The sequence below is a fragment of the Lynx rufus genome, unplaced genomic scaffold (genome assembly GCF_022079265.1).
Source record: "Lynx rufus isolate CCGP_SWC_20201006 ecotype Redwood Valley unplaced genomic scaffold, mLynRuf1.p SCAF_1, whole genome shotgun sequence".
Taxonomy (NCBI): domain Eukaryota; kingdom Metazoa; phylum Chordata; class Mammalia; order Carnivora; family Felidae; genus Lynx; species Lynx rufus.
In genome coordinates this window covers 225,624,160-225,696,248 of record NW_025814823.1, presented here as the reverse complement: position 1 = coordinate 225,696,248, position 72,089 = coordinate 225,624,160, and the positions used below count along the sequence as shown (strand labels likewise).

The 72,089-nt window shown below is 43.8% G+C and overlaps 2 long non-coding RNA genes across 3 annotated transcripts in view; both read left to right on the top strand.

Moving 5' to 3' along the window:
- The first annotated feature begins 35,143 nt into the window (after window positions 1-35,143).
- Window positions 35,144-68,705, top strand: LOC124522424 (uncharacterized). Of its 2 annotated transcripts, XR_006964768.1 has the most exons (4): window positions 35,144-35,231; window positions 42,021-42,164; window positions 42,292-42,399; window positions 66,156-68,705. It is a non-coding gene; the product is annotated as an uncharacterized LOC124522424 (long non-coding RNA). The 2 variants fall into 2 exon arrangements; XR_006964767.1 differs by lacking the exon at window positions 66,156-68,705 and having other exon boundaries at window positions 42,292-42,606.
- Window positions 68,706-71,424: 2,719 nt separating this feature from the next.
- Window positions 71,425-72,089, top strand: part of LOC124522433 (uncharacterized) — a 15,120-nt gene continuing 14,455 nt past the window's right edge. The window contains exon 1 of the long non-coding RNA XR_006964769.1: window positions 71,425-71,694. This is a non-coding gene — a long non-coding RNA (uncharacterized LOC124522433). The remainder of the gene's footprint in view (window positions 71,695-72,089) is intronic.

Below are 72,089 nucleotides of genomic sequence, written 5' to 3'. Positions count from 1 at the left end.
CAGTTATTTAATGGAATTCTGCTGTGAAAGTATTTTGTGCATGTGGTTGATATCTACAATCAACTGACTTTAAGGGAATTACCCATGATAATATGGATGGGTTTTATCCAATTAGTTGAAGGCCTTAAGAGCAAAAACTGAGTTTTCTTAGATGAAGAAGAAGTTACACCTCGAGACTGTAACATAGAAATCCTGCCTGAGTTTCTAGTCTGTCACCTGCCCTATGGTTTTCAGACTCGCCAGCCTTTACAATCATAGAAGCCAATTGCTTGAAATAAATCTCTTAAAAACTTCATATATACTGAATACATATGCACACATGCGTATATGTGTATATGCGTATGTATATATTTGTATATACATACCCTACTGGTTCGGTTTCTCCGGAGAACCCTGAATAATACCCACACAAATATTGCTTTGGTGTGATTCATTCATTTGCATTATTGAACTTGGAATGGATCTGTTAAAAATTAGTGTCTATATGAGACTGCTTAGCCCAATGGAAATAAGTCATTTAAGCCACGATGCCGTGGAGCAAATAGCTATTTTACTGGGGATGGCTAACGACTTGTAAAACCTTTTACAGGTGAGATTGAATGTAGGGTTTATTAAACTAGACAGTATCATCTTATAAATCTAATTTGTTTGGCTGTGGGATTCAACATGGAAAGTATTAATTAATTAAATATTAATTAAATATTCCTTAGCGTTGGATGTCTAGTAAAAAGAAATGGATTAATATCATGGCAATGCCTAAAATCATGACCCTTTGTAAACTGTATGATGCAAATGAAAGCATCCATGAGCAGGAGGGTTGAGAACATTTATCATGTCAGATGGATGAAGTTCAAAGAATGTGGTAAGGATCCTTGCATGAAATTTCAGTGCCTTAAAAAAGGACGCCGGAACCTGAGCTTGGTTTAAAAAACAAATACCAGCCAAGGGATGTGGCTTAGTTTTCTGAAAAAGGACACTAAGTTAGAGAACAGCAGGGATGCTCAGGGTGTGGACTAATTACCATCAGTACATCTGTTTGAGAAGGCGCTTTGTGTAGATGCATTCTCAGTACTATTCCAGAAATGCAGACACAAATATACAGTCTTAAGAAACCCGGCCTGGAGTCACTTTGTGAGGGAGTGCAGAGAACTGGCAAGGGTTTCTTTTTGTTTTTTTTTTTTAATTTTTTTTTTTTCTTAACGTTTTATTTATTTTTGAGACAGAGAGAGACAGAGCATGGACGGGGGAGGGTCAGAGAGAGAGGGAGACACAGAATCTGAAACAGGCTCCAGGCTCCGAGCCGTCAGCACAGAGCCCGACGCGGGGCTCGAACTCACGGACCGCGAGATCGTGACCTGAGCCGAAGTCGGACGCTCAACCGACTGAGCCACCCAGGCGCCCCTAGAGTTTCTTAAAAGAGAATTTTCTGTGTGGGTGTGAAAACATGTGGTTTTACAAATTATCACGAGTGCCACCAAACCCACAATTTTATTACTCACATAAAATGTTCTTCTGCTTTCTTGAGTTAACCAATGAAATCTGGGAAGCCTGACATATGATTATTTATTACAGGTTGGGCCAGCCTGGTCCAGAAAGTACAGGCTCAGAGGGGATGGTTTGGGGCGATTTGAGTCAAACGTAACATATGGGCCCCTCTCTGCTCCTTTGTCAGGTCTGGTGACTTTTCACCTGCCTTCGGTCTCCAGGGCTCCTCCTGCTCAGGTTACTCCTCCAATAATTTGCTTCCTGACATTATCTTCCTCTGACCAGTTTTCTTCCTCCACTCTGCTGATTCTCCTTTTTCTCCCCCTCTGGCTTGCCGAAATGCTTTCTTCCTTACAGAATGGCATTGAAGACACCCCTAAGTGCCTTAGCACCAAAATTAACTCATTTCAGGTGATAATTTTTTCATCAATGGAAAAAAAAAAAAATCCCAGTCCCGTCTTCTCGTATTTTCCCCTCTCTCCTGCTTGCCACTGGTGAAGAAGAGGGTATGTTGAAATCACAAGAAAACATGGAACTATGTTGAGAATCCTCCAAAATTGGCCAGAGGATGTTTTGGGTTGTGTTATGGCTGCCGCGCTCAGAAGAATCTGGAAGACCTCTGTCTACTCCTGTGGGAGACAGAGGGGAACAGCAACTCAGAGAAGAGCTTCCTCTAGAATAGAACCAAGGACATGGGCCTCCGAGGCCCAGCCTGGTAACACGTGTGGGGACACCCTGGGCCTTGTGGGTAGATCAGGATTAAAAAGAGTGGGAGTGAGTTGGGCACCCCCCTCGCTCATGCGGAGACTGAAGGGTGTCCTTGGGAAAAGAACAGAAATGCTTTCACACGCCCTTCAAGTGTGCATGTTTGCGGACAGCCAGTCTTGTCCCGGGAGAGGACGACGCCTACCTGCCCTTCCTGCCATCGTGACCATGTAGCACCCCACCTGTTCTGGGAGGTGCGCTTGAGAGGTAGCGGTTGTTCCAGTCTCTCTTCTGTCATGTGACCAAAGCATCACCCTTCCTCCTTCTAGCTGCCTTCCAGAGGTATGACTCAGATCTCCGCATGTGTGCAGAATCCGGCCTGCCCACGCCCTCCATGTCCTTCCCTGTTTCCCTCTTGCATCTCGTGCTCCTGATTCTCAAAGACAACGCTCTTCTCCCAATCAAGAAGCTTGGCGCTTTGGACTTCTCCTTGACTCTTCTTCACGTCTGATCATTCACATGTGGTCGGCTTCAAGTTCTGCAGCTTGTTGGCCCGTGGTTCGTGTTGTGTAGCTATTCTCCTTCTTCCAGGGGCTTTGTGAATGCTCTGTCTGAGACTGATGTACCTCGTGGGACAGCCTTCTCATTGGCTCGTTCCTCTTTCCTCTCCCTTCCAAGCTAAATCCGTTAGCTAGACTTGCTGTCTTAAAAAAAGATCCTCTTATCTCTCTGCTGTTATTCAGAAACTCTCAGTTTATATCCCTTTGCTTGGTTTCCAGAGCCCTCTCGTCATTCCTCAAGCATTCTTATTTCTCCATCAGAGGGTCTTCACTGCATTGGAAAGGCCCTGTGGCCAGAGGGACAGAGGCTGCTTATTCTTACCTGGCTGTCTTTCTCTTCCTCTTCATCTATGCCTGTTAGCAAGGACGATTTAAGTTCTTGTGGCCCTCCCTTGGTACTTTGAAGCCCGGCATCACTTCCTTTGCATGGCTGGGCTCCTCTCATTTCTCAGATGCTTAGCACCCCTTTCGTGTTTCCTCTCCAGTGCTCACTATTGACTACAGATCTTGACTACGTCTTGGTGGGCACTGTACCCAGGGTGAGGGAAGAACGTGATCTTCCTCCCCATGAAAGCAAGGGCTCAACAGGCCATCTTGGATGACCACACCAACCTGGAAATGGGGCACCACATTTCCTTGTAGCCACCAAAGAAAGCCCTCCACAAAGCCTTCATGGCAACGTAGGTTTCACCAAAAATCTCCGGGGAGACGGCAGGAGAGGGCGTCCGTTACGCGACCGGTAATCACGATCCCTCTTGCTAAGGGCTGAGAGCGATATCATTTCCTGTCTCTGTGTTAAACAATACTGGGACCAAGCCTCCTTTCCTGTCCTCGTGTTACCTGGAGTCAGGGATAGCTTCCTGGCTGTGTGTGAAACGACGCGGATGACCATTCAACAAAACAAGCAAAACAAAACAAAACAAAGCAAAACACAGTAACAGAAATCTACGCTGCTCGCTCCAGAAGACACTTGCTCCTGGAAGACCGGACTGTGGATCACCGAGGAGCTTGCTCTTCAGGGCCCTCTTCAAAATCTCCACCTCCCTGTCCCCATCAAGCCACAGCTGTCAGGTTCTGAGTTCTGGCCAACCCCACCCGGTTCCCTGCCTTGGAAGACCCTCCTGATGACGACCCAGGTCTCAAAATTCCGTACGTGTGTTTTTACAGTTTCTCCATTTTGAGACACCGCTACGCTCTGTCAGGTCTTGCGTTGTCAAGTACTGTTACCATGGGAAGTTAGTAAGCTGCACTTTGCTTGAGCAACAGATGTGCCTGGTGGCTTTTTGGGAAACTGATGAAAAGATCTTTCTGTCTCCCTCAGAGTCCGCCATCTTCTAGGCTTTTAATCTCTCATCGTGTGGCTCCTAACTGAGCCTCTGCCCCCAATTCCTCTTCCACAGGCAAGGAAATTTAGGTCAGCCTGACTGACAAACCCAGAGGCCTTGGAGGGCCAACCGTCAGGTAGGCTTACCTAACATCTACCCAACAAGGTGGCTCTCTCTCTGCAGAAATTAATATGATGGTCTCCGTAATGTTAAATAGCGTAACTCCACCTGCAGTCTGGATGGCGTAGAAGCCTCTGTGGAGTCTTTATGCATTGCTTTTCATTTCTTTCCTCTCTACCTATCGCAGGAGGCTGAAACAGCTGCCTCGCAGCTGCTCAAGAAATTGAAAGAGTAGAATCAGCAAGAAAACATTCAGAACCCTGACTTGACCATACTTCCTCTCTTCTCAGGACAGGAGAGTTTGTTTTTTGTGTGGGTATAGATTTACACAAGGATCATAGTCCTCTCCAACCAACTTCTCCTGTTTTAACACCATGGCGTGTCAACGTCTCTGATTTCAAAAAAAAAAAACAAAAAGTAAGAAAGGATATGAGGATATCCAGAAATTCTTTGGGATTAACCAGCGTTTCTGTAACCCTTTTGGAAGCATGGTGGAATTTTTTAGAGCACAAGTGCGCTTTTAAAAGTTCCCTATAAATGTAATTTTTAACGACTATATAACATTCCATCTGAATCCCATTCAGTAATTTTCCTTACGGCTTCCTTATCGATGGGCATTTTGGTTGTTTATAATGTTTTAAGATTTTGAACATTCCTAAGAACAAATCCTTGTCTGCATTCCTTACTGTTTCCTTTCAGGGTAAATTTCTGGTAGTGGAATTCCTGCATACAGGGCGATGATTATTTAAACGTCTTTAACTAGGGTTGGGGGCGGGGTGCCTGGCTGGCTCAGTCGGTTGAGTGTCTGACTCCTGTTCAGTCAGCTGAAAGCTCAAGTCTTGCTCTCAGGGTTGTGAGTTCCAGTCCTGTATTGGGCTCCACCGGGGGGGGGGGGGTGGGGGTCAGTGGAGCCTACTTAAAACACAAAATGAAACAAACAAACAAAACATTAAAAAAAAAGAAAGCAGTGAAAGTCTGTAACTAGACATTGTACATGGGTCTCCCTTTGGAGATTTGAGATGTCCCTTGTGAGGTGGTTTAATTTATGGCAGAGAAAAAAATATGCCGAGTTAGTTGTCAGCACGATCTGCTGACCACGTTTGTACGGAAATCGACCTTTTGAATAACAGTGAACACCAAGTTCTAGCTTTGCTTTTATGTATTTAGTTTTTAAAATTATTTCTTTTTGAGAGAGAGAGAGAGAGCACAAGCACGGGAGGGGCAGAGAAAGAGGGAGACAGAATCCCAAGCAGGCTCCAGGCTCCGAGCTGTCAGCACAGAGCCCGACGCGGGGCTCGGACTCACCGACCTGAGATCATGACCTGAGCCGAAGTTGGACACTCAACCGACTGAGCCACCCGGGCGCCCCCACCTTTGCTTTTAAACAATCACAAGCAGACCTACCGGACGGTGGCTGGGGTCTGTCTGTTTAGGGAGAAACCGTAACCATTTCAAACGCAAGGTTCCGGAAAGGTGGTGCTTCTCGGCTTCCCACTGGAGCTGCAGCCTGCCCGCGCTTCCTGGAGAACGCAGAGGCCAGGGTCCTGGGGCTCCTTCCTGGCCCAGGTGGGGCATTCATGCATTTCCATTTGGGACCGTCGTCCTGCCTTGGGATTACTTTCTCTGTGTTCTTTTTTTTTTTTTTTTTTTTTTTTCACTAGAACACGTTGTACTTTTGAAAAGCCAGACCCTCTTTTCTCTCCTCCCTTATGCTGGGTTGAGAGTGGTGCCTTTTCCCCAAATTGTCTAACCAAGCAGAGTAATTAGTGCCCAAGGAGACAGGAGGCCCGACTGCCTTTGCCGAATGAATGGTTTTCATGGGAACAGTGTGAACGCACTGGACTCAGCAAGGAAACTTGCCAGTGACCTTGTTTGGTGCCGGCCCTGCTGTTTGGTTTCCTAGAACTTGTTTATATTGCTGATGCTCTAATAAACAGCCCTTTTCACGGGGGCAAATCCTTGAAATAGTTCTATTCCCAACATGAGTCCCTATCGCCGGTCAGATGCTCCCGCACGTAATTAGCTGAGTGGTTGTTGTTCTCTGGTACATGGGCTCAGAAATCGGTAAGCCCCTGGTCTTTTACCCCTTGTGTGAAGGTTTTCTTCAGCTACTCAGTCTTCAAATGTTCATCAATTGGCCAAGCGGGTCAGATCCTGTTTGGGGCACTGGGGAGGGAGTGATGGATGAGACGGACAAGGCCCCGTTTCTCATGGAGCTTACTATCTCATGGAGCTTACCGTCTCATGGGTGTAGTCGGACAATAAACAGATAAATAAATACGAAAGGTGTCAGATGCTGATAAGGAATGCAGAAAATTAGAATAGCCTGCTGTGACGGTGAATTTCTACCCCTGTTCCAGTGATCTAGGAAGGCATATCTGAGCTAAATTCTGAATAAGGGCTCAGATTGACCTGTTTAGAAGAGGGTTGGAACATGTCAGGACGAGGAAGAAGTAAGTATAAATCCCCAAGGCAAGCAAAGATTGGTGGATTTGATAAACAGAAAACCCGAAGGAAGGCCACATGGAAAGAACTTGAGTAAGGGGGTGTGGTATGTGATAAGGTTTGACAAATAGAGGCCAATCACAAGGGGCCTTGAAAGCCAGAATGAGGTGACAGGGTTTTATTCTAAGTGTGATAGGAAGCCATGAAGATTTTGTTTTTCAGTTTATTTATTTATTTTGCGAGAGACAGAGAACAGCATGAGTGGGGGAGGGGCAGAGAGGGAGAGAGAGAGAGGGAGAGGGAGACAGAGAATCCCAAGCAGGCTCCGCACTGTCAGCACAGAGCCTGATGTGGGGCTTGAACCCACGAACTGTGAGATCATGACCTGAGACAAAGCCAAGAGTCGGATGCTTAACTGACTGAGCCACCCGGGGGGGGGGGGGGGGCGGCGAAAGCCATGAAGAATTTTAGGCGATGAGCGACATATCGTGATCTATGTTTTTAGAAACCCATTCTGCTGGCGGATTATTAACCGCCTGGCAGGAACAGAGGAAGCCACAAGGCCACTGAGGAGGCCACGCAGAGGGGATCCCGGAGGGAGACTGGAACGGACTGAGCTAGAAAGGCATCAGCGGACACGGAGAGGGGTGGCAGAGTCGGACCGCGTGCGCGCACATTTTTTTCTAGCACCAGCCGGTTCCCTGACACCCCCTGGGTGTCCCAACAGTTCGGTTCAAGTCTGCCCAGAGTTCGCACAGACCCTGCAGATTAAGGACTCAGTTCCACAAGACCGCTCTACTCCAGACACCGGCACTGTGTGGGGTCTCCAGGCTACCTGCACTCTTGCCTGGCTGATGACAACTTTGGGGGAGTCCACGATGCGTCTTCTGCTTTGATAATTTGCTGGAAGCACTCATAGAACTCAGGAAAGTGCTCTACTCACTACCAGAGTTATTATAAAGGATACTGTGGACGGCTAGGTGGAGAGGTACACAGTGCGAGGTCTAGAAGAATCTGAAGTACAGGAGCCCCTGCTCCCATGGAGTCAGGATACACCACCATCCTGGCATACGTTCCCCAACCCAGAAGCTTCTTTACCCTCATTGGAGGAGCGCGTTTATGTATCCAAGTTTCATTGCATGGGAACGATTGATTAAATCATTGACTGTTGGTAACTGAAGTCAATCTCCAGCCCCACTCCTTTCCCTGGAGGTAGTGAAAATTCTCACACTCGAATCCGTGCTTGGTTCCTTCAGGAATCAGTCTCCATTTGGAGCTATCTAGGGCCCCTGCCAAGGGCCCCTGTCTCATTGGCATAAACCCAGGTATGGTTGAAAAGGGGCTTGTTATGAATAAAAAAAGACATCCCTATCCCTCAGGAGATCCATGGGTTTTTAGGAGCTCTACCAGGAAAGGAGACAAAGATTAAATATACATTTTTTTATTATACCCAAACTGGAGATAGATTTTAGAGACTTGGATGGCAGAAAAGGGAGTCTGGGTGTTAGGGTTCTCTAGTGAAACAGAACCAATAATATATCTATCTATCTATCATCTATCTATCTATCTATCTATCTATCATCTAACTATTATCATCTATCTAAAAAGATTTATTTTAAGAAATGGCTCATGTAATTGTGGAGACTGGGGAGTCCGAAATCTACAATGTGGATTGGCAGGCTCAGGACCCAGGGGAGCCAACAGTGCAGTGGCAGCCCAAAGATATCCTACCAGAGCATTTTCTTTTGTTTGGAGAGACTACTCTGTCTTATTCATTCAGGCCTTCAACTGATTGGATGAGGCCCACCCACGCTATGGACGTCAATCTACTTTCCCCAAAGTCTATGTAGATGTTAATCTCATCCAAAGACAGTCTGCAAGTTGACCCATAAAATCAACTATCGCAGTGGGTAACTCCCAGTTTTCTTGCTTCTGCATTACCAAGTTATACTGGTGTCTGGGCTTATTCAATACGGGCACAGACATAGGACATAATTTGAATCGTATGATTTCCAAAATTGTTTACATCACTCTACAAGATTTCATTTTCTCCCTAGCATTGTTTTGGGTGGCGATGAGGACTCAGTGGGAAGAAAGGGAGGGTTAGAATTACTAGTTGATGTATTTTAAAATTTCAAATCGATTGGGAATCTCTTGCCCACCGTGTAAGAGAAGGAAGGAAGGAAGGCAGGGTGCAGACCCCTGCAGCCCAGTGAACCGGTCTCAGTTGCAGGGGTCACAGAGCGCCTTCCACAGGGCAGCTTCCTTACCAGTAGGCGATTTCAGGTTCACAGACACAAGGTGAGCAAAGTTTTGCCGCAGGCTGGGGTATCCCTCCTGCTGGGTGTCATCACAGGAGAACTGGCTGCTGTCGAAATGAGGTTTTTGCAGGCTGAGGGTGGGAAGGACAGCAGCCTTGTCCCGGGGCACAGACCATGCTCCCCAAGTGAGGGCTGTAGAATCTACAGAAGGTGGGTCGCTCAGCCCCCCCTAAGACTTCTAGGACTCAAGCAAAGCCCCTTGCCTCCTTTCTTCCTGCTCGTGTGGTCTCCCGTATCCTGACCTTTCGTTGGGGATCCCTGACTCATTATTTCCCTTACGGTTTGCATTTCCCTAGCCTAGAGTTGTTTTCTGGTCCTTGGAAAGAAATCCTTTCTTTTTCAGGCGTGTTCTTGCAGGGATTTCCTTCTTTCAGGTTGCGCTACGCTTAGCATACATTCGGAAGAAACTTTGTTTCGATTTTTGGAATCAGGCTTTGGGAAACCGAAAGTTCTGAGCTGTGTGAACTCCCGCAAACACAACTGTTTGTAAATGGAGGAGGAAGCCGGAAGGTGCCCAGGGTTTTGGAAAGGAAAGGAGACAACACTGGAGGCAAAGAAACATCATTTACTATCTCAAAAGCATTAGCCTGACCTGTAAGGATCAGGATCTCCATCCAATGCTTTTCTCTTAGGTAATCCACCAGAGTCCGCTTTCCCATCAATTTCTAAGAGGATAGCTCTTTTATGCTTTTTGTCAATTTTTAGTAAGTAATACTTTTTCACAGTGAGTTAAAAGGCTATCCAGACATGTGAGAAGGCTGTAAATATGACTGAAATAATTGATAGACACAGGGAAGCTGTTAAAAAGAAGTATAAACAATAACCTCCATTTAAAGTGTTTCTTCTACCGTTGGCCACCCGCTCCTCATTAGAGACTTCTCTTAGAGATTTCGTCCCATTTTTATGTTGATCTCTGTCCTTGCCTAAAAGTGGATGGTCTCCAAAGTGGAATGTATACACAAGATTGGGTGTGGAGGAGTCAGATGATCTGTGGGGGTGTAGGAAGAAAATACTAGGATTTATACTTAAAAAAAAATTATCCTTTACATTTTTCTATTTTTTTCATGCTACAACATTAGTACCACGATGATACACACACGTGATATATATATGTATGTATATAATATAAAAGTAATAACAGTTGCACAATAAAAATGTCTAGAACTCCTGGGGCGCCTGGGTGGCTCAGTCAGTTAAGCGTCTGACTTTGGCTCAGGTCATGATCTCGCCATTGCCAAGTTTGAACCTCACGTTGGACTCTGTGCTGACAGCTCAGAACCTTGGCCTGTTTCAGATTCTCTGTCTCCCTCTCTCTCTGCCTCTCCCCTGCTTGCGCTCCTCTCTCTCTCTCTCTCTCTCTCTCTGAAAAATAAATAGACATTGAAAAAAATGTCTAGAACTCTTGAGCTAGACATCTTGTAGGTCCACATTTTTATTTGCCACCCCTCCCCCCAAGTTATGTTTCAGTTGGTCTTAGGTTGAGCCAATGATCTGAATTTTAAGAAAGTTTCCAAATGGTTCTTGAATGGATGTTTGGAAAAGAAAACAGGGTTTTAATTTCCAATTGCTCATAGCATCTCTTTGTGAAACATGAGACAGCATGAGTTATCTGCAGATTTTGACTGAGGCCACTTGCCCCAGATTGTGACCCTGCATATAGGTCTCCTGAATTGAAGCAATGCCTGTCTGTGTGTTCTTGACCCCTGTCCTAGATTCCAGGGGAGGACAGAGACTGTTTAAGATATTTCAGGGCCATCTTTTCAATTCTTGCCTCTACATGTAACTTCCACTGCTCCCTGTACTGTGAGTGAGCAGTCATGAGTCTTCATTTGTCCCCTGTAATTCTAAACCATGTGACAGTGTCCTCAAATGATGCTTCTATTGTCCTGCTTTTCCTGCCCCAAAGAGTTGTCCTCCCTGTACGGAAGACACCTTTGACATGAGCATCTTAATACTTACATTCAGGTTTGCTTTCAGCAACACTGGCCAGGAGCGTGCCCATGAGTGAACTAAAGATGTGACCTTTTAAATATCACGTCTCTTAAGGTCTCACATTGTGGGTCGAATCCTGGGAAAATGTCATATCAACTGGTAAACAGCCTCCCCAGTACAATTTACTCTATTTCCACCAATAGGGGAAAGCGTTTGTTTGGGCTGTGAATTGTTTCCTCTTTCCACGGAGCCTAGCATGGGAAACACAAGAAAGGACGGTTAGTTGTGCCATTGGTAAGTAATAATCTTACCTAGTGATATTCAAGCTGGGTATGCAGTTTTTAAATGGATCGAGATTCCGGATCCTCAACTTCCATATATTATCTTTCTTGGAAAGCAATCAGCCTCAGACCATGCCCTTGAAGGTGCTGGCTGGTTCTCCTTCCTACCTCTCCTCTCCCAATCTCGTTTCTGCTGCTTATAAAGAACTGTGTGGCCCTCTCATCTGCCAGTCCTTATTATGCAAGCTTGTTCACGATGAAAACACTTTAGGAAGGCCAAACTAACTGGACTCAAAATACCATATTGTGTCAGAGAAGTCTCTTTTTAATCCAGGCTCCAAAACCTGGAGCCTATCCCTCTTACTAAAAACAAAATGTATTTCCAAAAAGCTTTACTTTTTAGGGCTTATTAATTACCAAACTTATATGTGCTGTGTTGTCTTGATCCTTTGTGGACTAATAAATAATATTATTGGTTCCTGAAACCTCTGTCTCCCAAATTTTAACTTCAGTAACTTAAATACTACATAAATTTAAAATTATCTACCTATGTGTTGATCACCTCTGATTGAATGATCAATAAACCATATTCAAATGGGAAAATATATGACCTTAAGGTAAATTATGTGGGGAAGTAAAATAAAAATGGTCTCAAAGAGAAAGGAAATCACGTACAGTTTGTGACTTTCACGAAAGAGCTTATTTATGTAGTTTTAAAATGGCTGATGGCAGGGATCATGTTGCTCTGCTATTTAAATGAACAGTTTTGGGGACGCCTGAGTGGCTTAATCAGTTAAGTGCCTGACTCTGGCTCAAGTCACGATCTCACAGTTCGTGAGTTCGAGCTCCACGTCGGGCTCTGTGTTGACAGCATGGAGCCTACTTCGGACCCTCTGTTCCCCTTTCTCTTTGACCTGCCCCTGCTGGCTCTCTCTCTCTCTCTCTCTCTCTCAAAATAAATAAATAAACTTAAATAAGTGAAAGAATTACACTAAAAATAAATTAACAGTTGCGTTTTAAAATTTCAAAATTTAAATACGATGCTAGAAATTCTATCATTTGCAAGCATTTAAACCAACAGTACAAAAAAAAATTGGGGGATGTCAACTATTTTAAGTATATTTTAATACATTTTCGTATTACATCAGCCAAAGTTTGAGGTCCAACCCACTTGCTCACCACTTTTGTCGTTGCTGTTCATTGGAGGCGTCGTCTGATAGGCCTATTTTTCCTTCCAGTTGCTTCTCTGGTTTTAATTCATTAGTATGCTGACAATTGTTCTCATAACATCTTTAGCTCTACAGGATGGGGGAAGTTGAACACGTCAATGTTGATGGAAAGGAACCAGGAAAGACGAAGTAGAGGAAGGTGTAGACCAGGGCCCTGCCCGTGGACGTGTGGGGGGGATGGGATGCACAGGTACATTCAGCGAGATTTGTGCCCATCGCTTTGCCTCTTGTAGGAGGGAAGTGAGAATAACTATAGAGACAGCTAAGTCTGACGGCAGTGCCGGTGGTGATTGGGGAGTGGAATATTGTCTAGTTAATGAAGGCAAGTTGCCTCAATTTTCTCACTGAAGGAAGAAGCCCCTTTTTTTGGAGGGTGAAGGCAGTAAAAGTTGAGTCGTTGACATGTGACATGTTAAAGTTTGGATGGAACGGCTTCTATCCCAGTAGCGGTCTTACTCTTTCATAAATAATTTTGCATTAAATTTTGCTTGTGAGAAAGACGCCTGCTGATTTGCAGTTCTCCCCAAATTGCTGATCTGTGATCCTTCTCACCGCAGCCGATCCTCTCGGGATTGAGAGAACTTCACTGTTTTTACCTCCTTCTTTCTGTCGCAATGAGAAAAAGAAAACCTCCCAGTGTCATGAGGGTCTGGTGTGTGTCCTTCACTGGGGGTCAACCCAAATCCTCCTCCGGGGCTTTCTGAACACCAGGACCCTCGGGGCTCTGCACCAATCCGTCTGAGTTGTAGAACGTGAGGGTCAGTGGAGGTTACCGAATGGGTATTTGTGTAAGGACGCGCCAGGACAGGGTCGGGGCTGAAGACCCAGAGGCAGGTCCCAGGGCTGGCTGGTGCAGCCCGCTAACTCTGCCCGAGACATTTGCTCCTGCCTGTCTGCCTCTTAAACATGACCCTTGCCACACTCCTGCCCTCTGTCCCTCCCCCCACTCACCTCTTTATTCTGAACCATTTCGTGTGCCAAGGACTCACAGCAGAATGTTAGGATTAGAAACGAAGTAGTTAAGGGTGCCTGGGTGGCTCAGTTGGTTAAGCATCTGACTCTTGGTTTCGGCTCAGGTCACGATCTCACGATTTGTGGGTTCGAGCCCCACGTCGGGCTTTGTGCTGACAGCATAGAGCCTGCGTGGGATTCTCTCTCTGCCTCTCTCTTTTTCTTCCTGAAAATAAATAAATAAAATGAACTTAAAAAAAATGAAGTAATTAACAGCATAGCTTCCTTATCACTCTGGGGCTTCAGAAACAAAAACCTTTTCTGAGGTCTCAGATTAAATATCTTCTCTTGGGTTTTTCTTTTTAATGAAATAAAAATTGCTGCTGGTGTTAGTTTTTGGTTGAGAGCACAAATGTCTAATATGCACTTTAGATGAACTGTGTTACATAATGTAACATACTTATATTATTTGTTTACCTTCTGTTTCTATAGACAGAATAATAACTTAATAACTACATAATACAGGTCATGTTCTCTCTGATCATAATAACCCACTTTTAGAGAAGCCTGATGAATCCTCACGGTGAATCATAGACATTTCAGGTATGCAGTAGGTTGAACCTGATATAAGTTAGAAACGGGGTCCCGATCAACTTGCAGCTGCAAAATGTGGGCCAATCTCCGCTTCCCAGATCCTTAAAGAAAGGGCCTGACCTGGGGGAAGGCTATCAGGTCACAGATCCAGAAAAAAAACAAAAACAAAAACAGAAACAACCAACTTGGATTGGATAATATCTCAAAATGTCTCATTTTATACACACACACACACACACACACACACACACAAAGTGATACCTATACTGCTTAGGTTATTATAAGGATGGAATTGGTGTCTTCAAGGTGGGAGAGTCTCCCTAGTTCCTTTCTGGTAGGTAGATTTCATTTCCTGATGTGCTTGCCAGAAAGAACTTGGCAGAGATTTGAAATATAGCACAGCCATTCATCTTGGGATAGCTCAGTAGAGATTTTTGCTCCCAGTCGTATTCATGCATTCTAGCCCGAGTCACTGTTTACATTCCTTTTGGAAACTCTTGATATAGCTGGTTGCAAAACCACTGCGGAATGCAATAAAATATAAAAATGAAGACTCGAGTGGGAAATGGATTTGAAATTCATGGTATTGTTTTTTTTCCCTAGCAAATATATTAGTAAGGAAACACAGGCATAGATAGATTTATTTTTCCAGAAATAATATTTTTTTCTAAACCGCTTTATTCCAAATAGAACCGTAGCTCCTTCTTTTTTTTTCTTCTTTTTTTTTCTTTTGCTAAATCTGCATTGAGTATTAAAGAACATAAATATTTTGAAAAGACTTACTGATTCCTTCATGTCTCTTCAGTTGAGATAAAAGGACATCAAAGGCATATATTGGGGGAAAAGCAGGGAGAATCCCTAGGGTCGTAAGTCTTAGTGAAAATTCGCCTGGGTGAGAGAGGACGAAGATGTGGCGTTCTCTCTGCGAGGAAGCTTTCTCGTAGATTATAAGCGCCACCAAGATTAAGATGTTAAATCGTATGTTTATTCTTAACACTGAATGATTACTTTTCACTTAGCCGTTTAATGTCTTTGTAGTCATTTAAAAATACAGTAGTAATGGACCCATCAGTCACAAGTTAGATCTGGGAGCCTGCAGACTCAGCTTGTTTTGCAGATTCTGCGGTGTCTGAAGATCTGTTGGTAAGAAAAATTTTGCGCTTTCCCCACAATTCAAGTTTTCATCAGGCCTCTCCTTTCTGGTAACTCCCGGTTCAGATGTTTCTCGTTTTAGGCCGGACGGCTCCCCGAAGAAGCAAACTCAACTGGATAATCCTTTAAATGGGCTGAAAGCATTGGCTGCCATAAATCACGAAAGGCGATCTCTGCTCCACGCCGCCGCTAATGTAGCTGACTTTTGAATTTGAATTCCCTGAGGCTTGACTTAGAGCTTGGCCCCCGGCCAAGCTGCCATTAGGAGATTTGCGGCAGGTGACTTCAAGACACTCTGCGTAATTGCCCCCAGGCCTGCATCTGCTCCCAACAGGGGGACAAGAGGCGGTTTTCTACAATTTTACAGACCACGAAGATGTGCCGTGGACATTTTATTACAATATCCCCTTTACATTAGCTGTTACTGCTTATGTGCATGGAAGCATAGGTAGCGGTATGATTGAAGTGGAGAGGAAAATATATTTCTACCCTCTTGGTATTTGTCCCATTCTGGAGAACCTCAGATAAGGGATCGTTTGGTCACGTGGCCCCGCGAAACATGTCATTTTGTACGTTGCATGCCTGAAGATCGTATCGTTGCCTCCTTCACACGTTTGCTGCCGGATGGAGCAATCTATCAATGCGATGTTCTAGGAGCTTGTAGAAGGAGCTATTAGAGGGTGTGTGTGCTTTGATTGCTGTGGTATGGTGTTGCGGCTCATGAAAGAATGCAGTCTTGGCCCCACATTTAGGTCACCGTAGGTGCGGAGGTGTTAGTATTTGGGGACTGTTGCTTTCCGTTCTCCTGGAATTTGAGGTAAAAAGATTTCTCAACGGAGGGCGCCTGGGTGGCTCGGTCAGTTAAGCATCCGACTGCGGCTCAGGTCGTGATCTCATGGCTCGTGAGTTCAGGCCCCGCACTGGGCTCCATGCTGACAGCTCAGAGCCTGGAGCCCACTTTGGAGTCTGTGTCTCCCTTTCTCTCTGCTCCTCCCCTGCTCAGGCTCTGTCTCTCTCTCCTTCAAAAATAAATAAACATTCCAAAAAAAAAAAAAAAAAAAAGATTTCCCAACGAGAGTTAACTTCTCAGATCAGTTGCGTGGGATTAAAATAATACCATACAAACAATTCTTTAAAAAGACAAGATAGCTCTTAGGACCCTTCGACCTAGTGAGAGCATTCTTTCATCAGAGACGTTGAACCCAGTTGGAAGCTTGGATAAAAGGAGAATCAGGGGCAGACGGGGTGTTTCCCATCTAAGTGCAACCCAAAGAAAGTGAGTTTGGGCCAAGAAACCTCAAGTGCTAAGGACCGCAACTGGTGCCACTGCCTCTATTCCAGACGTGGTAGCCCAAATAACATCAAATCTCCTATTATTATTCTCTGTGTTCTGATTCCAAATTCACTGGGCCACTTACTGCAGGCGACGTGTTCTTTCTCTTCCATGTTTGTTTGCGTGCATTTCTCAGTTGGGGCAGTCAATGGACATTGGCGTATGTCAACAGATATGTGCTTCTCTTACATACTTGGTGACTCGTGGCTATGCACCTGAAAGACAACAGATCTCGTGTCTAGCACACAGCAAATAAGACACTTTTCCTGTTCTTTTGGTCAACAAGTATTCACCGTGTACCCTCTCCTGGCTCACGCCAGGCTGTAAGTCCTCTTGGGACAGAGCAGGGGATGCCTCGTTGGGTCAGTGCCAGTTTCTACTGGGAAATACCTGCCAGCCTTCCCCTCACTCCCTTCCACACTTGAATCTTTCTCAATGTTTGATGTGACCCCATTGGTACCAGATGCTCATTCAAGCTTTGAAAGGCTTTGACGATTTTCATTAGCCTCCTACGTGGCAAGAGGAAGGACAAAATCGAACGTGGCTTTGCAGGTGAAGCTTTGGAAAACCTTGAATCGCAAGTCGTAAGTCGTTCTCTGCGGTCCATTTCAGGGTTGTACCTTCCGTGGTGAGTGGCTCCTGGGTTTGGGGAAAGGCTTCTCGGCCCACAGCAGGTTTTGAGGAACACTAGGTCGTGAAATCTTGGCACCATTTTGGAGCTGGAAGGAGCCCGAGAGATACCGCACTTCTGTTTATGAAAGGAAACAGGTTCGCAGGTTAAGTCAGTTGGCCCAGAATCTGCAAGAAACAGTTTTGTCTCCTGTGACTTGGGGCAAGTTTTCAGCGGTTTCTAGAAGCGTGTTCTCTTCTCGATCGTGGGTGCTTCTAACACTGATTGTGATACTCCTCATATTATTAAGATTCAGACCAGGCAAACTCAACTTTACTCAAATTATGCAAGAAAGTTTATAATACGATTTTATGTATTTATTTATTTATAATTTAATTAAAAAAATTAAATCCAAGTTAATTAACATATAGTGTAATCATGATTTCAGGAATAGAATTTAAAAAAAAATTTTTTTAATGTTTATTTATTTTTGAGACAGAGAGAGACAGAGCATGAACGGGGGAGGGTCAGAGAGAGAGAGGGAGACGCAGAATCTGAAACAGGCTCCAGGCTCTGAGTGGTCAGCACAGAGCCCGACGCGGGGCTCGAACTCACGGACCGTGAGATCGTGACCTGGCTGAAGTCGGCCGCTTAACCGACTGAGCCACCCAGGCGCCCCTCAGGAATAGAATTTAGTGACTCATCACTTACATGTAGCACCCAGTGCTCATCCCAACAAGTGCCCTCCTCAATGCCCATCACCCACTTAGCCCATCCCCCCCATCGGCCTCCCCCCCAGCCACCCTCAGTTTGTTCTCTGTATTTAAGAGAACAATGGTTTGCCTCCCTTTCTGCTTTTATCTTCTTTTTCCTTCCCTTCCCCTCTGTTCATCTGTTTTGTTTCTTAAATTGCACAAATGGGTGAAATCATATAGTTGTCTTTCTCTGACTGACTTATTTCGCTTAGCTACAATATGATGTTAAAGAAGCAGAAAATGGTTTCAGATGCACCAAAGTGGTCTAGTTCTGACGAATACGATAAGCCAAGGGGGCAGCCACCTCCAGCAAGAAGGCCCGCCTCAGTTGTTCCTATGACCCCGTGTCTCAGGTTGTCTGACAGAATCAGGTTATCACCTGACTCACCGTTGTTGCTGTCTGGTCATGACTGAGCACCTCCGAGAGACAGCTGTGGTAGGCAGGTTTCTCCGATGGCCCATAAGGGATCATCGCTCCTGGGTTCATGGCCTCCTGTTTTCTCTCCCCTTGAGCCTGAGCTGAGCCTAGTCATCTGCTTCTAACCAACACACACAGGAAAGGTGAGAGGATGCCTCTTCTCAGGTTGGGTTACAAAGAATTGCGAATTCCATGTTGCCAGAGGCTCTCTTGGTTGCCTTCTTGGCTTGAGCACATTGACGAAGTGAGCAGCCATGATGGAGAGGCCAGCGTGACGAGGAAATGAGGGTGACCTCCAACGAATAGCGTCGAGGAACCGAGATCCTCACGTCAACCGCTTGTGAGGAACCAAATCCCGGAAGCGATCACAGGGGCTTGGAAGCAGACTTGTCGTGTTCTATCTGAGCCATCAGATAGCCACAGCTCAGCGTATACCTTGACTGCAGCCCGCGGGAGACCCGGAAATGAGCGGAAGTGCAGCCATGCTTGCGTTCCCCTGGCTCGCAGAAGCTCTGAGGTTACAACTGTGTGTTGCTTTACGTTGGTACATGTGGGGGATAATCTGTTACACGGCAACAGGTGACCAACACAGTAGCAAAAGGGGTAAGACAAGTTCATAAACGTGGATTGACTGTAAACGCATTGCTAGTCACACTAAGTTTTGTATTCCGCGTGGCCTTAACTGGGCAGTTTCAACACGAGGAGCATTTTGAATGAACGTGCCATCAGACCAAGAACGTGCAAAACTCCTCTGCTCCTTTTAAATCCACGGGGACAATGAAGCCGCGTTTGTGACTTAATGTAAAGGCTGAACTGCGCCAGACTTTCCAGCTTAGGGCAGCTGTGACATGCGGACGGAAGAGGAAATAACACCTGCCATCACAGTATTGACAGTTACACAAATCACAATAGCAACTGTGTTTCGAGGCGGGGACGTGTGCTAGATAATACGTTAAGTGATTATGAACCTCATTTCATGGAGTTCTCTTGCCAGCTCTAAAGTAGAGGTAGGATATCCCAATTTCTCAGGTGAGGAAAAGGACATTTTGACATTTTCCAATGAGTAATCTGCAGTAGCAATGACGTCGGAACCCGTTGTGTCTTGCTGGGAGGCCTGTGTTCACAGTGTTCAACCTTAAAAAGTTGTCTAAAGTGACACCCATTCTTCTCCTCTGCTTTGCTCAACCAGTGGTATCTGGTCATTAGCAATACGACCTTTGTGTTGTAAAACACAAAAACTAAAAAAACCCCAAACTTCCGGACTCTAAAAGCTACTATTTTTTCAAGAGCATGTTTGCAACAAATCATATTCTGCCTTGTGAGTTTTTTCATGCTCGTCTTGTCATATTAGTTTTATTACCATGTGAACTTTTTATCCCCCAAATATTTGTCCTAGTCACAAATAAGTTCCTGGAAGACAGGAATACTCTTTTCATACTTCGATGGCCCCAGCCATGGCTGGTCCTGGACTGTGGAAATAATAAGCATCCAATAAATCTCTGTTGATGGGTTTGATTTACCCTGAACTAAACACAGTGATAATCTGAGAGATGACTTCTTTCTAGGACAGCCTGTCAGCTTTGCCTAAGGGGCCAGGGTTGTCAGGAAAGAGTCGTGGCTTGAGTGGTGCTGAGAATCGGAAGTTACCACAAGATCAGCTGTAGGAATTCTCTCAGGGGCAGCCTTGACCCAGGACCCCTCCTGAGAGGGTTGGCAGATAAACTGGGGTGACCAAGCATCCTAGTTTTCCCAGGACTGAGAGATTTCCCAGCACTTTCAGTGCTAAAACCAGGAAAGTCCTAGGCCAACTGGGAGGAGTTGGTCGTCACAGCAGGAACGTTATTATGGACTGAATATTTGTGTACTCTTCACCCCCATTCATATGTTAAGGCTCTAATCTCCAGTGTGACCATGTTTGGAGTAAAGAATTAATTAAGGTTAGGTGAGGTCTTAAGAGTGGGGAGCTGATCCAATAGGATAGTGTTCTTTTAGAGGAAATATCAATTGCTCTCTCTGTGTCTCTCTTTCTCTCTCTCTCTCTGTCTCATTCTCTCTCTGCTATGTGAGGACACAATGAAAAGGAGGCCATATATAAATCAGGAAGAGGGCTCTCACCAGAACCCGACCATGCTAACGCTCTGACCTGGGACTTCCAGCTTCCAGAACCATGAAAAATAAATCTCGGTTGTTTAAGCCACTCAGTCTATGGTATCCTGTAATGGCCGCCCAAGCTGACTAACCCAGTGTGCAATCAATCGGTGGTGAGGGGTGCTGTTTTCACTACACTGACGTGACTTGTCTTTTTGAGGAATTTAAACCCAATCAACCCAATTCTATGTATCTCAGAAATACATAGAAGCCTATTATTTCATAAGCGGTATAGGGTTCGTACCAGAATGTTGGCTAGATTTACACAGTTTGGGGAGGGAGGATGTAACAAAATACTTTTGAAGACCATCATTATCAATATTTACCTGTGATGTGCTGACGGAGCCCCTGGGTCTTTTCCATGTTACAGATCTTCTTTGAAGTCCTGGAGAGTTTTGCCCCCTGAGTAGCGATATAGGGCGCAGGGAGGAATAAAGCCAGGAAATTAGCATGTGCCACAGGTTCGGGAGAGCCGTATCAAAAGCTCACCCACCAGGCTATTTAATCTGTTGGCCTGATGAGTCGAAAGCTACCTGCCAGGCAAGGGTGGGTTTGAAGAATCAGACGGAGAGAAATACGAATGAGTGTAATTCACACCATTATTTCTTGGCTGCGCTCGCACATGGATGAAAAGTTTTTCCTACCTCAAAGCTGGCATCTATCTTTTGCCACTTTTTCTGAGCTAGTCCTGTGGCAGCTGAACGTTGGTGGAGAAAATCACACAACGGAGCTCGACTAGTTTTCTACTTGCAAGTTATTTTAAACTTCCAGTTGGCACCGCCTGGTAGTTCTACCGTTATTTCTTTAGCAGGTGACCTTTCCTCTTCACTGAGGCTCCTCTTTCGTCCCTTCCTCTTGATCTCAAGCCATCACATCCCCTCCTTCGGCAGATGGCTTTGCCTCATTCTTCACAGAGATTAAAAAAAAAAAAAAGATGTCATTGTACCTAATGCACGTCACCGCCAATGATAACAATCCGCTTCGATCTGCACCCATATCTTCCTATCCTGCTCAATTCTGATGAAAGAAGTGTTCCTCTTCTTCCAGAACCAATCAGCTCAATGAGCTCCGTGTGCTTCTTCTTTCTCTTCAGGCAGCTTCTGAACTGGCCCCCAAAGATTCCCGTCTCGGGGCATCCACACCCTTGTGCAATCCCCTCACTGGATTTAGCGACTTGCCTCTAAGGAGCAGAATACGGGAAAAAGTGATGGGTTGTCCCTTCCAGGACTACAAGATTAGGTTATGAAAAGGCTGCGACTTCTTTCTCCGCCCTGCTTCCTTTCACTTACTTGCTGTGATGACACAGGAATGCAAATGTTGTCACTGGGATCCTGTCCCTCCACATCTGGACCCGTCGGCATTATTCTGAGGCTGGTTCTTTACTTGTGGTGGTGGTGATGTCTACCAGCAATTGGGAAATTGTCTACCAGTAATTGGGAAATTACTCCCAATTTCCATTGTCTCTAGAGAAGGAGTAACAGACAACATCGTGTGCACTGTGTAAAAACATGTTTGGTCTTTGAATTGAAAACTTTCATCACATTTGATAAACATAAAGTTAGAAATTTTAGTATGCATTTGTTTCTCTCTCTCTCTCTTTTTTTAAACATTTTTATTTTTGAGAGACAGAGCACCAGTGGAAGAAAGGCAGAGAGAGAGACACACATGCACACAATCCGAAGCAGGCTCCAGGCTCCGAGCTGTCAGCACAGAGCCCGATACGGGACTCTGAACCCATCAACTGTGAGATCATGACCTGAGCCGAAGTCGGACACTTAGCCAACTGAGCCACCCAGGAGCTCCTAGTATGCATTTTTCTATAATTAGCCGTTAGTTATATATGACCTTTTCCTCCTTACTTTGCTCTCACTTGGAGTTTTTCAAGTTTAGCCCAGTTCAACACTCCAACCTAGTTGACACAGATGAGAAATTGATTAGACACACCCATTTCTTTGGGAGAGAGAAAGATACAATTGTTTTAGAAGAAGATGAAGCATTTTTTTTTCTTTTTTTAAATGTTTATTTTTGAGAGAGAGAGAGAGAGAGAGAGAGTTTGAGTGGGGGAGGGGCGGGGGGTGCAGAGGATCTGAAGCAGCTCTGTGCTGACTGCAGAAAGCCTGACGCAGGACTCGCACTCATGAACGGTGACATCATGACCTTGGCTGAAGTCGGACCCTTAACTGACTGAGCCACCGAGGCGCTGCGATGCAGCTTTTTCTTGATGATGTAACATCATATGAAACTGACAGAAGAACAGAAGGAAAGAGTTGGTGCTCCAGGAAGCTGTCCACACTCTAGTCACTTTCTGCTTGACTAGACTCTGTGGGCAGACTAACTCTGGGTGAACATGGCATTGTGCAGCCCGAGGCTGAAGTAATTTTGTCTTTTGGCCCCTTAAGAAGAGAAAAGCCTCCCAGAGGCATCAGAGGTGTTTTTCAGGTTGCTAGGTCCACAAACGTGTTTCTGATCTGTCGAGGGACATGGTCCCAGAACAGGTGCCCTGGGCTCCATTACAAAACAGTGTGTGAGTATTAGTTTATGTGAGACCTTGAATGCAAAGGGAGAAATCAGAAGATGGGAGAGAATCAGCTCTATCTTGGGCAGAAAACTCGGGTGTTATCCTCTCTGGATCTCTAGTAGATAAATGGCATATAATAAGTACTAGATACATATGTATTCACTGACTTGAGTAAAAAAAAAAAAAAAAAGAAAAAAGCTACCTCAATACATAGCTGCTTGCTGAATTAATCCTTGCACTCTGAAAGACCAAGTGTTCCTTTATATAATCAACTGCTATTCAATTAACTTGTAATAACCACCTTAATAATTCTAGAGCGGCAATTTGAGTCTCCTGAAAAATCGGGTAGCATTTTCCTTTGTAGTCTGTTCTGGGGAAATGAGTCACAAGTATTAATTACTGGGTGGGGATTCATTTTTTTTTCTCTTTCTTCTTTCTTAATGCAATGACAAACATGCTGCACTAATATTAAATAATTATTGAGCTTTGGATAATTGAGAAGTTATTAATACTCGGACCAAGTGGAGATTTTATTCAGCTGTGCAAGCTCATGGTGAAAGAAAACTAGCTTAAGTTGCTGAATTTCTGCTTCTACTGAAAAGCTATTTAAAAATGACACCGGAGAACATGTAATTACCCCAATGGAATGGTTATGGGGACACTGAAAACCTGGTCACCCTAGGTGGTTAACTGCATGATTAAAGAATAACGATGGCATGGGTAGCATAAACCTTGACCAGTAGTGATCTCAATTTGCATGTTGGTTCAGCAAAGCACGGGAGGTTAACTGAACGCCAAAGAGCAGTGAACTGCCCGCGATTTGTATCTTGCCATGGTGATTAAGAATTCAAGAAATTGGAATCTAATATTTATAACACTCTCTGGACAAAATCTCCCCTCAACTTCCTGTACTTGCGACGGTGGCAAGACAGAGAGGGGCATCCGTACTCTTCACTTCTGCAGTTGGTAGCTATTAATTTCCTAAGAATTTTCCAATGATTGTTTGCTGCCCAATGTAAAACGGCGCCAGAAGCTTTCGGATGTGTTATTCACACTGTAATTTTGGTTTATTTCTTTCTAGCCTTTTTTTCCAGTGCATATTTTTTGGAATAGTTATAATCCTGTTGTGTTTAAAGTTTACCCTCACTTTCGAAAACCTGGTTGTTATGAATGTTGCTGATATTTCTAATAGCAACAAATATGGAAACAAAGTAAATATTCATCATAATCGATGGACGCATGCCATTCTTAAATGTATCGGGTACGAAAATATTGTCATTTGCTTAACAGTCTCCATGTAACTGGCTACCTAGACTCTTCCTGTGTTTTGCTTTTGTTGTTACAAACGAGACAAATGTAATGCATTTTTTCACACACGTAGATTCTTTCTGGGTTTTGACTGTTTTCCTAGGAGAAATTCTACAAGGGAAATTAGTGGGTGAAAATTTATAAACCTCTATGTAATGACTTTGGAAGCAAATATTATTTAGAACCTATTTGTTTTCAAGTGTCACTAATTAGCTTAGAAATAAAAGGGGGATTTATTAGATGTAAACTGTTGTCTATATAGAAGAACAGGAAGGAGAGAAAAGTGCTTCTGGATGGCTGGAATCAGGGACTAAGATGCCCTCGGGGTTTTCGCTGACTATACTTCGTTCTGGGGTTCAGCTGTCAGCCTCGTTTCATGCATTCAGAGGTTGGCTTTTATTCCTCCCCAGGGGTAACACAGCCTACCCGAACTTCTGTGTTTGTGCCAGTATCAAGGGACTGGATTTAATTTCAGTAGAAACGGTTCTGGGGAGCTGCCTGAATCCCAGCCTGGCTTGGGCAGGGCGCTGCTATGGTGCCGCCCCCATTGGTACAGTAGGCAAGATCCTGTAACAGAGACAAGGTTTCAGAGGCCTAAGGTTTTACCTTTTTAGGTCCATTCCTAGAGAATGCAGGACTTAGGTGAGTTAGGCACCTTGGTTATTTACGTTCATATATGTGATAAAATGGCCTTATCAGTTGGCAATCCTGTAAACCCTATTTAGAGGTACCAAGTTTACCACACCTTCACCAGTATGAGCTATTGGCATTGTTGTTGTTGTTGTTGTTGTTGTTGTTATTATTCTAAAATATTTTCATTCCAGGGGCGCCTGGGTGGTTTGGTCGGTTAAGCATCCAACTTCAGCGCAGGTCATGATGTCACAGTTCGCGAGTTCGAGCCCCATGTCGGACTCTGGGCTGACATCTTGGAGCCTGGAGCCTGCTTCAGATTCTGTGTCTCCCTCTCTCTCTGCCCCTCCCCTGCTCGTGCTCTCTCTTTTTCTCAAAAGGTAAAATAAACATTAAAAAATAAAAAAATAAAAAAGAAGAAGACAGGTGTTATTACTTAAACAAAGATAAAAGTAACATTTAACAGGGGTGCCTGGGTGGCTCAGTCGGTTGAGTGTCCGACTTCAGCTCAGGTCATGATCTTGTGGTTTGTGAGTTCGAGCCCCGCGTCGGGCTCCGTGCTGACCGCTCAGAGCCTGGAGCCTGCTTCAGATTCTGTGTCTCCCTCTCTCTCTCTCTCCCTGTCTCTCTGTCTCTCAAGAACAAATAAACATTAAAAAAATTAAAAAAAATATTTTCATTCTGGTTCAGGAAGGTAGACCTAACACATCATGTACATAAGTTCGCATTCGCCCTAGTTCCACTGGAATGACATTAAATAAATACAATAGCAGTACATCCGTAAGTATTCTGAAGGGGACAAAGAGCCCTAAGTTGGTCAGTAATTTGGGGACATTTATGGAATACACAGAGACCATTTTGATGGATGAGAGACAGCAGAGGATGTTACTGTCCAGAACATGTACAGAGAAGGCCATGGTGGAAGTAAAAATGATTCTTACTGATACAGGTCTGGAGTCTACAAATATGAGGAGAAAAGGAGAAGGCAAAGCTACAGGGGAGACGTCGCATTGAGGGCGTGAGGCCAGGGGCCTTCTGTCACCCTTGCTCAGGGCATTCCACTCTTTTTCTCGTTAATTTTTTTTTTTAATTTATTTTTGAGAGGGAGAGAGACAGAGCATGAGTAGGGTAGGGGCAGAGAAAGAGAGAGAGAAAGAAAGAGAGAGAGAGAGAGAGAGAGAGAATCTGGAAGCAGGCTCTGAGCTGTCAGCACAGAGCCCGACGCAGGGCTCAAACTCAGGAACCGTGAGATCATGACCTGGGCGGAAGTCGGACGCTTAACCCACTGAGCCACCCAGGCGCCCCAGGGCATTTCCACTCTTAATCGTGTAGCATGACTTCTCAGCAGCAGCCAAGTGTTGCCCAAAATAAAACCAGAACGAGATTGTTCGCCCAGAAAACTGGTGGAGTATGTTCAGCCATCACTCCTAGGCGAGAGCTGACATGCAAGACAGGAGGCTTGTCTCGTCTAGACATGTCTTATGTAGATATTCATTGTCTATTACTGAATAAAAGAGACCCTAAAAACTTAGTGGGTTAAAGCATTTTATTTATTTTTCTTCAGGAATCTCTGGGTTGGTGGGTTCTGCTGGGTAGCTTTCTCCTTGACGTGGTATTGGCTGTGTTGCCCACTGAATTATGTTTTGCTGGGGGCAAAACATCCAAGATGGCTTCCCTCCCACGTCTGGTGCTTCCGTTCAAGCGTTCGAAATCGCTTTGGGCCTGCTCGGACTCTTTCTCATTACACTGTCTCCTACCATTCTACAGCTTAGCCCAAGATTCTTTAGGAGGGTAGCTATCATGGATTTTATGAGGGTAACCGGATGGGAGAGGTAAGGTCCCTTACATCACACAGCATCCCTTTGACCTTGTTCCATTGGTCAAAGCGAGTTGCAGGGCTAGGCCAGGTTAAAGGAGAGGAGAAAGAGACAATTTAATGGGAGGAATGGTATACGTGACTGTTAATTTAATACATCAACTCGACTGGGCCAAGGGTACCAGACATTCGGCCGAACATTACTCTGGATATATATATGAGGGTGTTTCTGAATAAGATCAACATTTGAATTTGTCAACCGAGTAAAGGAGGCTGCCTTCCCTAATATAGGTGGGTCTCATCTAATCAGTTGAAGGCCTGAACTGAACAAAAAGTATGAGTAAGAGGTAACTCCTCCTTCCTGACGACTGAGCTGGATTGGCCTTTTCTGATCTTTGGACTCAGACCGACACATCAGCACTTCCTGGGTCTTGAGCCTGCTGGATCTGGGGCTGGATCTCATAGCTTTTGCTCTCCTGCAGCTCAAGACTTTGAACTTGGACCAGAACTACGCGTCAGCTCCTCTGGGTCTCTGGCTTGGCAGCTACAGATCTTGGGATTTCACAACCTCCATAATTGTGTGAGCCAATTCTTAGAATAAATCACTCTCGCCTCCGCTCCCCCCGCACGCACCCACACCCACACCCACACCCTATTGGTTCTGTTTCTCTGGAGAACGCCGACTAACTCAGCATTCATGAGATTGTTGGTGGTCATTTTTGTGGATATTCTACCACAACGATGGTGGGTAGGCACGCATGCGTTCTAAGGAGGGTTTTTCCATTGCTACTTCTTGGCCACGTGTGTAGGGCTAGGATTCAGTCCTGTTCGTCAGGGGAGAGGACCGGTGGGGAGAAAGAACTACATGGTCTGACACTGTTAGGCTGTATTTCTAAATATAAATAGGAAACAAAGGATCTGAGACAGTTAAGGAAAATGACCAGCATGAAAGAAAAGAGTCAAGATGAACATACAATGATCAATTTTGGAGGAAAACGAGATAATTCCGTGAATAACATAGAACTTTATAATGATTATAATTAGTGTCTATCCGTTTTCTAACACTTCCACAGCAAATCACCACAAACTTAGTGGCTGAAAATGACACATTAATTACCATGCAGCTCTGGAATTCAGAAGTCTGGAATGGTTCTCACTGGGCTAAATGCAAGGTGCTGGCAGGGCCCATTCTTTCTTGAAAGTTCCAGAGGAGAATCTGTTTCCTCGCTTTTCCAGCTTCTAGAGGCTGTCTGCATCCCTTGGTTCATGGCCCCTTCCTCTACTTTCAAAGCCAGTGATAGCCCGTTGAGTCTTTATCTTATTGCCATCTGTTTTTGACCTTCCTACCTCCCTCTTCCCCCACTTAAGGACTTTTCTGATTACATTGGGCCCACCTGGATAATTCAGGATATTCTCCTTATCTGGAAGTCAGGTGATTAGTAATGTTCATTTCACCTGCAACATTAATTCCCTCTTGCCACGTGGAGCGCCTGGGTGGCTCATTCGGTTGAGCGTCCGACTTCGGCTCAGGTCATGATCTCACGGTCTGTGAGTTCGAGCCCCGCGTCGGGCTCTGTGGTGACAGCTCAGAGCCTGGAGCCTGCTTCGGATTTTGTCTCTTTCTCTCTCTGCCCCTCCTCTACTCATGCTCTGTCTCTGTCTCAAAAATAAATAAAAAAGAAACATCAAAAAAAAAATTCCCTCTTGCCACGTAACCTAAAATATTCACAAATTGTGAGGGTCCGGGCATGGACACCTTTGGGGGAGCGAGGGGCATGCGTCTGCCTACCACAGACCTAGGGAATTCTGAGAAGAAACCTAATTCTGTGAAAATAGGAAGGTGACCATTTTTATACGCTAGCATTTATGTGTTGATGGAATCTCAAACCGAGTTGGTGCTCAACAAACAATTATTTGTTGGATATGTAGGCGGGGGGCGGGGGGGAGGAAGAAGACAGTTATACTGGACCCTGTAACGTTTGCAGGTCCTGGTAACGTGGATAAATAGTTTGAAGTCTGTGTTGAAGTGTTTCCGGGGACATCGTAGGAGTGAAGGGCTATGGAGCAGGAACGTGCTTTCGAATATTTGCTTTCCCAAATGATATTTTGTGAGGAGGAACATAGGAGATACCCCAGGGTATCGAAGTGTGTGGGTGATACTGATTGGGAAGGAAGGGGAACATCTAGAACCATAACGTGCGTTATTTTTGTCTAGGTCAGAAGTGCCTTATTCAGTTAAGGCGCTTCTACGTAAACCAGCGTTGGAGAGGGCGTGGAAGAGAGCTCCCTTGCTACTTTGTTTCTTTAATTTTTATTTTTTTAGTTATACTATTTTTCATGTTTATTTATTTTTGAGAGAGAGACGGAGAGCATGAGTGGGGGAGGGGCAGAGAGAGGGAGGAGAGAGACTCCCCAGCAGGCTCCGCCTTGTCATCTCAGAGCCCGGCACCGGGCCCGATCCCATGAGCTGTGAGATCATGACCTGAGCGGAAATCAAGAGTCAGACGCTTAGCTGACTGAGCCACCCCGGCACCTTTCTCCTTTGTTAACCGGTGTAGATGAAGACGTGGGTTGCAGGAAGGAAGTTCAAGGTTCCAAACGGGCAACGGGAATATAAGGTTAGGAAAGGCTAGAATGCCCGTGGAAATGATCTCGAAAGGTTTTTCAAAGTATGTTGGAATGGTACAGAAAATAGGGTAGCTTAGTCAAGAAGGGCTTTTGTCGCTACATTTCTTCGACATAGAAACCACGTTTCCCTCTGGTCTGAGTGGGATGCTATGTTATTTGTTGCCACAATGACTTTACAGTGGATGTCTGCTTTCTTTCTTTTAAAAATTCCATGAACTTTGAAATAAATTATTTTTTAGTGTTCTTTGCATATGTGTAAACAAAATGTTCTACTAAATCTAAACAACTAGAGCTTTAAATTTTGAACAACTATGAGAAAACTGACTCCCAGAGATTCAAGAGAAAACACATGTAAACTCTGATGCTTGTTCCCACTCCCAGAGCTGATAAGTCATTCAGGGGGGATCCTCTCAGGATCTGGGGCAGAAAACCACACTTAAAAACCCACCAGGATGGTTTTCGTTTGTTTCAGAATGAATAATGTTGACATGTGATAGAAGATACCCTTTGAAAAATCTCAAGAAGAGCTTCAGCTTTACGAGCAGGGAGTAGTGCCATGAAAAATCCTACGTGACATGGTCCAGGGCCCTTTAACATTCTGGGACGCGAGAAACTTTTTAAGACTTAATAAGGTAAACAAATAACAGCATTCCATTACTTTCCTTTTTCATGCTTCTTCCTTTTTAATTTCTTTTGAGAGAGGGAGGAGAGAGACAGAGAGAGACAGAGAGACCGAGAGAGCCGGGGAGGGGCAGAGAGAGAGAGGGAGAGACAATCTCAAGCAGGCTCTGGGCTGTCAGCGCAGAGTCTGAGGTGGGGGTCAATTTCACCAATGGTGAGATCATGACCTGAGCTGAAATCAAGAGTTGGATGCCTAACCGACCGAGCCACCTGGGTGTCCCAGCATTCTATTACTTTCTGTTCAAGTTTGAAGTATGTATTACGTTTCAGGACGTGTGTTACATATAGGGTTCTAAATATGGTTTTATATTAGGCTGCATGAGTATTGTAGGAAATAAGGCATGACGTTCTGCTTCATGATGACACATATCGACACATATATGTTTTTGTAGTCAACTTTTTACTTTGGGCTGATTTGCGGTTTACAGAAAAGTTACAAAAATAGTACAGTCTCATATATACCCTTCCCCCCAACTTCACTTCCCCCTCCTATTATCTTCCACTGCTCTGGCGTATTTGTTAAACTAAGTAACGAGCATTGCTATATTCCTATGAACTAAATTCCAGACTGCATGCAGATTCCTCCAGTCTTTCCCTAATGTCTCCTTTCTGCTCCAGGATCTCAGCCAGGATACGATGCTACGCTAGGTTATTATGTCTCCTTAGTTCTCTCTGTTCTGTGACAGTTTTCTCCGTCTTTTCTTGTTTTTCATTAACTTGACAGCTTTGAAGAGTGTTGGTCCGTTATTTTATAGAGCGTTCCTCAATTTGGGTTCGTCTGATGTTTTTCTCATGATTAGACTGGGTTGTAGACTGGGGGTCAGAAAACCACAGAAAGGAACTATCCTTCTCGTCACAAAGTATCAGAGGTTACATGATGCCCACGTGATTTGTCATCGGTGATGTTAACTTGACCATTTGGCTAGGATCAGGCTTACCAAGTTTCTACTCTGTAAAGTTGCTATTTTCTTTTTTCTTTCTTTGGAAATGAGTTACGAAGTTCAGCACACGCTCAGCAGAGTGGAGGGATTAAGCTCCACCTCCTGGAAGAGAGTGTGTTTACCTATGTTATTTGGAATTCAAAATCATATTTTAAGAATGTTTTTCATCTAAGGATTGTACCCTCGGTGGACCCGTATTTCGTATGTACGATGAAAGGAAATACCATACTCAAAGTCCTGTGTGCAAACCCTTTCTTATTTGTCTCTGTCCTGGTGGACAAACGTGTGTCCAATGCCATGTGGGCACTCCTGAGTCTTTTGTCTAAGATGTCCAACCGTATTGACCGATGCAGGATTATGGTGGATGTAAGAGGAGGGAGATTTGCACATGTGTTTGGCATGTGTTTTCATCTTTAGGTGGAATGAGGCTGAATTCTAAGTATGGAATATAATAAACTCATTGATTTTAGATCAAAGTTACTGTGTGGCGAGTTCACACCGTCAGTGGCTAGCTGACAGATAGGTTTCTACCATGGTTCGCACCACTGCCCCCTAGAGCAGATGTTAGGGATTGAGTTCTATCCTTTTACAATTCATGCGTCGAAACCCTAACCCTCAGAACTTCAGAATGTGATTTCATTTGGAAATAATCTTCGCAGATGTAATTAGCAAGATGTAGGTCATGTGGGCAGATGCTAATCCTTTATGACTGGTGTCCCCATAAAAAGTGGGCAATGTGGTCACAGAGACACAAATACAGAGAGAAGGCCATGAGATGATTAAGGCAGAGATTGGGGCGAGGCTTCTATAAGCCAACAACACCAAAGATTGCCAGCAAACACAAGAAATTAGGCAAGGCCTGTGGAACAGATATTTTCTCATTGTCTTAGAAGAAACCAACTCTGCCAACACCTTGATCTTGAAGTTTGTCTCCAGACCTGTGAGACAATAAATCTCCACCGTTTTAAGCTACCCAGTTGGTGGTGCTTTGCTACAGCACCCCTACCAAACTAATAGAGTAGATAATTGAAATTGGATTGAACAACCCAACTTTTGTGGCTCAGAGCCTGGTTGGTGAGAAAGCTTTGTCTTGTCACAGACTCCGGAAGGAATCTGTAATTTCTCCTTTATGATAAGCCCTTCACAATTAGACACCTGTACTAAGTGTTCATGTAAGATTGTTTCGTGGTACGGATCACGTGGACATATTTCTCACCTCGTAGAAGGTGCTTGTCTTTCAAAGTCAAAGCCCGACAGCTTTCCATCCAAAGGGCACTGTTGTGATAACAAGACAATACCAGCGTTGGTGGTCAAGTTCCTGCCCACTTCATAATGGTCGAACCAGTAGCTGAAGTGTTCAGCCGTGCCTTCTGGTATGATCGTAGGTGAGGCAAGCTGCTTTTCTTCCTTTCTTTTTTCTGGTAAAGCAGCATTACCTTCGAGGGTGAAATGAAATGTAGTTGTTTCTTTAGCAGTTGAGTTGAAAACGTCTGTGCGTTTTCCGGAGGAAAGCGCACCACACCAGCAGGGTGAGGGTGTGGATGATTACAGACAGCTGTGCCTGGCACCTAGCAGGCTACGGCAAATGCTTCTAGACTCATCCAGGGATGAGAATACGTTCACTTTCCATGAAAGAATTACCTAAGTGATGGCCTTGGGGGGGGGGGTGGAGAAAAGAGGTGGTGGGTGGTGATATTCATTAAAGTTATTTGAAAATTAACTCCTTGAAAGGCATTCTCTTATACTAATACTTCTCCCAAGTTGTTTGGCTTCTTTCTTAGGCATACCTGATGATAATCTAGGGAAACGGAGCCATCCTTGTGTCTGTTTAGCATTTGAAGGAACTGAAATGTGGAAATGAATGAACAACTCATAGAGGCACCCCCCCTCCCCCACCCTAAAGTTCAATTCAAATGTAATTGAAACTAACATTTCCCTAAGAAGGTATCTTGGACATTTGAATAAGCCAATGAAAACTTGGCACTTTTGTCTATGTTTAACAAACTTGTCAAGCACAGTTTTGGTTGCTTGAGGGTTGTGGAGGGTAAAGAAGGCTGCTATAGCCCTGGACTGTTCCTTCCTTAAAGGAAGACTTAGAACTTGTGTGGGGTTGGGGGAGAAGAGGGGACTCTCTACCCAGGGAGGTGAATTCCATCTGGTCCTCAAACGAGAGACCATTGGAGAACGGACTCTGTGTACATCATTGCTCACTCGAGGGTTACCAGTTTGGGGACCAGTTGCAACTTTCAAGGTTCAATAGCATGTATTTGGCTGAGTGCACGTCTTATATTTCATATTAGGCTTTTCATTTCTAGGGCAAAAATTCTAATTCATCCTCAAATGTGCCTATTCCATCTCTTTTTGTAGTTAGTGCATTTTTTTAATGCTTATTTATTTTGAGAGAGAGAGAGAGAGAGAGCACGAGCCAGGGAGGGGCAGAGAGAGAGGGAGAGAGAGAATTCCAAGCAGGCTCAGTGCTGTCAGTGCAGAGCCCGACACGGGGCTCGATCCCATAAACCGATGAGATCATGACTTAAACTGAAATCAAGAGTCGAATGGTTTACCATCTGAGCCACCCAGGTGCCCCTATAGTTAGGGGATTTTTCAGGAAAGAGCCTCCAGCCCCAACTTCTCCAACTGCCAACTCCTTATCTCTTATTTGGAAACCACTGCAGTCTGGATCCCCTGGAGGGCATTTGGGGAACAATCTTCCCTTCTCACCATGGCACCAAACCTTCCGTTGGAAGGTGTCGAGGGAGGAGGAGAAAGCCTTTCCAACAGCGAAACGAACCAGGGTAAAGAGAAAAAAAGAGAACTGATGACCCACGTACCTCAATATATGTCACTTACCTGAGCAGAACCGGACAGCATGTTCCGAGATGAGAGCCAGCCCCAAAGCCGAAAGAACAGGAGGGCAGGGGAAGAAGCTCAGAGGAGAGGACAGAAGTCGAACAAAGTGAAGCAATGCAAAATAAACTAAAATAAACTAAAATAAGGCCCAGTGGAGGGGTACAGGAGTGGTGTCAGACCCACAGTGGACACGATGATTCCTGCAGGCTGACCGAGAACGGCAGGCTGCGATGGTGGCCAAGAGCTATTGCCAGGTCTGGGTGAAAGGAGACCTGAACCACTTTGCCGTGTAGAAACTCACCCGCCTATGCATCTTGGCCCATGGGGAGCTGATTAGGTTACAGCCTGAGAAAATACTCGCTCGTAATTATGATCTCTAGCTATCAGGAACGTTGGCTTGTATGTTTTACTAAGGAAGTAAAAGAAGTTTGCGATACGTGAAGCGTTTAATCTAAAAGCTAAAGTTTTGGCGAAAGGGTTAAATTCAATGGTCGGTGACTGTGTTCTATAAAGCCATCGATTCCTTGAAGTGCTGGAAAATTGATGTGAAAATGACATTTTACCTTACGGTTGACATAAAAGGATTGGAAATGAAATGTCAAAGGAAAAAGAGCCTTGCCTTGAAATTATTATCAATGCAGTGGCGGCAATTAGGGAGACATACACATTTTAGAATGAAAGGAGTAATAATAAAGACGACCCGAAACACACACGCACGTATACATACATGCTCAGATACACACAGGTGCACACACGCACATACTCCTACACGCCCATACGCACCCACACAGGCACACTCATCCACTCACACGTTCACACACACTTTCATACACATGCTCACTTTTACATACACATACTCGCACACACTCATACACACACACACACACACACACACACACACACACACTCGTGATCAAAGCTCTCCTGTTTCCTTTTATTCTGCCCCCTCCCCTGCCGTTTTACAGAAAGGCCCGCGTTCGTTACCCTTCCTGTTTCAGGATTTCTAAGTATGAAATCTACCCGGAAGGTAGGAGAAAAGTCAGCTTGGGGAACGTCACGAAAATCCTTAGCAGAACAGAGGTTCCGAGAAAGCTCCTTTATCTGATACACCTACCGCGTGACTTATCCCACACTCCCTCCCCTCCCCCCCCCCCCCCACTTCACATTGGCCTCAAGCGCCCATTTCCGGGGCTTCTGGGCTCCCGCATTATTGACAAGCAGGCCCTTCCCCCATCCCCTCGGGGACACCGCAGGAGTCTGCGGTGAGCCACCACTTTAGCAAGGGGAAGTCAGGGAGTAAGAATCTGTTATTTCATCATCTCAGCGGCAGAGTGCCCGCCTCCCTACCTGTTTACTAACTAAGTGGGCACCACTAAAAACTCCCTAGAACAGGAAGTCTAGGATCTGATGTTCACCATCTTCTCGTCTCTGTTTCCCTTGGACGCAGAGATGGCTTCGAAGGAACCAGAGAAGCTGCATGGGATGAAGGCCTGCGGTGAGGCCGGATGGAGATCACCTAGGGCCCCCCGCCCCCCCCACCCCCCCCCCCCCCCCCCCGGAACCCACGCTTGGCTTCTTACTTTTAAAACACAGGCTTGTAAAGCACATGCCTGGTTTGCCCAAACGTCGGAGGAACAGATAAACATTTAGACGGTGGACTGATAAGATCTCGGAAATGATAATTCCTGGAGCTCAGAGGGAGCTCTGTGTGCGGCTCTCTGGCATTTGTTTATTTGTGTGTGTGAGGGTTTTACAAGCGAATCCCGGGTGGAAGAATAATAGTGATCCCTGTGGCACCAGCGGCTGACTGGGGGCATTTTGTGGGCTAGTAGCTTCTTTCAGCGGTAATTGCTCTGTGAACATTCCTTTGCAAATTTTGAAACAAGTGCTAGAAGCAGCCAAGTAAAGTTTTCTGTCTGTCTCTCTCTCTCTCTCTTTTTTTTCCCCAAAGAGTTAAAATGAGCCAACTTTAGAGCTCGTTTTGAAAACCGCTTTCTCATGCTTTCTTAGGGATTGAGAGTGAAGGAAATTGAGTATCATCTGCATTGGACCTTTGGATGTGGGTGAGAGCAAAAGCCAAGCCCTGGGTTATTGTAATTGAGCAAGACAGAGAAGGAGATTTAGAAAATTCAGGTCGTAAAGGGCCCCTGGGGTCACTTGTTGTAAGGTTCCTCCCATTGTCCTTGAGGAATCTGAGACCCCCGGTGCCAATAACCCGGGTTTCTTGAATCTGAGTCATCTGCTGCAGGTGTTGAGAGCCCGGGGGTGGAAGAGGATGAAGTTACGTGGGTTCAGGCCACGGTGTCAGTGGGGGAGATTTTGGAGGAGCAGGGCAGGTGAGCCGTCAGAAATGCCTTGCAAGGAGTCGACGTCATAGTCGGGGAGATGGAGACAGATTCCTCCAAGGCCACTTCCCGACAAATCTGCCGTTCCTCTTCCTGAGTTAGAGGGAGGACAAATGTGCTATTTTCTAAGGTGACTAAGGTGGGTGCTCAGTTTAGCAGACCTGCCCAGGTTTTATCGTTACTTACCAGACCACCCAAGGACCTGCCCGCATTATTGGAAAAGACCCAGAAGGTCACTCTGGGCTATGAATTTTTCCACTGCTGGTCTCAGAGCTCTGGGTGTGCGTGGAGGCAGAAGGCGAAGAAGGCTGAATCTTCATCGTGCCTCTACCAAAGCTGTTATGTTTTAGATTTTCTGTATTAGAATTCTCAGTAAGGTTTCCTTTGGGGAGAAGAAGGGAGTTCTGTCCATTAACAAAATGTTTGAAAAGTGACTCGTCTAATCGCTTCTCATTTTACCAGTGAGGAAACCGACACCCAGAAGGTTAATTAGCTAACGTGGGATTCCACGGTTAATGGTGCAGATTAAGTTACAACGCTAATCTTTTGACCACCGGGATACTGGTGGTGATTGCAAAGGGGGTCCCGGACTCAGAGAGGACTCTACATGTTGCATGTACTACCTAGAATTCTCCTTTAAAGTACTGATGTTTCCATGGCAAGAGTCACCCATATCTGTGGGTCACATCTGTTCAATAGCAGCATAGTTACATGTGGGTTGGATGATGTTGATAAATTCTTTTTTTTCTCATATTATCATCATATGATAATTCTGAAGACCTGTTTTGCTTCTTATGTGAAAAAGGCACCAAGATAAAATTTCTTGTTTTAAATAATTGATCGATAACTAAAATGTTAGCCAAGTGGTGAGCCTCCTGATATTTTGCAGAACGCTTCCCACCCCCAGAAACAGGAATAATTATGTTTGTGGACTGTTAAGGCTTATAGGAATAAGCAAGCTTATTGCTTGCTCCCATTTTCCCTTCCCTCTTTCAGCTCGAAAGCTCAGCTTTATTTGATCCACTTTATTCAACTTTTAAATATTGTCTGTCATCACCGTGCGGTAACAACGCAGTGTTTATCTTCCGTAAGAGAATACAAGGTAATCTCTATCCAGAGGAGAATAACAGCTAAAGGTATTGGCAGACTAATAGAAAGCTGTTGTAGGAAAAATTGAAATGTGGAGCTAAGTGCTATTTTCCAGTTTCTGTTGAGTCGGTTCTCAATAGTTTGTGGAAAGCATCCTCAAGGTTTGAACTAGTGACTGTCTTCCTAACATCACCTTAGGTGTTACAGTCACATACGGGAGCAAATCCAGCTCCCTGCCTTAGGACCTGTAGGCTAGAGTTTTACAAAGGATGTTCTGGGAACCTGGAGGAAACACAAATAAACGAGACGCGGCACGTGGGGCGCAGAAAGGGTTCTAACAGCAATACTTGCTTTCAGAGAGGTTTTGGGGGACTGAGCAGGAGTAAACCAAAGGAGAAAAAGCAGGGTGGAAAGTACACCACCACCTAAGAAGTTTGAAGCTACGTGGGAAACGCAAGTCTTTTGCGATGCCTGCAAAGAAGAAAGAAGAAAGAGGAGCAGGCGAGCAGACAGTGGATGGATTGCAGAGAGCTCTGTGAGCCAAGATGAGAGTTTAAACCAGGTTCTAAAATCTAGGGCCAAACAGTGAAGAAGTTCACGCCTAGGGGTGGTGGAAACCAAAGGCAAATTAAAGTCAAAGCTTTTGAGGCAAAGACAAAGCCCTATGGTTGTCATGAAATGGGGTGGCTAAGTTGGGTTTAGGGAGAAAAATTTTTGCGGTGGAAGAGATCAAGGGTATTAAGTGTTCAATACCAGGTACAAGATCAATCGTCTGTCATCAGACATGGATGTCATACACAGTGTTTTTGGGAGTAGAGGTAGAAAAGAAAGATGGCAGCTAGAAATTCAAACTCTCAACCGCTAACAGAGGGAGGCAGGGATGTGATGAAGAACTTGATGAGGCTAAGCTGTTTTTATTTCTGGGTTGGGGAGGTGTGATTGGGAAGAGAAATAGGAAGGTGGCAGGGAGACTCTCTGTCTTGTAAATTCTGTGTACATGGAGGTGGAGGGGGAGGGCCCAGTTGATTCCTCTTGAGAGTTAAGGGGTGAGTTATGTCCGAGTTTAAGGGAAAAGTGTCCATGAATTTTCCATATGATGATCCTGAAAATACCAGGTGAGTAAGTTGCTCAGTAAATGGCTACTAAACGTTGAGTAAACAGCTGTGACTGTTCCCTGGAGAAATGGATCCTGATGATGCCACATCTTTGGCCCCTTTCCTGGAGTACTGAGATATTTGCGGTGTTATTACATGTTAATATCTCCAGTCCTAGCAGGGAAGGTTTATTGCCATCGATTTGCCTTCAAGCACAGTGCAGCTGCATTTCCTGATTTCAAGGGCATTCCCTCAGTTACCCATATTTACCGAGTGCTGTTGTGTGTTCCGTGCTGGAGGTACAAAAGGGAATACATTAGGAACTTTTCCCTCTTCTCATGGAAACCTCCTCTGTTCAAGTAGGTGTGGAGTGTTAGGAAGATTTTTTTTTTTTTAATGCTTGACTTATATTTCTCCTTTAAAAACCAACAACAAAAATAAGCCACTCTTTAGAGCAACATGATAGTACATTATCTTAAAAGACGAAGGTGTACTGCAAGGTATAAATAAATCGATATCTGTGTGTGACCATTAATTGTTAACCACTGTCAGCCACTGCTTCATCTAACCTGTACTTAACTTCCTGTTCTTGAATCCTAGAATGTATTAGATGTTTTAGAAGCATTGTCATTGATCCCTGAGGAATATGGCACCCGTTGTCCCCGAATTACTTTGTTCAGTTGTTGCGTTTTCTTCTTATGTATTTCTTAGATGTTTCATACAACTAACAATTTGTCTTTACTCATCTTCCTGTGTTTTCTTTTTGGGTCTCATATTTCTTTACAAATGGTCTTTAGTCACTATTTAGGCTAATCCCTGTTGTGGTATTGAATACCACTATGACTCCTGGCAGAGGTGTATAATTTTTGCCTTTTGGAAGAGGAAGAGAATTTTACTCATTCCAAGAAGAAATTGAGCTCATTAGCTGTGTACCTTTTTGACAGTTTGCATTAATTTCCTTCACCGCCACAAACAGTCTGAGTTGGAATGAGAAAAAGTTCAGGTTACACCCCAAATTACTTTGGTTAAGGGTTATCCATTTCCTCTAACAAATTTTAAAAGTAACAATGAAAAAATGTGACCAGTTTTAACAATAAAGCTAAAAATGGCTTTAATTGCAGGTTTTGTAAAACTCCAGTGACTGTTACAAATTCTGTGAAGACCCGGAAGACTAAAATTACGATTATTACATTTGTAGTTTTATTATTTTTAAACACAGGTACAAAGTCTAAGGCACATTTAAAAAAATTTTTTTTTTAATGTTTATTTATTTTTGAGACAGAGAGAGACAGAGCATGAACGGGGGAGGGGCAGAGAGAGAGGGAGACACAGAATCGGAAGCAGGCTCCAGGCTCCGAGCCATCAGCCCAGAGCCCGACGTGGGGCTCCAACCCGCGGACCGTGAGATCGTGACCTGAGCTGAAGTCGGACGCTTCACCGACTGAGCCACCCAGGCGCCCCAGTCTAAGGCACATTTAAGAGTAATTTTTTTGTTAGCAAGTTCAGTTTTAAAATAATCTTAAAATACCGCATTCTTTCTGTGTGATCAAAGGTAGAAAGCTCCCTTTGATCGTATCTACTTGGTTCCACTAAACTGTCAGAAGGGCAGAAGGATCCCAATTATTTTATGTGACTGTACGTATACATGTAGAGATCGCAAATTAACATAATTCCATAGATTAACACAATTAAATCACATTTATGACAAGATGTATCCTTGATGGGCACTGTTACTTGAGTCTCAAGCAATTGAATCATTCTCCCTCCTTCCTTGAGAAGTTCTGGAGGATTGAAAAATGATTACCCTTGCTGCGAAGGTAACCATGTGACAGAATGATGTGTTCTGGCCACTGAGATGTTAGAATTCCACTTGGGAGCCTCTAGGAAAGATTTTGCTTTCCCAGAAAAACGTCAAGTGCAAGAGGAGAGCTCCTTAGTTCTGTCCTTTCTATCTTCCTGCCCTGAAGGTGGTTATGTGGGAAAATGATAGGTGGACCTATGGCAGCCATCTTTATTAGGATCATGAGACAAAACACCCAAGGCCTAAAGGCCATCCTGTTTAGGATGATGGAAAATGGAGAAAGGATCTTAAAGGGTAGAAGGAAGGATAGGAAAAAGAAATGAACCTAGTTCTCTGAGGATCACTTCGTTACCTTTGTTGCCAAATTTGGAACTACTTACTTCTGGTTTCATCATCTGTGAGGTAATTGCTTAAACTTCTACTGGCAGCTGAATTCTAACTGATACATTTTAACATTTTTCTGACTCATTCCCAGCCTCACATTTGATTAGTAAGTAATAGCAGATATTTAAACCCAGGTTTTTCGATTCAAAGCCCAGTGTTTTCCTGGCTCTGCTGTCTTTCCACATGGTTATAATTTGGGAAATAAATACATACACTGTGAAGTAATAACATACGTTACCCATTATGAAGACTTGCCCTCCTCTTATTTAAAGCCCTATTTCTCTCATAACCCTCTGGACTGCTCTCTTACGGTTTGTCCAACAAGTTCTGGGAATGAATTTCCCTGTGTTACCCTCTGTTTCCCTTATCATTGAATGTTTGTTTACCTCATTATAACTTCAGACAAGTTACTGATCATCAAATTTGTTTTCCTGATCTTTATAAGAGGATAATTTATATTAACCTTTTGCATGTTTCGCGGTCTTGTTGAGTGGGAAGGGGCTCAGGGGTATGGGGCTCAGTTTATTACCAACATTCTAATTTTTGCTTGCTCGTGGTTGCTATACAGGTGTTTAAATCTTTATAGAAATCAGATACTGAATAAAGGCCCATAATGACACAATACATTTTCACCTGCCTTTGTCTGTAAAGTAATGGGTGTGCCTAACATTTTTATTCAAGTTTTAGTGGTGAAAGCCTGGTCCATCATTTTCCTTAGTTGATTTATCTCTTTTTAGACCTTTTTAAAAGATCTATATGTGGATATTTGGTATACATATAACTGAGATCTAATCATAGCAATATATATGTACTCAGAGAAACCACAGAAATTTTCCAGTCAGAGCTTATAACTAACACTGGGAACTATGATTAGTCTCTTAAGAATGTGGCCTTAAATGAGCAGGCCCTCTCAATACACTATAAAACCAGGTTATAAGGGACCAGAGATTGCATTGATACTCATTAAGGGAAAAATGACTCCTAAGCTAGTGAGACTCAACTCTTGGAGTTAATTAAATGTACCAATATATTTAAAGAAAATGCATCCAACGGGTGGGTTGAGAAGCCACAGAAACAGAAAAAGGAGAAATCTAGAGATCTTTGTGCTGTTCAACCAAGACTTGTCTGAGAGAGACGATGTTCTGAACCGCTCTACTTCCAAAGGCAGGAGTCTTACTGTTACTGTTTTTATTATGAATCTCTGACACGTATGGGCTGTTTCAGTGTTGCTACTGCACCCATTTATGTAATTGAATCCTCATAAAAACTGAAGGATGTAAGCACTACCATTATCCTTATTTTATAGATGAGGATATGAAAGCTGAAGGAGGCCAAATTATTTAGGTTCACACAGCTCGTGAATGGCAGCGTTAGGATCTGAACTTAGTCTAGAGAACCTGTGTGCGTAGCCACAATTCGGTGAGTTTATAATGACAAAAGGGCGCTCTGGCCTGAGTTTTGCAGAAAGCAAGCAATCTGAGGATTAGACGTCTGCGACTTGTCCAACCGTATATGTGAGAATTCAGGCAGTAATTCAAAGTCTCTCGAATCTTGTGTTGATGTATTTCCAGCATAACAAGATGCTTCTCCGGGAGGAAATCATTCAGGAATCGACCAGTGAAGATGAGACTGCCTTCAGCGCTGGACAACACTGGAAGCCTGTGCTCTTTGGAAGGAAGTAGATACGCATAGCTCTCACGCACGTGTATTTAAACGTATGTGTGTGTTTATGTGTGGAGTCAGTCCTCATTATTTGTGGATTCCGTGTTCGTGAATTTTCCCACTTGCTCAAATTTGTCACCTCCACATCAATACTCATGGTACCTTTGTGGCCATTTGCAGACATGCACAGAGTGGAAGAACCTCTGGATCACCCGGTACCCGTGTTCCCAGTGAGTTTGGACAAAGTGACCCTCTGGCTTCTTGTTTTAGCTTTCATGATGTAAAGAAGTATCCTTTTCTCGATATACTTAATGCCACATTTTTCACACTTCTGTGCTGCTTTGGGTGACTTTGTTATTTAGAATGGTCCCCAAGTGTAGTGCTAAAGTCTTTCCTAAGTGCAAGGAGGCTGCAATATGTCTTAAGGAGAAAAAAAAAAAAAACATGTTAAATATACTTTGTTTACAGTGCTGTTGGCTGTGAGTTTAATGTTAATGAATCAATGATATATATATATATACACATACATACATATATATACATATGTATTAATGTTTATTTATTTATTTTTGAAGGAGAATGAGAAGGAGAGGGAGGGGAAGAGAGAGAGGAAGAGAGAGAATCCCAAGCAGGCCCCGTGCGGTCGGCACAGAGCCTGGTGAGGGGCTTGAACTCACTAACAGTGAAATCATGACCTGAGTCGAAATCAAGAGTTGGACGCTTCACAGACTGAGGCACGCAGGCACCCCTGAATCAATGACATATATTAAACAGAAACAAGGTTGTGTGTTGACCAGTTGATGAAAATGTGAGCCGATGCTTGAAGGAACTTAAAGCCCTGTTTCCTCCAGGAGCCGTGGTTCAGTATTTGCTGATTTGGTGTTTGTGGTGACTTTATAGAATATAAGAACTATGGATAATCAGAATCAATTGTGTGTGTGTGTGTGTATATATATATATATATATATATATATATATACATATATATATGCGAGATGGATAGATATAGATAGCTACAACATGTCTATATCTAGATAGGAACACAAAGGTGTCCATGTATGTCTCTCTCTTTATACAGATATAAATATATAAAGATATGAGAAGCTATCAGTATAATAAACCCTCAATTAACATGCTAGCTATCATTATCTAGTATCTGACTAGGATTGCTCTCCAAACCGCAGTCACTCCTGGGAATGATGATGATGAGTTTTCTGGCGCTAAGTAGCACTTCTCCATAGTATGGAACAGTAATAAACAAAGCCAAGTCCTGACTCTCACGGAACTTACGTTATAATATAAGCTAAAATACTAGTAACTAGAAAGTACCCACCAGTTTTTGAACGACCTAAAGATCTTCAGGAACAAGTGAAAGTTGGAGGAAGAAAGAGCATAGTTCAAAGTTCGGTAGCTGTGTTAGACTAAACTGGACGGGTAAATACGTGAGTAAGGGGTAGGGGGGTTTTTGTCATGACTCGTCCTCGTTCTGAAATGTAGTACTCTGTGAATAGGTGTCTGGAGCTCTACATTAACAATGAGGATGCTATCGAATGCAGGAAACGAACACATGTTCTAGCTTTCAGGTCAATTAGTATGATATTCCTCTTTCCTTTCTAGGTTGAGGAAGCAGATCTGTTCCGATGCAATGCCAACAGATCAACTGAATACATGATCTGATTGTTTCAGTTATCCTGTGCCAAAAAAAGCAAGAACAGGCTTTCTGGTGTTCATTATGGAGTATTGAACATATTTAGTGTTAGAGTGCCTTAGAAACAAACCACTGTTCAAAGCTTTCTAGGCAATTTGAATCAGGTTGCCGAGCTTTGAAAAAAAAAAACAAAAACACTGCAGCCCAGTTTAGAGGATCCAAGTACTTGGAAAACATATATACTCTAGGCTATGTAAAAAACGCAGCACTCAAGCCAGTATGAGCTGTACTCAGAGCAATGCAGAGGGGAGCAATACGAGGGTAGATTTTAATTCCAAAAGGAGGGGAAGAGAAGGGACAGTGTCATGAGCCTTTGCAAGACAGGACAAAGATAAGTCCAGTTTGTCTCCATAAAATATGCATAGTTATGGAGAATTCTATGAGGGAGGGTCATTTAAGTGAGACCCAGAATGATCCACTAGATATCAAAGCCATATATGAGCCTTTGCTAGAATGGTGGCCACATAAGTCCAGTCCTAGAATTCCTCTGGGTAGTCTATCTGGACCATCGGACCACACCACCTCGCTATCTGGTGTCTGGGTGAAGGATCTGGAAGAGAGAATCAGGACCCTGCTCCAGAACATACGGGCTAAGAGGTAGGAGAGAAAGCCTGTTGAAATGAAATCGGACCTCATACACAAACTGACTCAGCTATTTCTAAAGCCCCCACTTATCCCTAAAATGCAAGAATTGTGAGAAAGAAATGTGATATTCTCATTTCACAACAAGAGTCCTTTTCTCAGCCGCAAAATTCAAAAGCACTGCCAGTAGGCCTGCGTCATATGCTGTTCATGCTATTTCCTCCTCGAGATGCAGAATTGCTTCCTTTCATGTGGGGGAACTTTATTCCAGAGCTAACCAAATAACAAGGTAGAAGATGCATGCGTGTGGTGCCGTGAGCTGTGGTGCTCACAATCCCTTCAAGAAAATCTGCGGCAGGGAGGAGGTTGGGGAAGCAGTTCATTCCTGCAGAAGGTGGGTGTCTTTTAATGGATAAGCCCTGCCCCGGGGGCTCACTGTCAGCTGGAACAAGGTGTTCTCAGAGCTCGCTGTAGGCTGACGTTCCTCCTACCAAATCCCAAAGCCCGCGTCTTTCTCCGGTATGAGAACTGCAGCTCAGGCTGAGGACTTGCCAAAATGGCCCTGCTCTCTCTCCCCTTCTCTTTATCCTTCAGAGGTGTCTCCCCTTCTTCCAGTCCCCCCAAATCCCTCCAGTGTCTAATGCTGTCTTTGCCGCTGCTTCTTGGAGATCATGACGGAGACGCGTGAAAGAAAGGAAGGACTTCTTAGTCCATAAGAACACAGAGACAAGAAAGGACTGATATGTGCATTTCTGACACTGGTCACCAGGTGCCCTCTGGGACCAAGGACCTGATGGAGCCTTCTAGAATTAAGTAGGAGGTGACACAGACCGGCCTCCCTTCTTGGACCGTTCCCAGGAGGGACAGATGAGCCACCCGATGTGGACTGGGGGTCAAGGACTCTGGCTTCATCTTGGAACACTAGCTGATTTGGGGTGAGAAGAAATAGACCGAGGTTCGCACAACGAACCCACAGGCAGCTGTAGGTTTCTGCACTGAGAGCGAGGTGAGAAGACAGCTTTGTGGAGAAAGGCCAAGGTTGTACGCCTAGCTGCATGCTGAGTTTCTTTCACAACTTTCCATTCAGCGTTCAGAGTGTACTTCTGGGACCTCCCCTTTCAGAGCTGCCCTAAATGTTCATTTGGCAGCGCCTCTGGATGGAAATGCTGGGAATTTGCCTGGGAATATGCCTCTGCCCCCCGCCGTATGGGTAGATCAGAGCTTCAGGCGTTTCTCTTTGCTTGTAGCTGGAAAAGACTCAATTTGAAAGGTGAAAGGAGCAGAGGGATCATGGATATTACTGAAATACAAGGCACACTGACGTTATCAAGTTTATAACCTATTGCCTGGAAATCTAGAAAATAATGATAAAACGATACAGGCTTTTCTGCCCTGGGAACTGGAGACAGACTGGTAGAAATCTTCCTTCCATGCTCTTCCTCCAGCCCACTTTTCTCTTAATGAGGAAAAGAGCTGGTTACCGAGGTGGTTGAGAGTCAGGTTCTACAGCGGCAAACATTTCGAGGGTTATCTATCCTCAGGAATGGGAGATACTTTGCAAATTCAGGAAGGAACCTAGATAGGAGTTCAGAGCTCTGGCTGTTATACAAACCTGCTGTGTCACTCTGAGCAAGGCGGCAAACGTCTCTCACCCTCGGGTCCTTTGTGGTCAGATGGATTAATCCATGATTCAGTGTGAGGGCTACCCCCGCCATTTCCAGAATCCCGTGTTGGCTAAATTAAAAACGGACACACAGAATATGACAATGCAGAAGCGTATCTGAGATCAGGGTCGCCTTCAGTAATCTGGCTGGCCATTTTTGCAACACTGGCTCTTATTTTCATAACTATTTCCTTGGAAAACTCTTGCTTATGTTGAAGACTTGGTTGAGCACCCTTTGTAGACACAGAAGCTCATTATTCTCTGCTTAATTCAGAGATTGATTACCAGGCATGTTTATCTTAAAAAAAAAAATCAAGCTTTACACAGAAGCTAGATTACCTATAAAAGAAGGAAGTTATCGGAATATGCCTCATAATTTTTCCAGGCTTATGGTAATGTTATTCTTTGTTTTTCTACTTCCCCAAAATATTAGCTACTAAACAGAATATTAGATTATTTTTTTAATTAAAAATTTATTTAGAGAGTAAATAATGTAAATCTCAGTATTTCGTAACGCTAAATAATAAACTTTATTAGAAGAAAAGAAGGACCTAAGAAGGACAAGCAAGGAATGGCAACTATTGGGAATCCATAGTAAATATGGCAGGCTCATTGTTCAAGTTAAGTGAGTATGATTATTTAATAGCTATCTGTAGTTGTCATAAAATACCTTTTTCTCTGTATGCATTGCTGCTGGGATTGAAAGGGAGGCCTACAATTTTCTGCCCTTAATCTCTTTGTCAACCATCAGTAGCTGGTGAAAAAAAAAAAAAAAAAAAAAAGAAGGAAGAAGAAGAAGAAGAAGAAGAAGAAGAAGAAGAAGAAGAAGAAAGAAAACAGAATCACTTAGGTTTGGCCATCCTACTGCCCCATTACCCTATCCACAAATTGCACTGAGGCCAGACAGATGGACAGCCAGCTGTAGCCACACAGGACCAGGGTCCCAAGGCCCCCCACATGCAAAGCAGCCAGAATTGTAGGGGCCCGAAGCCGGCTTCTTTTGCCTCTGAACACCTCCGGCGTAGCTTTCTCTGGGCCAACGTCTCTTCTAGGATGGGAATCATCCAGTAAGGACCGGAATGTTTTGTCTCAAACCAGGAATGTTGCTAGAATCTGACTCTCTGCAACCAGCCAGGAACCTGTTCGCCACGGTTTACTTCTAACACATGTCCTGTTCAGCAGCCACTTTGTAAAGAGGATGCCCCAGCGATAGGAAAGGGGAGGGTGTTGGCATGGATGCCTTCCTACCCTCAAGGGAGGTGATGGCCTTTACCCAACGGGCTTGGGAATTTGGAACATCCCTTGTAGAGGAATACTCCTTTATGGGAGTAGAGAAGACCGCCTTTACAAACAGGTACCAACAACAAGTACCTTTTCCTTCACAACTCAAGACAATTTATGATTCCCATTTTCCAAGTTAATTGAACACAGAACTATCTTAATTGCTTATTCCGCTGGTTCTCCAAGTGTGATCCCTGGACCGGTAGCATCAGCATCACCTGGGAGCTTATCAGAAATGCAGATTCTGCAGCCGTACCCAGGACTTACTAGATGGGAGACCAGAGGCGAGGCCCAGAAATCTGTATTATAGCAAGCCCTCATGTAAATTTGCTGCGGGCTCAAGTCTGAGGACTGCTATTTTACTCCTCTTTTCATGTTTTTATAGTAATACTGGTATTTTCAAATTCATGTCGTTAAAATTCATGTTTTCCAGTTCATATCTGCAAACCGTTCCTTCCTACAAGTGGCCCATGGGACCCTATGTTACATTTCTTATGTCATGGGCTTTAAAACTTCAAAAGGGTAGGTCTCTTTGGTCCTAGAGCCTACACCTCTGGCTTCAAGTCGTATATCCATGCCCTAATTTTTCTCTTGATTCACAGAAGTCTTTAGATTCGATCCAGGTTGATCACTTGATGGAACTTTACATTTCTTTGGCTCATAAGATCTATAAATATATTTTCCTTCAGTTTCTTAAGACCATTGAACTTGATGGAATCTCAAGGTATTTAAAAGTGTAAATTCTATTAAGTGATAAAATCTTTTAAATCTTGATGTGATTTTGTTTTCTTTTATAGTATTAATACTTTGTATATTTGATGGATGTTTGAGATGATATCCAGTTGAAATTTGGATCTCTCACTTGTCTTTCCCTGACTTGCTGTCACAACTTATGAGACCATTCAAGCAACGCATGCACATACACATACACAAGGATTCATGCACAATTGAAAAAGAAAAAAAAGCTTAATTTGGTCTGTTTTGAGAGAGTGAGCACGAAAGAGTGGTCGTGTTTGAGTGGGGGAGGGGCAGAGAGAGACTCCCAAACAGACTCGACACTGTCAGCACAGAGCGCCACTGGGGGCTTGATCTCACGAACCATGAGATCACGACCCGAGCCAAAATCAAGAGTTGGACACTTAACAGACTTAGCCCAGGTGTCCCTGAAAAATTTTAAGTTCACATGCGTTAGGGGCCTATTGTCCATTTTGTCTTCCCAAAAAGTGCAGTGGAAAGACAACGATTGAAATTTCTTTTATTCCTTTCAGGATTTTCTTGGAGAAGTAAATCAATACGAAGAATGGCAAGTAAAAAAAAAAAAAAAAAAAGGAAATTTTTAACATTCACAATGGATTGTATTGGTAAGGGTCTCTCAATTGGAGAATGTTTGAAAAGTTATAGAGCTTGAAAAGAAAATTCTAGCTTCTATATCCAATTAATCGTTCATTCAACATTCATTAATCAAATATTTACTGAGCCCCTACTATGGGTCAGGCATGGTTTCAGGTAATTTGAAATACATGAGTGAACCAAATGAACTAATTCCATTAGTAATTTCTATGATATTCCAGAAGACACTAAACCTATAGAAAGGGGAAACAGTAGAGTAGGATAGTGGAGGAGAGAAGACAAAAGTAGTTCTAATTTTGAATAGGGTGGTCTGGGAAGGCTTCATGGAACCCAGGTAATTTGAGCAAAAAGTTGAAGGAGGTGAGGGATTTAGTTCTGCGGATACCTGGAGGAGAGGCTTCCAGACAGAGGGAGAAGTTAGAGCAAAAGTGTGGTTGAGGGCATCCACTGTGCTAGATCACGGGGATGAGGGAGAACTTTAATTGGGGTCACCTCAAGTAGGTCATGGTGACCATTTACAGGGGCTGTGGCTTTTCTTTGGAAGGAATTAGGGAGTCATTGCAGGGTATTGGTCAGAAGTCATCTGACATGTTTTCAAAGGGTCATGTGTTTTGTGTACGTTTTGGGGGGGACTATATCAGATCCATAGAGAGTCTATAATCTAGGTGAGAGATAATGGCTTGGATTAGTATTGCAGCAATGGGTGTGGTGAGCAGCGGTAAGGTACTAGATGATGTTTGAAGGTAGGTTCTAGAGCCTTTTGGATGAATTAGAAGTGGGATGTGGTGTGTTTTATTTATATGAGAAATTTAGTTTGTTGGATTGCTTTTCAACTCTACTGAAGAAGTTTCTAGAATTGAGTCAGCATGTTCACTCTAAGAAAAAGATTCAAATTCCAGTGTATGCTATTAATTTGTCAGGGCTGCCTTAACAAATGCCACAAACAGAGTGGCTTAAACAACAGAATTTAATTTTTCCACATTTTTAGATGCTAGACACTTGAGATCAAGACGTCGTCAGGGAAGTTTCTTCTGAGGCCTCTCTCCTCGGCATGTAGATCGCCTTCTCTCTGTGTTTCACACGATCTTTCCTCCATGGGTGTCTGGGTACTAATCTCCTCTTTTAAGGACACCAGTCAGATGGGATTGGGAAGCACCCATATGACCCCATTTCTCCTTACTTTTTTAAAGTCCCTGTGTCTAAATATAGTCACATTCTGAGGAACCAAGGGTTAGGACTTTAACGTATGATGTTTGGGGGACACAATTCAGTCCCTAACAGTGTGCGATTGTACGTTTTCCTCACACATGGTCATTTTACTCATCGTTGTGTATGGCACGGCCTTTGGGACACACAACTTAGAAACACATCCGAAGGCCCTGATGAAATCTACTCAGATTTCACAGTGAGATCCTTTAAAATCAACTGGAGTTCAGTTTTTGGCGGTACTTGGAAGCATCTCGGTCTTGGATTGCAATGCCTCCATTTAAATAGAAGCAAGATACTTTTCATTTGTATGTGCTATTCGAGATACAGCTATAACTAGGAAGAATGTTGAGTTAGAGGTGAGTTTTAGGCATCTTATATTTTTTTGATAAGATGTCTGTTTATTATTTTACTTTTAATTTTTTAGTGTATGTGCTGCCGAAGCGAGCACTAGTTTTCTTTTTTTTTAATCTTTATTTATATTTGAGAGAGAGAGACAGCCCTATATGGGGCTTGAACTCAGGAACGGTAAGATCGTGACCTGAGCTGAAGTCCCACGCTTAACCGGCTAAGCCACCCAGTTGCCTCCGTGTTTATTATCTGAAAAGTTTATTACTGTTTCGGAAGCACATACTCTGGCAGGGGAGAATCTCCTGTAATCTTGCCCGACGGTGTGGTCGAGGATTTAGATGGTACAGGAGTGAGCAGCTGCTGAAGTGTTCTACCTGCTGACATTTCAGAACCCCCAGAGCTTTAACCATGGGGGGTACTGCTGGGATTGCTCTGACCACCCGTAAACTGTGATATGTTTGGACTTTGGCCACGATTTCTTGGTCAGGTTGATGATTTCTGACTACCCAGCAAAAGCACCCCATCTCCGGCCTCTGCCAGGGGAGCAGTGTGGGTGAGGAGGGGGGCGGTGGGGGAGGGGGAGGGAGCCTCAGAAAAGTTCTGTTCCATCAGGGTTGGGGAGGGGGGCCAGCTCAGGGAAGCTCGATCCCTGCCGGCTGCCTCTGGCCCCACAGCCTTCCGGCTCCTGACGGGGAGAATTTGATGCCCTTCAAAATAGCGAGTATATTGATCTGTTTTCTAGGCAACAGACGCCAAAGCTCTGTCAGCTAAATGTGACTTCAGAAGGTTAAATATGGTTTTGGAGTGAACGGCCAGCCGCCCACAAATGTTTTATAGGTGGCTTGAAATGCAGATACAGAGAGGGAAGAAGCTCCGGGTGGGTTTTTGTGTGTGTATATGCATCTCTCCAGGCAGAAGTCATGTCCTTTGTGTTTTATCTGGCTCTGCAGGGCTCCGCGTCTTCATGAGACGATGCCATCCCTCGAAAATTGGTAAAAATAGGAGGAAAACAGAAAATGTCAAAGAAAACAGTTCTCTTTACTCTTCTGAATTTTATATATATATATATATATATATATATATATATATGGTAATCAACAAGACGATCATTCTCCCATCATGCCCAAAAAAGGTAGGAGAGAGAGGGAGAGAGAGAGAGACAGACAGAAGGTATGAAGCCTTCAATAGTGGAAAGCAGAATTTAAACATCTTGGGATAAAAACACCAAGAATTTGGCAATATGTTACTAAGCGACAGATTTAGAAAGTTCTTTGTCATTTGATCTGCCTTTTTTCCTCCTCTTGCCTTTTATACATGTGGCCAGTAAAAACAGCTCTGTTGGTTTTCGTCTCGAGTCTGGTTTGGCGCTTTTGTCTTTTATGTGATGGTAAGCTGTGGGGTAGCTTGGATTTATATAGAAACTACCTCAGGGGAACACTTACAGTCCGCCCTTGGAATATTTTCCACATTTCTGTTTAATAAAATTTGTGTGAGTATGGACCGGTTCGTGGCAAAGTGGATTTTGTTAATCATTTCAGCCTCAGGGAACCTGGGTTTGGGTCTTAAGGTTGGGATCTCCTAGCCCGTGACCGATGTCGTCTGTTGTCTCCTCTCTCTCAGCTCTGAATTTTCATATGCGGAAAGTGCTGGTGATCACGTGGCTTGAACTTTCACAGTGTTGTTTGGAGGGTTGTGTTGGAGAAGAACATGGGAAACAGTGCTTCGCAAACTCAAAACCCTACCAAAGGTTGATTATTAATGTTGAAATATTTCCACATTTATTTGAACACTACTGTGCAGACTTAGAGCTCTCCTTAGCAATAACAATGGGCATGGAAATGATGGGATGGTCCATTTTTTTTGGACGTAGACTATTAGCCTTGGAGACAAACTAAAAAGGGAGGGGAAACTTTTCTACATAAGCATAGGGGTAGTTACCTAAGAGCCAGGTCTTTGGTTTTTCAGGCTGCTATAATTGATTTATGCCCATTTTACTGCCTGGGTGAAGTTTGTGCGCAAATGTGACATTAGCACATAATTATATTATAAAAGCATGAGTTACCTAGGTAATTAAAGATGGTGAGATGGAAAAGTGATGCTGACCCAGAGGTACCATTTTGTGGGATTAGTTTCCATTATGTTTCCCAGAATTGATTAGATACGGCACCCCACCCGCCCCTCTATAAAAGTAGCATGGGGCTACTTGGCTTAGGGAATGGTCTCTTCTGCTGGCTTTCGTTTTGGGGTCCAAGATGAAAAATGAAACACCGCATGTCGAGATGGACATACCTCAGCATTTGATTTGCCACCTGACACATGTGGAAGAGAATTCTGCTGATTTTTCTTTGGGGCACTCTGTCTTTTTTAGAAGATGGCACAGGAAAAAAATATTCTTTTCCATTCTGCCCAGTTCTGAGGATATTGTGGATTCTTAACAATCACGAAGTTATCTGTGACAGTGTGAATAGATTCTGCAAGTTATTTACTTCCTGGACGGATATGCAGCTTTTTCCAGATCCAGGTGTCAGGGAAGAAGAATTCACTCTGCCTTTCAACGTCCTTCTAGCTGAACTAAGAATCAAATTGACACGAGACAGAGTCCACACAGGGAAATCCACGCAGACATGGAAATTCCAAAGGCAGTGAGGCAACACAAAGCCTATATGAGCTAAGGGAGGGGTGGAAGTCTAAGGATACAAATCAGAGAAAGATGTTTAGTGGGGAAGTGACAGAGGAGGTGTTTGGAAAGCAAAGTTTGGCCTATTATGCAAATCAGTTTCTTAGGTAGAGGGAAGTCTCTGTTAAGAGCTCTCTTCCTGGTGCATTAGTTGAGGGGCAGGTTAAGGTTTTCCTGCATCCACTGGGTTTTGATGGTTTTTAATTCAAAATAATGTTGTGCCAAGGTGGCCCATCTTGGGGTGGCCTGCCTTTGGCCCCTACACAGGGGAACAGAGTACTCTAAAAATCAGGAGAGTGGAGAAGTTATTTTGTGGATGAACGACGTTAATTGCTGAGGTTGTAAGTAGAAGCAAATCAAGAAGTCAGTTTTTTTTTCTAGATAAGGCTGATTTATTTAATGTTTTCAAGTGTCTGAGAGTTCAAAAGTATCTTTGAATACACCCTGCGCTTCATCAGTTACGAGCTGTGACACTTGGGTCTCTTCATCTGCAAAGTGAGAGTAGGACTGTCGCAAAGTTTTCATAAATTAATACATTTAAAGTACCTTAAGATATGCTGGGGCGTCATAAACACTCACTAAATGGCAGCTATTACAAATTTCAGAAAAATGATTGGAGCAAGGAAAGCTCGTGTACTGAAGTTTTTGTGAAGGCCAAACGGCAACACTGCATTCAGAGTCTCCTGTGTGGCGTCTGTGTTGCGACATTTGGCACAATTATTATTGTACTCAAATTGCCGGAACAATGGATATTGTGCTAGGGGATCCCAGGCTTCAGTTTCATTGCATCACAGACTGCACTGTTATTTAAGGGGGGGGGATGATGAAAAGCAAGAGGGGAAAATAGTACTCATTCGTAACAATTGGACTTGACATTTCACGTATGTGTTGAGCAAGACAGGCAATCCTCTTTAGCGAATTCAATTTCACGACACAGCCTGTGCCTTCAAATATATAGACATAACCCCTCTCATTATATACATATTACATTTATATATGTATATGTGTTATATGTGTGTGTGTGTGTGTGTGTGTGTGTGTGTGAGATGCCTTGCAGATAACCATGCCTCAGTGGCCTCTAACTGATGGATGGGCCATTGCTGGTGATGCCCCATAGCCTCCTATCAGATGCTTCTCTTTTTCTTCTAGTTTGACTTTTCCTCTCTCCCACCGACAGTTTCCTTGCCCCATACTCCTTATTTTCTTTAATTTTTTTCTTCGCTCTGTCGTGTCTGAAGTCTGCCCAAAGCAGTCGCATCATCTGTCAGGTTTTCACCACCAACGTAGGGACAGACCTAAAGAGATTAGTAACCCTCGAGGAGAGTATGCTTTACTAAATAAAGGAAAGATAACATCACGGGGCTTTTCTAAATGTTGGAATCATTGCATATACCTTTTGGGGGGAATTATTTGTGGCTCCCAGTCATGGCTGAGATTAGAGTTCTGTTGCAAAGTTGATCTTCTTTGCTCCTGGGATTTTTCCCGAGGGGATGGGAACACAGCTAGCGTAGTCCGATCTTGGCAAAGGACTCTGAAAGAAAGGAAGTAGCAGTTGGGTCACGTACCTGCTGCTCTGGGGTTGTGCATTTCTCTCCACTCTTCGGGGAAATGAGTGGAGATACTAACTGGCGTAATTGTGACCAAGCAAAGAAGGGCATAACTTGGAGCCCATGGTGGAAGAATCCATGTATAGGCTAGCATTTCTGAGTGTGCAAGGGTTGTTGTGGGTGAGGAAGAGTCATCCTGCCTTCGGCTGACTTCTCATTTCAGTGGACTCTGTGCCCAAGGAATATGTCATCTGTGTAGGTACAAATGGAGTGGAGGGAAAAGGAGGCAGTTGCCAACGGGCCGGAACTAGCACTCGACCGGATGGACTTCTCCAAGTTTTGCTTTAATGGTGAATAAAACCATTGTGATTCCCTAGACATTGCCAGGGAAACCTTTTTCCTGGCGATTGTACTTATAGTCCTTAGCTTGCGGTAATGTTATAACGCACATTTCATTCTCTAGTGAGATTGGTAGCCTGTCCCTCGTATGCGATTTCCTCAAGTTGTACAACTGCAAAGCCATATTTCCCCTATTCTTTCTTCTTTGGTCAAGGAGAATTTATGTGGCCTTTGAAGCTGAAGCCAGAGTCCCTCCTGTGTTGGCCTCAAGCTTCAACTGGCATTTCTGTCTCCTACAGAAACCTAAGACTTCCGTGGCAGGCAAATTCTTCCATTGTAATTTTTCTATCTCCCATGATTCTTAAAAAGAAGTGGAAATTGGCCAAGCCATCAGAAAAACTCGGAATTGGGGTACCTGGGTGGCTCAGTGGGTTAAGCATCCGACTTCGGCTCAGGTCACGATCTCACGGTTTGTGGGGTTGAGCTCTCCCTCGGGCTCTGGCTGACGGCTCAGAGCCTGGAGCCTCCTTTGGGTTCTGTGTCTCCCTCTCTCCCTGCCCCTCTCTGGTTGCGCTCTGTGTCTCTCTTTGTCAAAAACAAATAAACATTACATAAATCAGTAAAATAAACTAAAAAGAAGAAAAACTCAGAGTCATCACTGTGATATTATCCTCTGTGATGCGCTTTTTAGGCCTGGAACGTAAAGGTTGCCTACACCCCACCTCTGGCTTCAAGGCCGCCCCTAGAGCGTGTGGGAGGCCGGCTAAAAACAATTTTTTTTGGTGGATCTCTTGAGTATAGAATCATCTTCGTTGAAAAATACTTTGAAAAATTCACGAACACTATGAAGCACGTTGGTTTATCGTTAACCTTATAGAATGATTGAGAAGACACGCCAGCGTATTTGTTTATTGCGAGATCGGAGCCCTTGATTCTTCATACTATTCAGGTATCGTTTCTTTCGGTTTAGGTGCAGGAATCACCGCTTCATATTCTTTGTTGTCAAATGTGCTGTTACCGAGTAATTTCACATCTCCCACTGTGAGAAAAAGGTAACGACACTGTTATTATTCAAGTCCTGTAGCTCGTCAGAACCTGTCTGGATTGAAACAATGCAGCTGTTCTGGGCTCCGAAAGGCCCTAATGCCATTTGTTTCGTGCTGGTTACATCGTTATTCATGATGCTGCACCATCCATTTTGCTGTCCTGTGAGTAGCTTCCGATGGCTTTCAACTGTCGTGCCTGGGCTTCTTTGAAGGTGACCACAAATGCACAGAGTGTACAGGGAAACGTGAGCAATAATTTGTTTTATGGGCATGTTAAATTTATCGTTCGGAATTTCATGGCGTAAATATAGAACAACCCAGTTTCCATCTGCCTCTTCCCTTGAACTTCTCAGGCTATAATCACAGCATTCCTAAAATGTGATCTTTTTCGGCGTCGACTGCACCCCTGGTTTCTGCTCACCGTCACCAGTGTGGTGGGGAGGGGAGGGATCTGTAGGTAGAGCCAGAACAGTGATCCTATTCATGCGAGGAATCCCTGACCCTTGTTTGACTCAGCTTCATATGGGAGAGCACAAAGTCACCACGTCAACTGAGGCCAGAGCGGACGCGAAGGGAAAGGCTTAATGATGTTGCAGAGCAACAGTGTCGAAAGCCCTTGGAGGAGAGAGGTGGGGTCACTCCCAAGGACGGTATCACATGCGGTGCGAGCCTGCAGAGGGATGGGGTGCCAGCAGTGGGGGAGGGGGATGCACAGGGTAAATGACACTTGCTATTTCGGGTGCTGTAGGCCAGCATCCCCAGGGGGCACGATGGGTGGCCGAGGATGCAAGAGACCACAGATGCAGCTCAGACTCGGGGGGTTGGCTGTGGGCTGTTGGGGCGCAGGGTCCTGAGCTCTTCCCATATCCAAGCGAATGAGGATCATCAATCTCAGGGTGTTAGCACCACTCCAGCAGCCCGGTCTCACGCCACCCCATGGAAACAATCCTGGGCCCGTTAGCAGAATCGAAATCGTTAGCAGAAAAGCATCTCGCCAGGCTGCTTTTCTGGAACTGGAGCCCAGCCCCAGGGCCCCAGAGGGCCCCAGCCCCTGGAGGACCCCACAGGCACAAGTCTGGAAGCTCTTCAGGGCATCGGGTCCCCCAACATGCTCCCCAGCACAAGGTAGAGGGTTGGAGAGAACGCTAAAGGGTCCAGAAGAAGACGGATCGCATGCTGGCCCCCATCCAAGCTCAGGGAACCTGCGCAGCCAGGCCCCAGCACCAGAGCGGTGGGAGTAGGGAGTCTTAGAGAATTTCGTGGAATGCACAGGGAGCTTAAGATCCCTTGAAGCACAGGAACTCAGACGGGAGCCCAGTTTGCCTGGGTCTAAGGTCATCATTGCCTTCTCTGTTCGAGTCCTGTGACAAAAAGGAGGGACAAGAATGAAACAGAGGGTAGATATGGGAGAGATTACAAGGGCTGTTCTTACAAGTCCTGAAAAGGGATGTCCGTGCGTTCACCAACGACTTGGCGTAATACGTAAGCAACGACAACAAAGGCGCCCCAGTTCTGACCTGGAGGGAAAAATCTCCATAAAGACATTATGAGGTCGACCAACAAAATTAGATTAGAGTTGGCAGATTCTGTAAAATTGCCGTATCGGTCTAAACTTAGGAAGTTGATTAACTGTACAGTGGTCACGTGAGGGAATATGCCTTCACCTGGGAAGTACACTCTGAAGTGTTTGGGGGTAAAGAGGCATGCCTGGAAAAAAATTTGTCTGTCCGTCTGTCCGTCTGTCCGTCTGTCCACGTATCTATCTGCCCGAGCGTGGGCCGATTCAACAAATTACAGATTGGGTGGCTTCAACAACAAATGTTTATTTCTCACAGTTGTGGAGGCTAGATGTCTGAGATGAGCATGCCAGCACGGTTGGGCTCTTGGTGAGTTATCTCTTCCTGGTCTATAGATGGCCTTCATGCTTCTTGTCATCATCATAACATACGCTGGACTGTCAGTCTTCTCCTTTGTTATTTTCCATGCTGATGGGCCGTGTTAATGTTGGAATGGACTCCCATTGAGCACAATGATCTTTGCTTTGTTCATTTCGGGTAACGCTGCCCCTCGTGTCCATCTAGAAGTGGACGTTTTGTCAGTCCAGTGGGGCTCCACATACACAAGTACAACCAAATTTTACTGGTGGATCCTTTCCAGGTTGCTAGCTCGGTACTTTTCAGAATGCGCTGAGTGGCTGTTTGGAACTTGTCTCTGCTGACTCCGCTGGGCTCAGTTTCAAATCTCCCCTAATCCACTAGCGAACCTTTATTAAAGTGAGAGAGAGGTTGAATCAGTCTTTGGACACATTATTAAAATAAAGTTGGGGCCGTGCAAAGATCAAAAGAGAATACTGGTCTCACTTCCACCCTCTATCCCGTCGCTTTAAAGCTGAGTTGTTTTGTTTTGTTTTGTTTTAGAAATGTCAATATTCGTAGGTGAATTTTAAGTAGTCTTTATTTTTGTTTGGTTTTATTTTTAAAGGCAGCCGTATGAAGTTTCTCCTTCTACAACCCCCCCCCTCCCTTTTCTCTTTTGTGACTTAAAGTTCAGGTTGAGCAGGTCAGGTCGAATGCCCGTGAGGATTTTTATATGATTAAGTAGGCAATGAAATACCAACCCTTAGGATTTGCTGGATCAAACTGTAATTATGAAGTACCCTGATGGTTTATTACTGCCCCCCACCCCCCACCCCCCCACTTCTCTCCCACCCACTCTTGGCTTTCTGTGTCTAGAACACCCTGAGCCTATGGTGACTTGTGCTCAACTGCAACAGAAACATCATGTACCTTTTCAAAAATGCCCACTCATCCTTAACGTCACAAGTCAAGAAAGAGATGGCCTTTTGATACGCAATTCAACTTCTGGTCCCAGCCCGTCCTTATTGTGCAATTGCCCTGTTTTTCTGCTGCAGTTTTTCGTTGCTTCTGCTAGTTACTCATTTGCTCAAGCATTGAGCAAACAACTTTCTATTAGACCCGGGGGATATACTGATGAACGTTTCAAAATTCCTGGTCCCCAAGGAACTTGCATTCTGCCAAATAATTTGTTTTACAACAGGAAGCCATAATAATTGCAGTCACTAAATTAAAAGACAGAACCTTAATTAAGTCTAGTATTGTGCTTTGTACTTGTTTTATTCCATTTCTTTCCATTTCTTTATTAACTCCCTAATTGGGCAGACAACGGTCATTACACAAATCTATTCTCCAACTTCATCATGGATGAAGTCTCTCTCTCTCTCCATGTAGATAGATACAATACATAGATATACAGATACATGGATGTAGATAGGTACAGATATAGATATGGTGTCTGTATTTATTTATATACAGATATATGCTATTTCTTTTGGATGAGCTGTATTGTTCATTTATGAGAAGTTGCTAACCAGATCAATAAGTTTTCTAACCACAACTTTAAGTTATACAGCATTTAATACTTTTTGGAGTGCTTTTATAATATATTATCTCCGGTGATTCCCATAGGGACTAACATTTATCTTCAAATGAGAAAACAATGGCTCAGAGTAATTACTTGGTTAAAGTCAGAAAGCTAGTTAGTTAGGTAAGATATCAGTTACCTGTCTAAGATAAGAAAGCCAGTCAGTGACGACATGAAGTGTGAAGAAAGTGTTAATTGTCTCTCTGTTTTACCCATTTGTTTTATAAATAGTTCTTGAGTCTTTCTGTGTACTAAGCATTATTTTTGATGCAGGCATTCAGCAGTGAGCGAAAGGAGAAAACCACTTCACTTTGTAGAACTTACGTTCTGGCGAAGGAGACAAAAAAATCGTATTCTACAAGATGTAAGAATGTGATAAGGAAGATGTAGGAAAGGCAGAGTTGGATGGAGGAGATAAGGAGTTTGGGGAATCATATTTTCTAAGTTTAGATAAGATGGTCAGCAAGGCCTCACTGGGAAGGTAATATTTGACTTAAAGGAAGGGAGAGAACAAGTCACAGCAACATCTGGGGGAATAGCAGGAAAATGAAGAGTGTAAAGGCACTGAGGCAGAAGGGAGCCCCGCATGGTTGGAATGGAGTGACAAAGGGGTCCTGGGGGAGGCAAGATCTGAGATGACTGGTGTTAAGGTCAGAGGAGGGGTTAGGTGAAGGTGTAGGCTCATCTGATGGTGGATGACCCTGGAGGCTACCATAAGGACCTTGGCTTTTTCTCTTTGTGATATTGAGTTCCACTGGGTGATTTGAGGAGAGGAGTGAAAGTGCTTTATTATATGGCTTATTTTTTAAAAGTTTATTCTGGCAAATGTTTTGAGGAAAAAAAAAAGTAGGAGATCACGAGTGCGCACAGAGGATCCTAGTGGTAAGGGTTTGTGAGCTAGGCACACGTCCAATGGGCAGTGGACTTAATGGCCTCATGTTCTTATCCTAGTTGGGACTCTTCCTTCCACTAACTGTTGGGCACGGGGGGCGGGGGAGCTTTGGATAATCAGTTAATGTTTTACTAGAAAGAGAAATAAAAATTGACAAGTTGGTGTATGTCTGAGCCGATTTCCTCTTACTCCCAATGATCTGTGGACTGCTAAGATCTTCCAGTTTAGCTTGTTTCTCTTCCCCATGCCAGAGTGTGTGTTTCTGCCTGTCCCACCTCCATCCTCATAGTGTTTTTACTGTCTGAGTGCCCGTCCCAACCTTCTTAGGAACATGCAAAAGATGAGACACGATGGACAATGTCCTTGCTAGGTCCTGGGTTGTTGTGGAGTTCCAGGACACAACCCATAACCCATGTCTTTCTTTGAAGTGGTCAAAATTGAGTGTAGAGATATTCTGAAAGTCAATACAGGCAACTCAAACAACCTGCCTAACCACTGAACTATTTAACGTTACAGAATTTATAGTACGTGGTAGAAGAAAGACCACTGTGTGTGCAGTTCTGGGACTGGAGTACCGTAGGCTGTGAGCAGACACGCGTTGGCTCTGTTTTGGTTTTGCTTCATTTTAGTTATTTGATTTGGTGTCTGTAAAACCCCGTGTGCACATTTTTATGAGCCTTAGGACCATTCGCTGACAAGCTTGCTTGAACTCTAAGATACGCTCCCAGTTTCAGAAAACCGCAAATTATTTACTCCATAGACAAGGAAATGGAGGTCATTCAGCTCATTTCTTACATAATTTTCAACTTCCTTTCTGAGTCTTGACGTCTCCCAGCAATGGGAGTCATGTGCTCTTTAGGTAGACGCAGGAATGGGGAGAGCAGGTAGGTAGCGCTGAGAGCTGCTAGCTGCTAACTCTACTCCATGCACTTGCTTTGGCGCTAAAATGATACGAATCAAAGCGGCAAGAGTAGAGGAAGGTGCATGTAAATTAATCCTGCTTTTCCTATTTAATTGTGTTTAGAAAAAGTTCAGCAGGAAATGCCGGAAAACCTCTATCTTACGGGAAGTAAAATTCTCTTAAAGTTCTTTAAGACATGACAAATAAATATTAACCTGAAACAACACAAGGAGCAATCCTTAACATCCTTAAGATTAGAGAGCAGTGTAGAAAGTAAATCTTTCAAACACCAACTGGCGTCTTCCAAGATGTTTTCAGAATGACTACATATAATGAGCAAATACATACCTTCAGCAAGAAAGAAAAAAAAAAAAAGAAGACTGAGTCATGAGGAAAGAGTGACTCTGTAAAACTTAGAATGGAATCAATAATCACCAGATATCAAAGGAAAACGATAAAGAGGAAAAGATAATTCCTATGTGTCTAGCTTGGAAAGATAATGACTCAACTCGGTGAGGTGGGGAGAGATGGGCATAGTTTGTTTGAAAATTAGGAATGGCTTACTAATGGCACGATTTTTTCTTGTGTAGGTCTACTTAATGGTAGATGGTCCGTGAGTCCTTCTGAAGAGGCTAGAACAAAATTTTGAGAACCTTTTAGTTCCAAATGTTGTCTTTTCTTTGTCCTCCAAGGGGACAGGGAATGGGAGGGACTGAATGCTGATGGATCATTCACCTTGGAGAGTCCCACATTATGGAGGAAATAGCTTGTAGAACCAGAGAGGAGAAGTCTTCTGGGGGACCTCCAAATTGTGAACTGAGCGCTGAGAGCTGAGACACCAGATGTTTTCATGACATGGGCAGGGTTTAATTTAATCAAAGGATATGGCCTAGAAGGAAATTCAGTGACGGATGGTGAGGAGCAGAATCCCAACCGAGCTGACTTACAATTTCAGATGCAGAGAAAAGAGTGGTTCAGGAAATTCTGCAACAGGTATATCATGGGTTCTTAAAATCCTTCATGTTTATGATTTTAATTGTTCCTGTTTCCCGAAGTGATTAGCAGAAAAAAATTCAGGAGGAAATGGATATGTGTGCTGGATGGGAAGAGAAAAGCCAGGGCACGATATCCCATGTCACAGCCCGCTTGTGGTTGGGGAGGGGGTGGTGTAATGTGAGGAAGGGAGAGGGGCTGGAAGTTTCTGAGAGGAGGGTGTGTGTGTGGGGGGGGGGGGCAGAGAGGAGACCAGGCTTGGTCTGTGAGAAAGGACTCAGTGGGAGCCCAGGGTGATCCCATTGGGGTCTGCGACCCTCCAGACAAAATCCAGAAACCAACAGCTAGAATGTGTGTTTACCCCTAAATAGGACGAAAAAGGAGGGGAAGCAGAACTGAAAACATCAGACTGTCTGGAACAGTTTACACTATGGAAGGTCAGGTTATGAATGAGCTCATTTTCATGTCCACGTATGATCTATGTGAAGCTCACTTCTCATGCATGATGATCTCGGAAAGAGTTTAAAATAATGCCCAGCACCTACTAAGGGCTCAACAAATGTCGACTCTTTACCTCTGATTCCACCTTCAGTTTGTCTAATTCCCGTGATTCCAGTGTCCTGAACGACCTCAGCCATGGTTGTTTTTTTTTTTTTTTTTAATGTTTATTTATTTATTTTGAGGGAGAGCGAGCAAGCACAGGGGAGGGGCAGAGACAGAGGGAGAGAGAAAATCCCGAGCAGGCATTGTGCTCTCAGAGCAGCAGCCAACACAGGGCTCCATCTCAGGAATCATGAGATCATGACCTGAGTTAAAATCAAGAATCGGGCTCTTCTGACGGAGCGACCCAGGCACCTTTCAGCCAAGCTTTCTAAAGCAAATGCATGAAGGAAGAGTTAAGAGCTAACATTCCTAATTGCTTCTTTGGAATCACTTTCCAATTTACTCATATTGATCAGGCATGGAGGTTCTTCTGGAAATTGGTTTTATCTCGATTATAGGACAATTGGAAACAAATGGTGTCTATTATTTTGCAAAGAAGCTCAAAGCTTCAGACAATAAACACGTTTATGTGTCTCTCACTTGGTCTTGTTTTGAAGTTATGGAAGTTAATTCCCCTTTAAGCAGTATTAAAAAATAATTCATAGCACATTCTACTTGGGTTTAAAATTAAGATTATGGCATACTGACTATCCTATCAGAATCAGGGCGAATCTTTTGTCTTTAGCGGTTTGTGATATGCCTGGTTATGATTTTCTTTTGTATTTTGGGGCTAGCTGAGATTCTTGAATATGAAGGTTGCTTTAAGAATTTTGGAAAATTCTTGATCGTGTTTTCCTTATATATTTTTTTCTGCCCTGGTCTTTTATTCCCTTTCTTCTTCTTCCCCCCCCTCCCCCCACCCCTCATCCTTCTCCTCCTCCTTCTTTGTCTTCAGTTAATTCTAATAATAAGGATGTAGGGTTTTGCCCTATGACCTGCACGTGATTGATAATGTGTATTATTTTATTCTCTTGCGCTTTAGTCGAATATTTTATGCTCATCTGTCTTTGGGACCATTTAATGAATCTTCTGCTGTGTTTATCCAGTGACGTCTTAGTTTTGGGTATTGCAGTTTTCAGTCTTAGAATATATATTTTTTAATGGATTCTAATGTTTGATCAAATGTCACATCGTTTCATCGCTTTTGTCCGTATTTTCTTCCAATTTTTTAAACCTATTGATTATTTTATCAAAGTCTTTGGATGCTAACAGCAATATCCACTTTATCTTCGTACCCACTTGTATCATTTGTTCCATTTGGTTATTGCTCATGTTTTTCTGTCTCTTTCCACGTTAGTAATTTGTTATCAGATGCCAGGTGTTATGTACGAAGCCAGAGTCGGAGGTTTTGCGTGATTCTACTTCTAGCAGACAGGGCTGCGCTTTTCCCTGTGAGGCCGATGAGGGGAGGAGGTGGTCAGCTCAGTCTGTAGGGACTAAACTGGATCAGGACCATAGAGGTTTTAGTTCTGGTTTGGTTTCGCTTTAGTTCTCTAGTTCTGTCTTTTTTCCTTGGGCCTGTCTCTCCCGCACTTTTGACTGAGACCCCCGAGAGACAACTTTTGCGTCTTGCCACGCACTACGTATTTCCAAACTTGGTGAACATCCTGGGACACCAGCCCTGATTCTGAGCCAGTCTCTCCCAGTTACTATGGTAATTACTGGAGATCTTAGTTTACCTTCCAGAAGTTTCTCAGCCTGGAGCTCAGCCTTGGAATTCGACAACAGTACCATGAAGAAACTTGGCTGAGCATTTGGGGAGATTTTCATTTCAAGTCGCTCTGGTCCTTTGCATGGATGCCAATAGCTTGGCTGGTTTCTGTCCCTCCTGTGGTCCTTGTACATGGGTCGGGTCTGGCCTTCAGACTGTGCCTAGGATCTGTGAATGAAGAAAACAGTCCGTGAGAGACAGCTCACCTCAGGGAAGCTCTCTGCCCTTGGAATTGTAGTTCATTTAGTTCTGTTTGGTTCCACAATTCTCTGATCTTTTCAACTGTGATCTTTGAAATACATGTATTTGAAAAAAATTTTTTAACGTGTATGTATTTTTGAGAGAAGAGAGAGAAGACAGAACACGAGTGGGGGAATGGCAGAGAGAGAGGGAGACACAGAATCCGAAGCAGGCTCCAGGCTCCGAGCTGTCAGCACAGAGCCCGATGCGGGGCTCGAACTCAGGAACTGTGAGATCATGACATGAGCTGAAGTCGGAAGCCCAACCGACTGAGTCACCCAGGAGCCCGAAGCAAATTTATATTCCGTAGTTGGGTCCAGCAAAAATATGTTTGGCTGCACCAACTGCATTTTACCTATCGTTGGAAGTACACGTGGGGTTAATTTTTAAAAAGTTTGCGGCCACTATGTCTTTCCTGCCTAAGAGCTTACAAGGAGATCGTCACCCATTTTTCCCAGAGGGTCAGATAAGACTATCACAAAGAGAAGAGTGGATGTGTGTGTGTGTGTCACTCAGAATTTAAAAATTACATTTGGATGCCAAAGTTCGTGTGGAGAAATATTCCCGAGCAAGTTCCAGGCCTGTCACGCACAGTAAGAAAGACGGGACTGCAATAGCCACTCAATTTTCTTTTCAATACGGAAAATATTTGTTCAGGGGATTGCTATGTGGGGATGTATTTCAATAAAACCATAAGAGACTCTTAAATACAGAGAACAAACGGAGGGTCAATGGGGGGGGATGCGGGAGAGGGGGGGATGGGCATTGCAGAGGGCTCTTGTTGGGATGAGCCCTGGGTGTTGTATGCAAGGGATGAATCCCGGAAATCTACTCCTGAAGCCAAGACTACATCGTATACACTGTATGTTAGCTAACTTGACAATACGTTATTTTTAAAAAATGAAAAAGAATTTTGCAAGTCATCCTAAGACCTTAAAGGTCTTGGCTCGGGGCCTGCACACATGAAAGGCTTGATTCTCCTTTTTTCTCTCCATGGGGTAGAGGAAGTACAGGTGTACTGAGGGATATCTGGCTGCCATAGAACCTCGCAGCAAACGTCAGCGCCACGGGTGATATTACTCTGCATGTAAACCTGGGCGAGTGTTGGATCTCGGGAATATTTTCTAAGAATATCCTTAGATACGCATCGAAGAAAGTGCCTGTCATTATCCTTAAGTATGGTGGCTGCGTTTGTGACTTCATCAAACCCTTTTGTACATCCTAAATAAATATTCCTTTTGGAATCAAACTTGAATTCCTCACTTTGGCCCACTCTGGTGTTCTCTCTGGTTTTTCTACCACCATGATATTCCAACCTGGCTGTATAAATTTCCCTGATCATAAGGCAGTACCTTGGCATTTTGAAACACTCGACAGACTTTATTTTATTTGATCTTTACCATGAACTTATGTAGCTAGGCATGGCCTAAGTTCCAGTTTATAGACAAGGAAACCATAGGTTGAGAGGTTAAACACGATTGGTTATAACAGAGAAAAGATATAAAACCTGGCCCTCTTACTACCTTTTTTTAAAAGGATATCATGTGAATTGATCCTAACTCTAAGATGACAGATGGCACTAGAGCAAGAAAACTTCTTTACATCTGGTATATACTTGAAAAATGAAGATTCCACACAAATAAATATGGAAGGAATTTTTAGCCTCTCCCCTGACTTCCTTTCTGGGGCCTGGCACTCCGCAAGCTTACGGAACGGAACCAGGACTTATATAACAACCCAAAGCAGACAAAGATGTAGAAACTGTCAGCGTCACAGACAGAGCAGGAGGTGATCATTTTTGGAAGTGTGAACCAGCTGATGGTCCGAGAGGTGGCGGAACCTCGGACTGCACTAGCGTGGCCCACATTCTGGCCTGTCTCCTTCCTGCTCGACTTCAGTCGTGGACTGGATGCCTTTCTCTGCCAGTATCAGCCATGTCATATGATCCGATGAACTATTTTTGCGACTCCTTCTTTTCCGTTCGGAAACAGCAATCGTCGATACTGTAGGCTCTGCACATGCGTGCTTCGAAAATACAGTGCCCCGATTCTAAGACGATGGAGATTTCATTCGTGACTTCATCCTCACTTGAAGACGTAATAGATTAGTCAAATGCTTGCAACTATGTGAAGATTACGGTAGGTACAAATGCGGATGTCATTAGGGGTATTCTACTAGCGACTAAACACTAGTGTTCTGCCCCACTTAGGGCCGCCCCTGGGGCAGCTCACATGTCTCCAGGTCCGCCTTTCACTCTTTCCCTTGTTTCTGGCATCTGACTTCCCTTTCTCCCTTGGGAACGCAGTTATGTATTTTAAAAACACATTCAGCTATGTTTTAAACCTGTCTTTTAGCAAGGAATTTTCCTTATTGGAAAGCTTCCCCTGTTACTGGAAACAGAACATGCCGGTTTGAGATGCACGAAGTAGAGAGATTTCATAAATGATGAAAGCTAACCATGTGATGGCTTTCCCATAAGGAAGCATTTCAAAATGTACATGTAGAAAGGCAGCGAAGGAGTCAAACACCGACTAAGTCATTTGAAACCATTATTTTCAGGGCCAAGGAAGGAATCGCGAGAATAAGGCTTTTAAAAAATGTTATAAGTCCTTTGGCGGTGTTTTTAGTTGGACTCATTTAGAGATGATTGGATATTGTTATTTTTAATTTGATTTTTTTTTTTAGAACAAAAATTTACCAAAATAGAAAGTTGGGCCATCTCTTTTCCCCACAACTTTAAAAAGTAAACTGTGAGAGTTGGTCAGCATAGTCTTTCTTTTTTGGACTCGGTTGCTTGCAAATACACCCACCATCAAATTACATTGTATTCCTTCTTCTTTTGCCTCCCTGTGGCGGAGGCTTAATATAAATAAATCCAAAGCCCAGTTTTCTTCTTGTCTGTTGCTCTAAGTAAATACAAAGAAATCAGATGCCTGAGTCCATTGATTTCATTTTTTACAAGCGGATCTTGTGAGAGCATTTCTTTACCCCTGGGATTTCAGGAGATTTACCTGTAACCTTCTTCGCCAAGAGAACAGCGGTGATACTTACATTTGTGCAATGAGTTGTAGTTTCAAAAGTCGTGCTTGACTCTTGCCAAAGTGACTGAATGAAGAAGGACTTCAGGGACTGATTAAAACAACAGCGACAACTCATTTAAATCATTCAGCTCTTTGGCCTGTGCCAGTCCATACTTCCATAGGATTGTACGTTGTGATTTTTTTTTGTTCTATTCCTTGACAAGATGTAGACCCAGCTGTTTCCGAAAATTATATGGGCCTGTGAACTCCAGTTTCTCTGTGTGTAAAATTGGATAACAAATTATCATGGCTGCTTTCGAAGAGAGCACTGTCTGTAAGTGAAGGATTCCTTAAACCACTTTGGGGGTGGGGCCGAGATCCCATAGAAATAGGCTGATCCGCGGGGAGAAGCGAGGGGGGATCCTATGACTCACAGGGCTTCTGCGCAGGACGCACAACTTCAGGGCCAGAGCTGAAATGTTCACGGCAATGGCCGTGCTGTTGAGCATCCTTGAAGTCATGCCTGTTTCCTGCCCCCTTCTGCGTTCCCTGGTCCCACCCCATGCAATTCTCAGCCTCTTCTCTAAATAAATATTGAAGATATATTTACCTAGCAAAGGTGTATCAAAGTATATGGCTGCCCAGGTTGTTCACATATCTCGGTTGGGCCCCTGTCAGTTGAAGGGATAAGGAAGAAACGCGTTGCTGTGGTGATTTCTGTCCTTTATTTTTCCACGGACATTGGTATTAATTGTTTTTTTTTATGAATTGTTAATACCTTGAGCTTTTCTTTTTTCCCCCTTCTTTTTTTTTTTTTCAGACCACCACCAAGAATGAAATGGAGGTATCTATTGACAATGCTGTGAAAGTGATTTGTAGTGTGTTGTCAGGTACAGGGTTAACCCCTTTGAGGAATCAGGGATTGGGTGAGAGATACACTGGAAGATAGAGAAATAAGATTCCTCTATCTTCCCCGCCTGGAGAAATGATTCTGTAGGCACGTAGCCTGAACGAGAAGCAAGTGTTGGCATTTCTACCATCTTTGAGCACTGACTATTCGTGTAGCCATCTTTAAAGAATTTCGCTCTTAACTGAGAACAAACTGAGGGTTGATGGGCGGTGGGCGGGAGGGCAGGGTGGGTGATGGGTATTGAAGAGGGCGTCTTTTGGGATGAGCACTGGGTGTTGTACGGAAACCAATTTGACAATAAATTTCATATATTAAAGAAAAATAAAAAAATAAAGAATTTTGCTCTTTACAATAAAACTAGAGCCTCTCCCCTCTCTCTTATGTTACACAGCCTCTGATTGCAAATTTATTCTTGGCGTCTTTGAGTAGCAAGGGCCCTTTGACTGCCCTTCCCCTCCACATTTTCTTTCTTTCTTTCTTTCTTTCTTTCTTTCTTTCTTTCTTTCTTTCTTTCTTTCTTTCTTTCTTTCTTTCTTTCTTTCTTCTTGGCCCTGCCACTTTTTACATTTTCTGCTACGGAAGCAGTGAGCCTGTTAGCAGGTCACCTCACTCAGCCAATGAAAAGCCGAGAATGGAGACGTTTCTACTCTACAAATCAGGAAGAGGTTGTCTGTAAAGATAGTGTATTTTTCAAAAAGCGATTGCAGTTAGTTTTGTTGTCAGGTTGCAAAGAAAACCCCAAAAAACCTTTTTGATTCAATATTGCTTGCTTATTCTTTTTATTATCATTATTTTTTTTTAACGTTTATGTAGTTCTGAGACAGAGACAGACAGAGCACGCGTGGGGGAGGGGCAGAGAGAGAGGGAGACCCAGAATCTGAAGCAGACTCCGGGCTCCGAGCTGTCAGCACAGAGCCCGACGCGGGGCTCGAACTCATGAACCGTGAGATCATGACCTGGGCCGAAGTCGGTCGCTCAACCGACTGAGCCACCCAGGCGCCCCTCAATATTGCTTGTTTAATACAGAGAGTGATCCACTGGAAGAGATTTGTGCATTTGTGTTACTCTAGGCATATCTCTTGAATACTTTCTACGTGCCAGGCATAATGCTAGTTGACATATGGTTGAGAATAACAGCCATAGCTTCTGCCCTCAATCGATTTACAATTTGGATAAAACAGACCTCCCATTTTTGAATCCACAATGACATAATTACAATATGACGATCATTGTATTTGAAGGGAAGCGAAGGAAAGTAAACAGAACTTATAAGATGGCTTAACGGGGGGTGGGGGGAGGGACTTCATGTAGCTAGGAGTCAGGATAACCCTTACTAAGAAAGCAGCATTTCAGATGAAGCCTTAAGGATGAGTAGAAAGAGATTAGATGAAATGTGGAGTCAGGAGCTGGGGGTAGAAATGAGGGAGGGAGGTGGCAATGACTATACTGTTGGAGAGTGTGGACAATTGAGGAAGGGGGTGTAAATGAAGTGCGGGTGTTATTGGATGGTAGGTCTTGAGGCAGGAAGAAGCAGAGGTCTTACAACAAGGCAGTTGGCAAGAGAAGAGGTTAAAGTGGTGTGTGTGTGTGTGTGTGTGTGTGTGCGTGTGTGTGTATGTTATTGAGGAATTAACTGGAGTACAGTTTCTAATGAGGAGCAAATTCTTGGTATGACTTGGAAATTGGCACTTGAGGTGAAGTGAGGGCAAGGATCATTGGGTATCAATGTTGGCCAAGGTGTTGATGATGCATCCGTGGAATACTGGAGTTTCCTAGCATGATGGTGGGTTTGAGATGAAAAGAAGACTAAGTCTGTACTAGATGGCTATTGCTCAGCCATAGAAAGAAGAGAGAGTTATAACCAGCTGCTCAAAGGGTCAAGCTTACAAAAGAGAGAGCAACCATTTGTCTGAACGTGACTTTGGTTAGTCAGAAGGACATTGCAATGTCCTTCAGGACTCGTGACCCTGCGGTCTGAGAGAAAACACAGCTCCAATACCCACTTAAGAGAAGAAGCAGAATCCTTAGTTGAAAGTGGGTTTCAGTGAAGTCAAAATGTGTGTGTGTGTGTGTGTGTGTGTGTGTGATAACTTCGAGATAATTATGGGTTAGAATCACGTACAGTAAAGCAAGAATAGACCTCCTTAAAACTCATACTCTCAGCCATTCCTCCAAACTTTGAATTTCTTTCGTAACCTTCCTCCCAAATCACAGTCAAGTACCTGTTTACAACCTTCCAGCGACAGGTGAGTCACTATCTTCTAACACAGGGCATTTCACTTTGGGGGGCTCTATTGAAAAAGTGATTCTGGGGGTGCCTGGGTGGCTCAGTCGGTTAACTGTCCAGCTTCAGCTCAGACCATGATCTCGCAGTCCGTGAGTTCAAGCCCCGCATCCGTCTGTGTGCTGACAGCTCAGAGCCTGGAACCTTCTTTGGATTCTGTGTCTCCCCCTCTCTCTGCCCCTTCCCTGCTCACACTCTGTCTCTCTCTGTCTCTGTCTCTCTCAAAAATAAATAAACATTAAAAAATTAAAAAAAGAAAAAGTGATTCTGCATATGACAGACATTCTAATAACTCTAGGACTTTCTAAGTAAATGTGTAGAAAAAAGTGCTCAGGGATGTGCAACGAGGGTGAATAGACTGAAAAGTTATTTCATCAAAAATTTTCAGAATGAGCATTTTTTTTTGTGTAACACTAGCGTGACTTAAAAATATAAGAACCACATTCATATTTTAAAAATGCATCAAAACTTGAAAAATAAATTTAAAAACACTTCATGATACGTGCTGGGGACTGAAATGTGTCCCCTTAAAATTGATAGGTTGAAGCCCTGACCTACAATGTGACTGTATGTGGAGACAGAGACTCTGGGAAGCAATTAAAGTTAAATGAGGTATTAGGGTGGGTATTAGGTATTAGGGTATTAGTGTCCTTATAAAATGAGACACTAGAGAGTTTACTCAATCTCTCTTTCCCTGTCTCCCCACCTTCTGCATGCACACCAAGAAGGCACAGTCTGCAAGCCAAGAAAAAGGCTGTCACCAGAAGCCACATCAGTCAGAGACCCTGATCTTGCATTTCAGGCTTCAGACCTGTGAGAACGAAATGCCTTGTTGTTTACATTCCAGCTTGTGGTTGGTCCTGAAGGCTGAGCAGACTAAGATAGTAGGATTCAAATCGTGAGTATAGTTAGCTTTCTGAATAAGTTTTCTGCAGTTACCACTTCTAATTATATTTCATTTTTTTTCCTTATTGGAACTGTAAACATTCTACAATTTACACTTCACAGGATGAACGTTATCACTCAAGAAGCGAATTGAGTACCATGAGGTATAGGCGTTTTAGGTTAATTTTAAATATAAATTTATTAAGGTATTTTTTGGGTGGGTCTTGATTCACCCATATCCTGAAAACATTGTTTCTTGCTCTAGAGTAAGCTTTGTAGTCAGGAGAAAGCAGAAACACTCTTTGTGTAGGGACTCTAGTACTTAAGGTTAATTCTGTACGAAGAGGTTACCAAAAGCTCTCTCGAGTCACTGTCCCATTGGGTAGCAAATGCAGTATTTATGTTTGA